This window comes from Haliotis rufescens, unplaced genomic scaffold (assembly GCF_023055435.1).
Source record: "Haliotis rufescens isolate VD_foot unplaced genomic scaffold, xgHalRufe1.0.p SCAF_4, whole genome shotgun sequence".
Lineage (NCBI taxonomy): Eukaryota > Metazoa > Mollusca > Gastropoda > Lepetellida > Haliotidae > Haliotis > Haliotis rufescens.
Genome location: NW_025964112.1, coordinates 18,380,603 through 18,452,691, shown reverse-complemented (window position 1 = coordinate 18,452,691; position 72,089 = coordinate 18,380,603). Strand labels below are relative to the sequence as shown.

The following is a 72,089-nucleotide window of genomic DNA, read 5'->3' as shown; positions in this document are numbered from 1 at the left end:
CTATTGATATCAATCACTGGATTGTGTGGTCCAGACTGGATTATTTACAGACCGCCGTCATATAGCATGACTATTGCTGAGTGCGGCGTAAAACAACAAACCAACAAACCCTCTAATTATCTCTTTTAAGATCACGTAGGAATAGTATAAAGGCATTCCCTGTGAATTAGATCTTATTGATTAGAATTCAGGATAGTTCCATTATGCTGTACCTCATACATGTACTTGTGGTAAGAACCCGTGAAGATTCTCGGGTAGAATAGGTCTTCAGCAACCCGTGCTTGCCGTAAAAGGTGACTATGCTTGTCGTAAAAGGCGACTAACGGGATCGGGTGGTCAGGCTCGCTGATTTGGTTGATGCATGTCATCGATCCCAATTGCGTGGATCGATGCTCATGATATTAATCACTGGATTGTCTGGTCCAGACTCGATTATTTACAGACCGCCGTCATATAGCTGGAATATTGCTGAGTGCGGCGTTAAACAACAACCAACCAACCAACCAACTCCTTTTGATCACTGGTTTGTCAGACCCAGACTCGAGTATTTACAGACCGCCGTCATATAGCGGGAATACTGCCGAGTGCGGCGTTAAACAACAAACAAACAAACTTGTGGTAAGAGATGACTTGGCTGATACCGGAATATCGTACCCAGATAACGTGGAAAGTTGATCACTCCTTTTGTTCATTGGTTTGTCTGACCCAGATTTGTGTATCTACTGTGATGCTTAACAACATTAACCCAGTCCCCTTAATCCGCCCGAAAACAACAAATTTAAGTATTCATTCTTCTTGTCTCTGAAACTCCTTTTGGAAATTACGATTGGCATATAAAACAGAATATGTCGATATAGAAAAGATGCAGCGAAAATCCAAAACACTTTAATAATACATAAACTCCTTCTTGGAGATATATGGACTTGAAACGTAATTTCTGTTATTTCTTTCTGGTCCAGATCTGCTTATGTAAACGCCCCTGTGTTCTAGCTGAAGTATTGACTGACTGCGTAGTTTAACATTATACACTCACTCAAATGTGTCTTGGGGTGATGCTATTTTTTAATTTGACTTTCAGGGACAACTACGACATATAACGATGGGTGTTCTGGATATTTCTCTCTTTGCCCTTGTCCTCCTCGTCTGCCCTGTGTTCCCCACCACGTCCCCTGACCTGGCGTCGATGTCCCTACAGATTCAGCAACTACAGGCCACAGTGTCCGTCTTGAGCTCAGAGCTAGCCAACGTGACGGGCGAGTTGTCGAGGCACGAGTCAGAGGTCAGAAAATACACATCCTACGTGGAGAACATACAACGAGTGGTTGCCTTTGGAAGTCGCCATGGTCAGTTTGATATAGGAGGTAAAGTTGTTTTGCTCTTTCATTTTTCTGTTTTGTTGATAGAGTGAGTGAGTGAGTATGGTTTTACGCCGCTTTTAGCAATATTCCAGGAATATCACGGCGGGGGACACCAGAAATGGGCTTCACACATTGTACCCATGTCGGGAATCGAACCCGGGTCTTCGGCGTGACGAGCGAACGCTTTAACCACGAGGCTACCCGACCGCCCTTTGTTGATAGAAATTAATACACGAGTGTATGTCAGGTATCATTACGATAAATGGTATATAGCAGCACGAATGCAGCAATCTGTTTCTTACACACTCTAAAATTTTATCATTTTAGAATCGATGCTTATTTTGTCTGTTCTCATGATCGTAGTGGCACATTTATACATAACAACGGTCATGAGTGACGTCATCCGGCTCACTGCTTATTACTCATACCTACATGTAGTGTGACCCTCCACCAAACGTTTCAGTTATATCTGCAGTTGATCAAGACAAATGGTGATAATGCAAACTAGAAAATATCAAAGAACATTTATAAAACACTCTAAAACCACACAGTTTCCACACATATCAATGAATTACAATGTCGGTCATTGTCTGATCTTAGACCATCACAAGGAGTAGCCAATCACGGACCTGGAACTCGATCTAGCATAATTATATATTCACCTCAAATTGGTTTCTTAGCCATAGATGTCTGAGAAAAATCGATAAACAAACGTCCTGACAATCGAAACCAGATATAACCAGTTGCAGAGGACGCATATCAGTTCATACTTTCCAACGTCCTTTATTCACCCTACAGGACAGTTAACGTATCCATGTGGATTAGGTCCGAGTTCGTCATAAGCGACGATTCGTGATATTTGAATTCGTTTCATGAGTTGTCTGCACATATTTTCCCCAAGGGTAGAAAGATCGAGTGTAATATTTTCACATGTGCTTTGCACATATTTTTCCCAAGGGTAGAAAGATCGAGTGTAATATTTTCACATGTGCTTTGCACATATTTTCCCCAAGGGTAGAAAGATCGAGTGTAATATTTTCACATGTGCTTTGCACATATTTTTCCCAAGGGTAGAAAGAGCGAATGTTATATTTTCACATGTGCTTATTACCGATTCTTCAAATTGATTGGATAGTTAAAGCGATAATACGTAACATGCATAATTGTTGTGAATATTATATGACATCATCCATTCTTCACGAAACAAATTGATAACAATGTCAACTGCAATAGACTCACTTCAGTGACTTTATCTGTAGGCTTGACTTTTCAGTTCTTACAATTTTCTTCATTTTCTTTCTGAAAATGGCATAAAATTGCTCGCAGCTCGCTGGATATCATCTGACTAGCAACAGTTTCCATGCACATCACAATATATGATTATTCTTATAACAAGGATTCAGAATGAACAAACATGTTTTCTTACCTAAGGAGGGTATCCCGCGGAGTTGTCATGTAAAACATTTTACAATGAGGCCAGCAAACTGAAATCTGATGTAATATCATGATGTAATTTGATGTAACATATTTCATGTAATATCAATTGTATCTGAGCACCTTGCTGATAGAAGCTTTGTGAAATAAGTGCCCATATTATATAACACATAACAGGTTTTTTCCCGGCCTGTCCTCATTTCGCCTACACCCTTATCAAAACAAATTTACAGCTGACTGCACATAAGTCAAGTGCTGTGTTACCTCTAAAATAATGAACTGACCCAAAAGAAGGTTAAACAGACAAGACAATCCACCCCTACATACTTTCCATTCATATTGTTTGACATATTGTTTGTGAGTCAACGTGACCCTCACATGTTAAGAGGCTAGGGGAATCCTGACATGGACACCTTACCTGCACTGATTTCAGCAATATAGAAGTGGTAGCATTTTATATCATATACAAACAGTAGCAATGCTATATACATATATATGTAAGGGGCACAGGTGCCCCAGTCGTCTGAGGCGCCGTAATTCGTTGTGCAGAGTTCTCTCACTACGCCTTGCCAGGTATCCATATCTTGACTTCGAATTCCGGATTCGCCCTGATTATGCCAACTTAAACACTTACCTTTAACATGTAGAAACAAGTCGTGGGAAGCCATAAACTTATGATCAGAAACTGCAATGCATTGCCAAAAGGCAACAAAATTCGTGGGCGGCATGGTCACGTGGGAAAACATGTACTCGACCTGTTTATCGTGAGTGTTACCAGTAGCAGACGAATCTTTGCTGGCGTCAGGGGGGAGAGGAAGAAGCCTTCGTGAAAATTATGCGCATCAATACGTTTGTTTATTGTGTACACGTGTTAATTTGCTGGGTGTCCGGGTGCTGCCACTGTCCGAGTACTGCCCCACCCGCTCTATATGTGAAAAGGGTGAGGCGGTGAGTGGTAATTTGCGTCATAGTAAACAATATTCTAGCTTTGTTATGGCGGCCTGGAAATAATCGAGTCGAGGTATGCTGACACAGTTAGCCACGTCATACTGATTCCCGCTGATCTTCATTCGTTCGTTCTTCGATAAGCATGTTTACGATAGTGAGAGCCTCCTCTTCCCCGAAAATTCCCACTTTTAACAAAAAATCCAAAGAACAAGTTTGAATATGTCAGTATATTGGTGTCATCTAACACTTGCCCCCGTGGGGTTTCCGGGTTAGAATAGGTCCCTAGCAATCTGTGCCGGTCGTAAGAGGCGGGTGGTCAGGCCCGGTCCCCCGACGCCGTTGGTCGCTGCTCATAATGTGTTCAGTCTCTATTATCTACAGGTGGCCCTCATATAGCGGGAATATTGCTGAGTGTGGCGTTAAACAACAAACAAACATAAAGAGTGTCTAGGCTCCTACAAATTGGCAGTTCTTGCAATTTTGATTAAAGTTTTTTCCAACACCGAATTGTTTTCTGCTAAAACACATTTGTTATGTAGATTAACCTGACAGTTAATGATTATCCTAACAACATAGATACAATATCACAGTTCCACACAAGGCGCTAATTACAAAAAAACCAAGAACCAAACAAAATCCAAACATCATTCACGTGCTAAAGCTGACTCCTCTCCAATTCAGCCTCCGTGGGTTTCCAAGCAGAGCTAGAGAAAGACCCTGCACCAGTGAGAGACCGTGAGGTTCTCGCCTTCTCTGGTGTGCCCCAAAACAGGGGCAACTGCTACAACTCCACTACTGGTATTTTTATTGCTCCTGTTGGGGGCACATACATGTTCTGGTGCAACATCATCAACTTCGACCGACATAACTCCCTCGCCATCTACATATACCGTGACGGCATACCTCTGAGCTACACCGTTGCCCCGCCTGATGTGTACCAAGGAGCTGCAACCGTTTCGACGTTTACTCATCTGAAAACAGGAAGCAGAGTGTGGTTCGTGAAGCACAAAGGATCTGAGTCGCTGCAAGGTGCTGGTTGGTCCAGTTTTGGAGGAACTCTGATCAGAGCCGGTGTATAGTGGAGAACTGTATAACTTATATACTGACTGGTAGTATGGAAGCATTGGTTGTGTGCACGTGACGGATGGATGCATGAAAGAAATACTGTTATCAGGGTAAACATGTTTTTTGATGGTGTTTGTTTGTCCGCATTTTAAGAAAAATATACTCAAGAACTTATATTAATATCACCTTGACGTGTCATTTGAATTGTTATTATTGTTAATGGATTTTTAGAACTTCACAATTATGTTACATGATTTTATCTTGAATGTTCGTAGTCTCGTGATTTGGTATTTAGACAACAATGTGTCACATGGCCAATGATAATAATCAGTAAGGTCAGTTCTTCGTGTGACGTTTTGGAAAGAAGCGGTTCCCACTATTCTATTCTTGATGTACATAATTACTTGTTTGCCTGTGTGACCTGGGATACCGTTTCATTCATCGGAATCCAACATTCACTTGTCACTCATAACGTTATAATTATTTAATTTGAAGTTTACACACTATACGGCTTTTCCATTGGACGAGAAATCCGTCACATGACCGCTAAATTGACGCTCATAAAGGTATGAACGACACAATGTTGACGCAAGCTCCGACGTTCATACAGTTTGGTCCTCACTCTATGAAGCTTCATACTCCAATGAACTAACACAAAGTGAAAGTCAATTCTTATATGACACGCAGAAGGGATTGTCTTTTGTTATTGTTTTTCTAATTAAAATAATAATTTGTTTATGATGACTCTTTGTTTGTGAATCACGAAAAACATATCACACCATAGCAATACATCAAACAACAGGTCTAATGTACCAACCATTCCATGTAATGTTTTGAAAACAAAAATTTGTTCCATAAACTACTGGAAATAGGTAATTTTGTCTAAGGTTTTTTCTGAAACAATTGTGTCTGCTGGACTACGATAATAAGAGAGATAGTGTGGCTTGCTTCCAATGTGCACTAGACTCCATTGTGACTCATCAATACATCTCAGTGGCACTGTGCCGCCGTCATATAGCTGGAATATTGCTGAGTGTGGCGTTAAACAACAACAAACAAACAAACAAACAAACAAACAGTGGCACTGTGAAGACTATGGGAGTGCTCACTGACTGACGAGTGGATAGAGCGAAGAAGTCGGTTGTTCAATCCCCGGCCGCGTCATAGCGTAAGACGTTAACATGTTGGTACTTGTTGTTACCCTGGCTCTCGGTATAAAGGCGATGCGCCTGTTCGCATACCAACACGTAAGCACGTTGCTATATATGTTCAATAGTATTGAACGCGACGTTAATCCCCATGATCTAGTTATCAACAGAAGAAGCAAACCCATGTCGCCAATCCTGACACTTTACCTCTCCCAGACAAGGTTCTATATATGAAACTGAGCATCATCTACATATGTACTAACAGCTCACTTCCATCATACCTAGCTAACCTGTTGAGAGAATATGTTCCACACAGGCAACGGCACAATTGCATAAGATAGTAATCTGTTAACTGATATCAGTACCCGATTTGCACATCTTTATTAGAACCTCCCGGATGTCTCCCCCGTTGTCACGTTGATCGTGCCATTGTGACGTCATGTAGTAAATGTATGATTATGTTAATCTACATGATGAAAACAGTTGGATGGAAATTTGGCAATCTCTCTCCCCCTCCCCCCCCCCCTCTCTCTCTCTCTCTCTCTCAGTGCTTCCCACGAACCATGCAACGCCTCTTCCGTTCAAATGTTTACCCCATGGAAGCGAGAGATAGACGATGATCTTGACGGAATCAGTCACGGGCCGTAACTGTCGTTCAGAATACCCCGTGTTAACGTTTTCGAGGTTGCATGATTAGAAAACACATTCCGACTGTCACTTTTATGATTTGGTTAGCGACGCTTTGATTGGTCGGATGAAAGGTCGTTCTGACGTGACCCGTAACGGGATGTCCTCAGATCTTTGTTTAGCGAAAGCGAGAACTAAGATCTGATTTTAATGAGATTGTTCATTTTTGAAACAAATGGTGATACGAATTATAGCATCCGACTCGTTTTCTTGGGTACCGTTAATCAAAGGTCAATCAAAACCGATCCTTGTTTTCTGGCAAATGTTCCATTCTATTCAAATAAAGTACAAGTCCCCTCTCTGTCTTAAAGCACAGCCACATATTTGAGTTCCACGAATAACATACACGATTATTACAGTGAACAGTTCGTCATTTTACACTCAAACCCACAAGTTCAGGTGTCTGTAAATCTAGCGGTACATGCATCTATTGCATCAGTGTTATACGTATGGATACATAATAGCCTAACATTGTCTTACACGTGCCCAACATGACGAACGCCAATTGGATCAGAGCATTCAGCGTTCTTCTAATGATAAAATGATGGGTTGTTCAATGACTTAAATTGCCGCATTTCGCTGTGCAGAGATGGGTTCCTTAGTTTTGACGGAATAATGACCCGTTGTCATGGGTTTCCCAACGTCTCCTCTTTGAATCAGAATTTAAATACTTGAAGTACAGACGACACTGTATATATAGATTAGCGAATATAAACTTCAACGCCAGAGAATAACCACTCTCGATTATCCGGCGAAACAGATTCCATTGGGTGTAAAAGGCAAAATAGAGGGGAAAATTATATGAATGGATACCTGAAAATCCGTGATGACACCAGACATTCGCGAAAAAATCACCTACTTCGAAAAAAATTACTTACCCCCCCAGGATAATGTAGATCGGAATCGGTAGGAAAATGCTTAGAGTTTAAAGACGTTTGCATGTTAGATGAAGTGTCGCAATATTGGAGCGGCGTCACGAGTGCCTTGATTCTGTTAAGAATATAACACAAACTATAACTTAAACAGTAACTTGCTACCTGTTATGAATTAATCAAACAAACGCGGTAATACTCATTGTTTATCATATAATGGGTAGGTTTCTCGGCAGGACAAAGCCAACGGATAAAAACGATATCTGTTGTGGTCATATGCGGATAGAGATGCAAATATCAAAGGTCAAGCAGGGACTACATTCACCGTTTATAAACAAACATGGGGTCGCCTCCGTCATTCGGCGATCGAGTCTTAATTAACCATCGGGAATCTGGATAAACTACAGGGATAATTGCTATCATTATCAAAAGAACAGTCTAATACCCTGAAAACCAGTGTCTTACTGTGACGTAGCTAAGGCATTTTATAAGTTTTGGCAACTTTGGAGATATAAATTTCGAAACAATTTTGCGAGCCAAGCGGGATCAGTAGCCATATCCGTGCTTGTAGACCTCGGCGGCTTGAAACCTTCTCCACAAATTGAAATAGTTGGATTTGGCCAAAATATGTTTGAATTGTTACCTTGTTTCGTTTTGTCGCTGTGTGTATATCTGACTACACTTCTTAACGTTATGACAGGACAGACCGACTGTCAACAACGTCTGACCGTGGCCGTGACGTCTCATAGACTAGAGTTAGAGTAGCTTCTCTTTGACAAAGGCAGTTACTCTAGCGGACAGACCGATGGATTGCCGCGATTAAAAACAACTGTTGTTTTGCGTATATGTTGCTTCGCCACTGTATAAGAAAGAGATTTCAGTCTGAACTATATTGGCTACTGTCACTGTCCGACTGACACATCACTTACCCTGTGACGTAATAAATATTAATGCGCACATTCCAGGAAAACTCGAAATGTTTTGGTAATGTTTGTGAGAGAGGGAAAGCGATTTTGAAGCACAGAATTAAAGAATGACATTATATGATAAAGAGGTTATCACGCTTGTGTGTTTGGGGATGGTAAATATCCTGTATTAGGAATAAACACTATGTATTTAGCTCGCCAAGGCACGCTAAATACAATGTTTATTCCTAATGCAGGATATTTACCATCTCCAAACACACTCGCGTGATAACCTCTATTGATTTATAGGTAAACCAATAGTGGAATATTCTATTAAACCACTAAAGCAATCAGATGTGAAACAATCCAGTAGAAGATACCACCCAAGTTTGCAGATAACGATTTATTCTGATGCATGACAAGAAACCTGTTCGTAAAGCTGTAAACTTTTCGTTTACTGTGTACACCACCCATAAAGTCTTTTGTTCGCATTCTGAGTAACATTGATTGTGTTTGTAACGCTAACAAGATCAGGTGGTCATGCACGCTGACTTGGTTGACGCATGTCATAGTTACCAAATTGGGTAGATGGATGCTCATGATGTCAATCACTGGATTGACTGATATTGCTGACGTGTCCTACATCATAATACATGAGTCTTATGAGTTAACGTCGCTTTTATCAAAATTCCCGCAATATCGCGACATACACCAGAAACGGGCATACAAATTGTATCAGTGTGGTGAATCGGTAGATATGGTTTCCCTGAAGAAACCCATCAGGGGAGAGAAAAGGCCTCGACAAACTCTTTCCGCAATGTCAATACATGTTTAAAGACGTGGGGAGGTATGACCACAGTGGATCAAAATTGGCCTGGGATGAGATAGAACTATTCTCGTTTGAGCTAAGAGCGGGAAGGATCTGGCATTGGTTGAACCTTCCCTACCTCAATTCGAATTAAGGGAAAAGTCTGGCCAGGGGTGGGGAAGAACTGGCCAGGGGGATGTTTCTGCCTGTTTCATCGAACCTTCAGCATGTCGAGCGAACGCTTTACCCACTTGGCTACCCCACTGCCCCATATCGTATGTATAAGGACCCCAATTAAAAATGAGGTTCTCTTCATACGGATGGGCTTGTTGAGTAAAAACAAACAAATAAAAGATTGTAAATGTATGCTGTTTCCGGTCAGTGTGACACGGTATTGTGGTGTAACTGGTTGATTGTGAGTCAGTGGGTGGGTAACCGTGATCATAGAAGTGGCTCAACCCCACATTGGTGAGAGCGTCCACTTGATACCGGTTCGATTCCTCATCAGAAAAGAAAATATTAATCATGTAATGATTAGGTTTTATCGCACACATGGGTTGTAGATGATAGATGCACTATCAGTACATGCCGACATTAAATAAAGGAATAACGACCATTTGAAACGAAATCAATTCAGATTCAGATACATGCAAACATGTATTCTGACATAGTTAATACATAAAACATCACCGCGAGAGAATAACCAGTCTCGCTTATTTGACCAAACACTTTCCATTGGGCGTAAGGGGGCTCGGGTGACCCAGTCGTCTAAGGCACCGCGATTCGTTGTGAAGATTTGCGTCCTTTGGACACGCCATAAACCTATGATTGTGGGTTCGAATCCCCGTTCGCCCCGATTACGTTTCTAGGTTTGTCAGCACCATACCCGTGCTCATGGGTTTCACCGAAGTGTTAAACGTCTGCGACCTGCATCACTTCGGGCTTTCCTCCCACATTAAGCTGACAAGCCGTGATACAACTGGAATACTGTTAAAGCGGCGTTAAACCCAACTCACTCACTCACTCCCATTGGGCGTAAGATGCATAATAGAGGTGGATGTTATATGAATAACTTATTTAAGTGTTTTTTTTATAGGAGTTCTATCCATTTGATAGGGGTATGGGTGACTTAGTCAATCAAGACGCCGCATTTCGCTGTGCAGGGGGTGTCCCTTCGAATCTATGTTCGAGGGTAACAATCCCGGTTCGCCCCAATTATGAATTCTAAATTTGTCAGCACGACACCCGTGCTCGTGGGTTCGCCAAAGTGGTATACGCCTGAATCAAGCATCATTTCGGGTTTTCCTTTTTCCTCCCGCAATAAACTGACACGCCATGATATAACAACTCAAATAATGTTCAAAGCGGCGTTAAACTCGACTCACTCACGCACTCATTTGATACTTCGCCAATTAGAGGCAACTAAGTATCTTCTACGTAGGACTTACTACTTCCTACGTAGGACTTAGTATGGCCTAGAATTACAATCTCCTACGAAGGACTTAGTATCGTCTACGTAGGACTTAGTATCTCCTACGTAGGACTTATTATCTTCTACGTAGGACTTAGTATCTCCTACGTAGGACTTATTATCTCCTACGTAGGACCTAGTACCTCCTACGTTGGACTTATTATCTTCTACGTAGGACTTAGTATCTCCTACGTAGGACTTATTATCTCCTACGTAGGACCTAGTATCTCCTCCTTGGACTTATTATCTTCTACGTAGGACTTACTATCTCCTACGTAGGACTTAGTATGGCCTAGAATTACTATCTCCTACGAAGGACTTAGTATCGTCTACGTAGGACTTAGTATCTTCTACGTAGGACTTATTATCTTCTACGTAGGACTTACTATCTCCTACGTAGGACTTATTATCTCCTACGTAGGACTTAGTATCTCCTACGTAGTACTTAGTATGGCCTAGAACTACTATCTCCTACGTAGGACTTGTTATCTTCTACGTAGGACTTAGTATGGCCTAGAATTACTTTCTCCTACGAAGGACTTAGTATCGTCCACGTAGGACTTAGTATCTCCTACGTAGGGATTAGTATCTTCTACGAAGGACTTAGTATCTCCTACGCAGGACATACTATCTCCTACGTAGGACTTACTATCTCCTACGTAGTACTTAGTCAAAATTCTCATTAATGATATCAGTTGCCTACGGAAGCGTAGTAGGGCCACGGTAAATTTTTTTTGGTCTAAGTATCTCCTACATAGAACTTAGTTGGTCCTACGTAGGACTTTGTATGGACTAGAATAACTATCTCTTACGTAGGACTTAGTATCACCTACGTAGGAGATAGGAAGTCCTACGTATGAAATATTAAGTCCTACGTAGAAGATACTAAGTACTACGTAGGAGATACTTAGTCCTATGTAGGAGATACTTAGACAAAAATATTTTTACCGTGGCCCTTCTACGCTTCCGTAGGCAACTGATATCATTAATGAGAATTTTGACATTTTAATTGGTATGAAAACAGATTAAGACTGAATTTCAATTTAGATTTAATGTTCATTCAGAGGAATTCAGCGATTTGATATTCAGCCTATGAAATGTCAATTGATATCACGATCAGCATTGCTATTCCGATCTGTATGGAGGTGAAGAAACAATAATATGGCACAGATTGGGACAATTGTAGTTCGTGTCCTTATGAAAAATACTTAAATGTAGATTAGGAACACATTGACCGAAGCGATGTCTCGCAAGATTATAATTTGTTCACGTCTTTTGCACCTGCGAAAAGTGAGGTATATCATTTGGGCATATCTTTGGCATAGAACGCCAAGCGTTACCTTTCTCCCACATTTCTTGCTCTTTAACGCAGGTGACCATTTGAAGGGCCTTGACTATTTCTGAAAACATAATTTGTTAAGGAAAATACGTTCGGTTTTACAAATAGAAATGTTTTAAGTGGATGTCATGTTACAAACATGTGTTAAACATATTGTTTGATTCGCTCCTCTTTGTGAAAGTTACTAACTAACCATTGTTTATGTATACCTTTTACACGAGTAAGATAAAAACGACCGTCTTAATCTATAGTCTTAAAACCAAAATTGTCCCAAATATTACTTGAACAAAATAATTATGCTTCATGAGATATTGTATGGAGACACGATATTCTTTCAGCTAATTCATACTATGAGCCTAAATATCTTTTTCAAATAGACAATTTCTGTATTTTAAATCTATTTTTATGGATAAAATCTCACCAACCCCCTTCGCCCATGCCCCCGAATATCAAACTGTCGGTCAATAAGATCTGCGAAGTCGGTAAGATTAACTCAAAGCTAACTCATCGGACTACTATGACTGTATAAGTTTTAAGGTGTAGGGCAATTACGAGTGGAGATGTTTTTATTTTTCCTCATTATCTTTATCTGTTGTCATCAACTGCGCTCCTGCTATGGATACAGTTCAAGATAATGGTGTGAAAAAAACAATATTTCATTTCAACAGTTCTTGAACACTGCTTTGAATAATTGACATTGGCGTCTCGAAATAGCTTTTAATAACGCATATGTCGATAGATAAGTCAAGTCATCCATTCATTGACCTGACACGTAGTATTTTTTCGTTCTATATAATTTCAAACATTACCATGACAGCACAAAACATTATACACATGAAATACATAGAAAAACCTGATATCAATAACTCTGGTGTTAACTAAGTCATATCGTAAAAAACATATTTGCTGAATTACAGGGTGGGCAAAAAGTAAACTAAATATCAATGTCAATCAGAAGTTAAAGTACACATGTGTAACTATTTTCACGATTATGTCTCCTGTGTTAGCTAATGAGATATTATTGCAAGAGGATGTGCTCAAAATTCAGTTCATAAAATAATTTCCCGAAATAAGGAATTTTAATCGATCATTTTGAGGTGAGGTGAAATGGGGTTTATCGTCGTTAAAGATGGTTGCACTTGTGAGTGTATTTGTGAGTGTGTGTGTGTGTGTGTGTGTGTGTGTGTGTGTGTGCGTGCGTGTATGTGTGTGTGTGTGTGTGTTTGTACTAGTCCAGACTAATGCCGATTTAATAGTGACAGCCCACTGAAATACAATGCCGCAGTTTAACCTGAATACTCCACTCAGTCGCTCCACTCCACTCCGAGCCGACCAGTCCATGTTTTAGCCCCTTAACGCTGAGCGCCAGGCTAGGTGAGAACAAAGTACCATCTTTTTTTGGTATGATGCGGCCAAGGATCGAAACCCCGACCTTCATCTCTTCGGACTTACGCTCTACCACTTGACCACGAAATTCACAACTTCCCCTCCCCATGAGGAGACTTGTAAGACTTCAAAACGCGAGTCCCATGCTTTTAACTAAACTAATAAGATAAGAAATTGTATGCATCATTTCTCGTAACATATCTGATAATATCGCTTCCTGTTTTGGAATAATGCGCAATCATGTATTATGTGTCCCATAAAATGATCTCACAATGTTCTGACAGAATAGAAATCAGATAGATACTACCCATAAATGTTTTAGCTATTTCGACCTTGTTCGTTTTGACCTTGACTTGACCAACCACTTGGCATAAGTCACAGCAACCAATGAAAATTCCATATTTCCATTTGACCTGAAATGCTTCTGTTATCTGATACAGTAACACTTGTTTAAATACATACAGACATCAAGCTTCATGCTCTCGGTGCCAACTGTGCCTTAGAATCTGGCAATGACAAAACTATATTTTGTGATACTGACATTTATTCTGTCTACTTTGACTTTAGTAAACGTCGCGTATATTGTTACTATGACCTGATGTTTCATGAAACCACTTATATCGAACTGACCAAAAGTTTCTCAAAACAATGTATTTCTTAGATATATTTCAAAAATAATTTTTGTATTTATTTAATTAGTAATTAAAGATTGTAATAACTTTAAAACATTTCACCCATATTATGGCAACATCGTGCACGACACTCGAGTGCTTGCAGGTCATGACCCCTTGAATACTCTTGAGTCAGCCATTATCAGTCACAAAACAGTTTATAATGTCTTGAGTCTTGAGAAAAGTACTTTTGATGAAATAACATTTAATCCTTTTTAAACATAAACTCGCATCCCTTTCACCAAACTATAATGCCATCACGTAAAGGGAGACAGAGACATGCCACATTCCATCTTTACCAGACCAGTAGTTGCAAACGAGAAGATGTTTACAGAACCAAGAAAGAATAACAAGTAAGAGATATTGTCAATTCAAGATCGATATTTTTTACAACACTAAAAACGATACAATGTTTTGAACCTCACACAAAAATGTACACTATGTCGGATGACCATATTAACATTTTGAAAAAGATGGCCTAGTTATTGTCTTGAATGACTATTTCAATATGTTTGCCATGAATCAGTGTTGTCATTGATGTGAACAAATATGCTACGATTCAGATTAATTCTTTTGATGCCGACGTCAACCGACAATCGGGTCATGACGCAAGCTCACTTGTCTTGTCAGATTCAGATTCTTTATTCTCCATAGACCACCGACGGTGGTACAAGAGCATACATAAAGTACAGAGATAAATATAATATGTACATCAAGACGGCTGTGTGCATTTAGATTTAGCATTCAAAGTGTTAAATACAAATAATACATATTTTGATAGACGTTTTAGCTCGTTTAGTTTGGTCGTTGAAAATAGGCTTCTTAATGAAAACACATTTGACCAAGTTAAATATCTTCTAGGAATAAGTGCAAGTCTTTTGTTATCAAAAGCTGGACATCGAAATATATAATGGAATTCATCTGCTATTGCTGGTGAGTTACAGAGTGAACATAGACGTTGTTCTCTGGGTACATTATTCCAACGGCCAGTCTCGACTGGTAAATTGTGGTTATTAGTGCGAAATTTTAAGAGCGGGTAATAAACAGATTTAGGTAGGTAGAGATAGTTTTTAAATAATGGCATTTCTTTAAGATATTTATAATAGAAACCTTTTGAACTCGACAATATGGAACTGCTCCAGAATTGTAGAAAATGATCGGTCAATATTCTTTCCACAGAAGAGACAAGCCACTTGGTGTTGAAATTACATGGCATATCATAATTGAATATTGGAGTTTACGTGGGCATCCATCCTTATGAATTGATATATTAGAGTCGAAAACTTATTTTGTTGAGATCGTAAACTATGTCTATGCCAAAAACCTATAATTCAGGGATCTAAATTAGAATACATAATCATCAGATAATACGGGTACACCTTCCTACAAATTGCAGTTCCAGTCTCACAAACTTAGGTGTATCGTGAAGGATGATGAGTAAAATGTTCCTCAGGGTATGCACAATAATATACGGAACATATTGAGCTTCATCAGCCATAATCTAGGATAAATTACTACACTTGCCTACTCATATGAACAATACGAACATATCACCACAATGCCTACCAAAGTAGATGATAAGAGCCTATACCATGGTGTTAACAGGCAACAGTGCAAGGGTACATTTATCTAATATAAACAAGAACAAAATAAGTCCATTTACAATGCGTCTTAATTTATTGATCAGGTGCATTCTCATGGCGCTGGGGCGGTCGGGTAGCCTAGTGGTTAAAGCGTTCGCTCGTCACGCCGAAGACCCGGGTTCGAATCCCGACATGGGTACAATGTGTGAAGCCCATTTCTGGTGTCCCCCGCCGTGATATTGCTGGAATATTGCTAAAGGCGGCGTAAAACCAAACTCACTCACTCACTCTCATGGCGCTACATTAATAGTATCACCGTCTTCTGATTAGTGTGTACTCATATATACGGAACCGCAAAAGAAACGTCATCCACAGTAACATTGCATGAAAAGTTGTCATTTAAATATCTGGGTAATTTTTGTCTAAGTTTCTAGAATTTAACATTACCTTGTTCGGAAAAATGAATTAAATTTTTTTGTTGATAAAAAAGCAGATGACAATAAAACCGATCGGCAACAGCCATGGTTAACCCGATGCACGTGAGTTCCGTGCAAATTCAAATGCACATGCGTTCCCCCATTTCTTGCCCTATAAAAATCCACCCAGATCGGATAACATTCATTCGTTACCACATGCCAAGATTGACAAGAAATCAGAAAAACCAAGCCCTTGGACGATTGCAAGCTGGACAAACCACCTGGCAAGTAGCCATTGCATTTCAAGTCCACGTAAGGACCATATACAGGCCCCAGAAACGGTACCAGACCACCAACACTACAGATGACCGAACATGTAGTAGAAGACCAAGGGTGACCACCCGACGTCAGGATCGTCAGATTGTGCGACAGCATCTTCAAGATCGCTTTGTTACTGCTGCGGAAACTGCTCGACAGACCATGGGGACACACCAGCGACACATTAGTGTGGACACCGTGCGTCGTCGATTGACGAGCTGACACATCCACTGTCACAGGCTACACCGAGGACCCATTCTGACGCCAGGACTGTCTTCAGTGGGCAACACAGCATCAGCATTGGCGCCACCAGTAGTGGATAAGCCCCTCGTCTCAGACGAGAGCCGTTACTGTATCTCAACAGCAGATGGCAGAGAGAGAGAGCGAGAGAGAGAGAGAGAGAGAGAGAGAGAGAGTCTGGCGACGCCGTGGGGAACGTTATTCGGATGCTTGTGTTGTTGAGAGGGACTCGTGGGGTGGTCCGAGCATCATGGTGTGGGATGGAATTGGTCTTGCACAGAGGGTCGTCCCTGTGGTCGTCCAGAACATCGGTCCAGGGAGAGGCAATGGTGTCACAGCAGCTCGGTACATTGATAAAGTCTTGAGACCACACGCCATACCTCATTTGGCACGCCGCCGCAACCACGAGTTTCAGCATGATAACGCCCCTGCGAGAGCAACAAGAGACTTGAGTGTGGGTTCAAGTGCCTATGGCCTTCATCAACCGCCTCATCCATTCCACGTATCGACTTGAGAGAACCTATTCAAACCATGATGTAGTATGTGGCGCTAAACGGTTCACAGTCGTATCACCTTCTAATCCTATTGGGAAGCAATTGACCAAAGTCTCTTGCCTGAGGAGATACCACATATGACTTGTGTTTCACTGTAGGGCAGGCTTGAACTGTGCTATACTAAATTGAGTTATATTCTCGAACCCTACAACATTCCCTCGCACCCTTCGCTGCAACCAAATGATAAAACCATACAGAGACGCAAAACATAATTCAAAACACATCTTTTTAAAATAAGTTATGCATCATACACATAATTCATGTCTTAGGTGTGATGTCATGATATGAATAAAGTTATTAATTTTATGAAATTGAATGTACACCAGAAAAACAGTCTCGACTATCCCATGAAACGAATTTCATTGGGCACAAATGGCAAAACAGGGATGAAAGGTATATGGATGGATCACTGAAAGGAAGTGAAGGCACCCGGTGTTCGCAAAAAGGGTAAGGAGAAATGAACCAAGGTGTCAATGAAGACATTTTCTGAGACATTAAATTTCTGGTACAACAAGGAGAGACAAACATTAACATGTGCTTTAAGTTCAAATTGCAAAGTGCAGACAAAACACATTTACTTTTCGAAAAAGAAGGGGATTGATTAGAATCGATTTTCGTCTTAGTCATTCCACAACTTTAATTAAATCCAAGAACGAAGAAGTTCTAGATTTTTATCTTCTCTGGTAATTACAGGTATGGTGCATATAGATGACAGTTATGAATGCAACTAGACAGGCGGAACTATTAGATGCGTGTGTGTCTTGGAACGGACTAAATACTTCACGAAGGTAATTAAAAGTGTTCAACTTTATGTTTCTGTAAACAACATTCTTCAGACTATAATCTATACAGTCACGTCACAATGATAGGGGTAGTTTTCAACCCCGATTTTAACAGTATTTCTGCTATAACACGGCTTGCTAGCTCTATGAAGGGTGTAACCCCAAAATGTATTACATTTCAAACAGTTGACATAGCATCGAAGCAGGTATGCCTTTGGTTAAACAACTATATGTAACGGAAATAATAACACACGTAAAGGTTCTCTATGTTCATTTATCATACGAATCCAAAAAATTATAACAAGAAAGGTGTTTGCAATGCATTGTTAAACCCTTAATGTAAAAATTACTTAATGTAACAAAATTTACATTAATAATATTTTTTTACATTAAGGGTTAATATCGTACATATCGCCCCTTAATGTAAAATATTCTTATAAACAAAGTTTGATTGGAAATATAGGATACTTTTTGCTATTTTCACGATTGTTACATAACTGTGGAAAAACTCTTTCGGAAATGTGTTCAATTTTGAACATACATATTGTGAATGGAAGATTTGGAACTGACTATCAAATCGGTGACTGTACATATATTGGGCATTTAGTGTGTGAGTGAAAGAGTGAGTTGAGTTTAACGCCGCTTTAAACAGTATTCGGGTTATATCACGGCGTGCCAGCTTAATGTTAGAGGAAAGCCCGAAGTGATGCAGGCCTCAGACGTTTACCACTTCGGTTAAACCCACGAGAACGTGTATGGTGCTGACAAACCTAGAACCCACAATCATAGGTTTCTGGGATGCCCAAGGGACGCAACTCTGCACAGCGAATCGCGGCGCCTTAGACGACTGGGCCACCCGTGCCCCCTACTGGGCATTTAGGGTGCAATGTGTTAGATTATGGTTTAGCATCGAGTGACATGTTTCCCGATGATGATGTATGTCTCTGTAAAAAACATGAACGGTGCCATTATTTAAATGCGTTCTGAAGAAACTAAAGATAACTCATACCTCATTAAGTATAACAAAGTTTGCAATGAATACAGATAACTGTGCGGAATCAAGAAGGACCAGTTTGCACAATGTATAAGCAGTGACCTATAAAATGCAGCAGCGGTAGACTCTAAACGTTTTTGGGACATCATAAAGCGTGTGTCTAGACGACCGCAACGACCCAACCCTATTGATATACAAGACTGGGGGGAGTATTTCTCGTCGCTGAATTCTGAACCAATGGGTATTCAGGATAATTTTGGTGAGGGGGAGGACATAGTGACATGTCAAGGTTATGTGCAAGAACTGACAATCGACATAATAGAATCCCAAATCACCATATCCGAACTTTTGAAAGCATCAGTGCCAAGAAACATAATAAATCAGCTGGCCTTCACGACATCTATGGAAGCCATTGTACAAACATGGTTTGAGTGCTAAACTGGGTAAAATGTTACAATCCATGAACAGTAATGTAAAGGCTTGTGTTCGTTCTAACAACAGAGTATCTAGTATATTTGTTGGTTCATTGGTGTGAGGCAAGAGTGTTTACTTTGTCCCTTTTTGTTTCAGTTTTTTTATATAAACGAATTGGTTACTTAAATGGAACAAAATTGTCGTTTTGGTGTTAAGTAACATCCGTAATTTATTTATGTTTTTCTGCTTCTATTTGCGGAAGACCTTATTGTGTTTGGCAATACTGTCAACAACGTACCAATGAAGTTGAATATCTTGCATTGGTGACTGTTGTAAATGGGAAATGCCAGTCAATCTATCGAAAACAAAATAGTCGTTTTTCAAAAATAGGGGAGGTTTAGAAAGGTGTTCATGGTCCTGTTAATTAGTATACATTCCTTGAAACTATACTCGCTTCACTTTTACTTCAAATGTTTTGATGCAAAGATAACACCTTAATACTTTTATACGGGGCTGAAATCGGGGGGTTCAGTGACACAGAACCGAGTCTGGCAGATGTTCTTTTCAGTCACTCTGTTTTGAAATGTGTCAAATATTGGTTTTCTCTTTATAATATGCAGGAATCTCGTTTATCTCCAAAATGGTGCAAATATGTTGCGGTTGTACGATGAACAAGGTCACGTAACGAAACTTAACGAAACTTAAAACTGTTATTTTCAGATTAGGATTTGGTGATGTCTGGTACTTTCAAACGCCATATGTTACGTCAGCGGTTAAAACTTTTTTTTCAGGTTTGGCATAGTGATCTATGCGAAAGCCACCTAATGGCTTATTATGCACAGTTTAAAACATCCATTTAATGTGAGAACTATTTGAGTAGTATAATTGTAAATAAATTCAGGACCACATTGACTCGTTTTCGACTCAGTTCTCACAATTTAGAAATTGAACTTGTACGTCATTTCAATATTTCTCGTGAATTAAAAAAATGTAAAGTTAGTAACCTAAACCATATCGAAAATGAATATCTCTTTTTGTTAATTTTCTATGCAATAGCCATCTAAGGCAAAGTTTTTGACATCTTTCCAAATATTCTGAAGTTTAATACACCACTGTCATCGCAAGACCCTATATCAATATGTTTTACGCCAATGCTGTTAGAATACAAATACCCCAACTTTGATAATATGCAGTTATGTTAATGAAAAATATTTTTACATTAAGAGTAACTTTTACATTAAAGGTTGTAACAAGAGTTAACCCGCAACCCTTAATGTAAAAACTTTTACATTAAGAGTATTTTTTACATTAAGGGTTGTAACAATGCATCACCATAACCTTTTCCAACAATTCCTTCCTTAACATACCAACAGTTTCGACTAAAGACCCACTCAAGAACACCTTCTATGACCCGTTTGGAATTCAGCAAATCAGGTGACAGCTCGCCCTACCAGTATCTATCCATCTTCCGCATTGATCCTTTAAGTCAAGATTCAACTTTGCTTCTTTCACCACACTCTATCGCTTGATTATTGCTAAAAACGACGTTTAACCCTGCACACTCACTCGCACACTAGTAAGCATGTATGCCACGCTACAAAACCCCAAGCTCGTGTTTCAAAGCGCTTTTTTTCACAAGAAATGCGGTCATACACACCTGTGGGGGTTACTGCTGGAACATTCCTTATGAAAAGTCCTAACCTAGTTCCGGGCACTGTTGTCATTGTCCTGGTCTGGGTTGCTGAATGTAGAGCCTTGCAACCGTCCAAGGCAATCTTCAAGGGAATTACGCCATAAATCAGTTGGGTAGTGATGTCCAAACGTCAGACGATACGTACTCGATTCATCATTTATCTCAAAATCCTGCATGTATTACTGGTAATGGTTGATGCCAGTTTCAATCTGTTCCAAGAGTGAGTACCTGCCGCTGGAGATTAATTCTGTTGTGTATGTAGTCATACAAAGCCAGTGGTCCTCCCAAAAATGTCCCCTAAGCCTTGTTTTTAGTCCTTCCACGGACGGTTGAGGTTTTCATTGCCAACCTCCTTGAGATGACGTATATGACGGAGGTCTCTAAATAATAAGGTCTGGGCCAGACTATCAATTGATTAAAATCACGAGCATCGATCTACGCAACTGGGATACGATGACATGCATCAACCAAGTCAGTGAGCCTGACTACCCTATCCCTTTAGTCGCCTCTTACGACAAGCATAGTCGACTTTTATTACAAGCATGGGTTGCTGGAGACCAATTCTACCCCTGATCTTCACGAATCTGTCAGTGTCGCGAACACTTACTGATTTTCAATGATCCATTTTAATGATTACACCCAATGGAATCTGTTTTGGCAGATAATCGTGACTAATTTTCCGCTAGCCATGACTTATGGCATCATTTGTAGGAAAGCATTGGTTGCGGAAGACCAACTCTAACTCGGGATCCTGATATAACAGGTACGGTGTTTAGAAAATAAGAATTTAAAGAACATAATAATGTTCCTAATATGTGTGTTTGTTGTTTGTTCCACTCAGCCATATTCCAGCTTCATGACGGCGGTCTGTAAATAATAAGGTCTGGACCAGACAATCCAGTGATGGATATCATGAGCATCGATCCACGCAATTGGGATAAGACGACATGCATCAAACATGTTAGTGATCCTTACCACCCGATCCCGTCAGTCGCCTTTCACGACAAGCATGGGTTGCTGAAGACCTATTCTAACCCTGGTGGGGGCACAGGTGGCCCAGTCGTTTTAAGCGCGGCAATTCGCTGTCCAGAGTTGCATCCCTTGGGCACGCTAGAAACGTAGGATTGTGGGTTCGAATCCCTGTTTCTAGGTTTGTCAGCACCATACCCGTGCTCGTGGGATTCACTGAAGGGTAAACAGTGTGCTTTAATTGTAATGATTTTGGTTGGTTTGTTGTTTAACGCCGCACTAAGCAATATTTCAGCTATATGAAGGCGGGTCTGTAAATAATCGAGTCTGGACCAGACAATCCCGTGATTAATATCATGAGCATCGATCCACGCAATTTGTTGGTTGGTTGGTTGTTGTTTAACGCCGCACTAAGCAATATTCCATCTATATGACGGCGGTCTGTAAATAATCGAGTCTGGACCAGACAATCCAGTGATAAATATAATGAGCATCGATCCACGCAATTGGTTGGTTGGTTGTTGTTTAACGCCGCACTCAGCAATAGTCCAGCTATATGACGGCGGTCTGTAAATAATCGAGTCTCGACCAGACAATCCAGTGATTAATATAATGAGCATCGATCCACGCAATTGGGACTGATGACATGCATCAACCAAGTCACCGAGCCTGACCACCCGACCCCGTTAGTCGCCTTGCACGACAAGCATAGTCGCCTTTTACGGCAAGCATGGGTTGCTGAAGACCTATTCTACCCCGGATCTTCACGGGCCCCATGCAATTGGGATCAATGACATGCATCAACCAAGTCAGCGAGCCTGACCACCCGATCCCGATAGTCGCCTTTTACGACAAGCATATTTACCTTTTACGGCAAGCATGGGTTGCTGAAGACCTACTCTACCCCGGAATCTTCACGGGTAATTGTAATGATCGTATTGAAGATGTTTCATTTCAATGTCCATAATATGATGATCTTACGATCTTATAAAAACATTACACGAGACTATTGGCGATTCCCCCAGATTCTATGCTCTAAATACCATGTGTTGATTAGTTAACGCTGGTACAACACGTGGTCGCCGACCATGCAGATTATCTGCCTTTGGATTAGCTACGTCTGGTCCGAAACTTGAACTCCTGTGCCTGGCACAATGGACAACGATTTTTCTTCTGACGACTGATTATAACATTTATATTTCATGACCTCGAGGTTTGGGAGTACAGTTGCATGATTCAATTAATTACACAATCAAAGATATAGTGGTAATAACTATTATAGGTACAAGAAACAGTAGCTAACGATAAAAAGAACAACTTGAAACTTCATATTTATGTTCCAACCTCCCCTTATTGTTTTTGTCAACACAGGAGGACACGATAAATTTATCAGTATATACAAAATGTAAAATAATTAATCATAGAACAAAGATAATCAGCAAAAAATGTTCCACACACCTAAATGTGTCGCATGACATGATATATATGCGATGCAGAGAAGTGAGGGTAACACATATAGATGAACAACTCTTTTATAACAATCAGGAGTTACGTTTCTATGTAATTCTAAAACCATTATCAAGCAAGTGTTGTACAGTGTATGTTGATAGGCATATATACAGGTATGAGGCAGTGTTTATACAGTTGAGTTGATTGGGATGTAGTTACACTGGAGGGGAGTAGCCTGTTGTGTACACCACAGGGGTGATATAGTATATACATCAACAGGTGAAGCCAGCAGTATAAACAAAAGGATTATCATTGATTGGGGGTCTTTGATGAGTTGATGGCACGCAAGGGTATGTAATAGCCTTTTGATGTTGATGGCTTCTTGTAGTTTTCTGATTTTGAAGCCTTTAATGTTGGTGGTGTGGGGTCAGGTTAGCGGTCTTCATCTTTTCCATAAAACCGATGCAGAATATCAATTAATTAGAAAACTTCAAGGCCTTAGGCGTATTCTTAATAAAAACGGAACTAATAAAACGCATCTAAAAACACAATAACCTACCAAATCAAAATCACATAAACAAACAAACATCCACCATACCCAGCTCCCTTAGTTCTCCTCCCCAATCCCATCGGCATCTATTCCAAATCTCAAAATTCCCAAATTCTATAAAAGCAACCCCTAAAACCCCCCTCTTGGGTTGCACAGACCACCTTCGCCCCTTTCGGAAACACATTAAATGGCCTGGCCGGGCCCGTGTGCGAAATACGCATCAGTCGGAAAGCGCACGTTAAATCTCCAAAGTAAGTAAGTAAGTCAATTAATGCCATTGTCATAGTGGACATTACTTGTGCGATGGGTTCGTGTAGTCTATAGTCTGGCGCATATCAAACTTAGCATTGAATTTACTTTTGTCTCTTGTCCAAAGAGCAAGGTATGATATGAGCCCAATTATTCAGGGTCAGCAACCCTTTTAATTGTTATCAAATGTGTTCACCTAGAGACTCGGAGATCATGCGAATGATCCTTTTTTGGTAACATTAATTATTAAAGAAGTATAACATCTACATCCAAATCCAGCAACACCATAGTAATGCATTTACCCTGATAACGTTTTTTAACACTTTTAACACTTTGGTTTCTTACTCGTGCTTGGATTTGAAGACTTTCAAGAAGACTTTTTGAAGACAATTTATCTGTACATCAGGACATACAAAAGAGAAATACCTTCATTACATAATGCAGCTTTTATCAACGAGTGAGCGACTTGGATTTAGTGCAACTGTGCCATTATTTCAGTTATACAACAGAGTGTCAGTATAATGGAGAAGTCAGGTTCCCTGTTGTATGAAACTTTAATGATACAACGCGTGTCATCACACCCCCATTTACTAACGTGTCAAAATAATCGGTTGCATCAAACTTTCCATGATACAATCGCTAAACTAAGGGTCCATTAACATAAATGGAGATTTGGGGTATCATTAACCTGCTATTAAATCAAATATGACCCGTGATTTGAGTTAACCATTTGGTAAATGTGATTTACAACTTTAGAGTTATTGTATCTGCATCCAATACAACATGTGCTTGTTTGCTAAAACGGAATTGTGGGAGAAATTATGGGGAAATACCCTAATTTAATAACAAGTTAAGATAAGATAATAAGATAAGACTTTATTATCCACTGAAATATTGATTAGCACTATAATATGAAAAAAAGAAAATATATGATATTAAAATATGTACATACAAAAAAAGACACTAATATAACTACGAGTAAAAACATGTAGAAAATTGAACACTAGAAAATTGAAAATTGAACACTGTCACAGTGACAACAAGGAATGGTATTTTAAAAGTATATGTATTTATATCACAGCAATAGTAAACTTTAATATAAGGGATAATGACAGGATAAAATGTGTGTACAGCGAACTGTTAAAAAGTATCAAACAGATAAACATTTAGAAGACTTATACTGGCTGGTATGAATGGTTTCCGGGCCCTGTTTGTTTTCAGCAGGTAGAAACTGATATTCGGAATGAAATTTATGACTGCTGTCATTTAATATATATCTTACGCGCCTTTTTGACAATTTGCTGCTCATAAACAACCGTACGGGGGGAACCGTAGATGTAAAGGCCACTGAAGATTTGATACCATTTAAACGTTAATGGAAAACTGACACTAAACGTATCATAAATTACCTCAAATAAAATTAAGCTTGTTTTGTTTGTTTGTTTCTTATCGCCGCACTCAGCAATATTCCAGCTGTATGATGGCGGTCTGTAAATAATCGAGTCTGGACCAGACAATCCAGTGATTGATACCTTGAGCATTGATACACCCAATTGGAATACGATGACGTGCATCAACCAAGTCAGCGAGTCTGTCATCCCGTTAGTCGCCTCTTACGACAAGCATTGTTGCCTTTTACGGCAAGCATAAGATGCTAAAGGGGGTGTTCACACCCGGCAGCTATTGTTTAGGGTAATTTCGCTGATCTATATCAACAATAGAAGGATTAAAATGGGAGATTATCGTGACGGCTGGTTCTGGTTCATTGGAGAAGGAGCACTGAACTCAAATATACATATAACTTATTTCACACATATTAAGTCATATTACACATATTGAACAAACAACAATTATTTTGTAAATACAACTTTAAAGAAATGAAATTGACAACATTTATACACAGTTACAATACAATCTACAACAATTTACAACCCAACAAATTGTGAGACAGAATCTCCATATTCCATTACAGATTTTGTTCCAGAATCCAGGCACATTTTCAGATGACCAAGTTCGTGTTCAAGTTGGCTGTACTGCTTCTTTTTGGATCGTTTTTTTTCACCCGATTGAAGTTGGCTCATTGTCACTTCAGTCATGGTTTGTTCTAATTGAATTAAACTGATGAATCGGAAGCTGTTGGCGTGTTTGGTTGTCATTTTTTATTCATGCATGCCACCCCTCTTCATGGTTAGTGGTTCTTGGACCCAAGGTGCCAAAATGGTTCCACAAACCTGCTGAAGACCTATTCTTAATCCGGATCTTTACGGGTCGTTACATATTTTAATGAACACATATTAGTTAATGAAGGTTTGCTACAACCTGGAACTCCAAAGAGACAAAGGTGATGACAAACCACGATCAGCTAAAGAATGTAATTCTGTGTAAGGTGTTACGGTGATTTAGACTATGGGCCACCCATACCATGTTTAGCCATTATGAACACTACAAATGTGAACATTAGAAATATGTGACTTAAATAAAAAACATACTTTAAATAATTAAATTTTCGTTGTTTTCATTGAAATTCCTGCATTCTGATTAGCTGAATTGGTCACGTGTTATTGCATTCATTTCCCAATGAATGTAAAAAATTAAGCCACGCCCACCGAGGCGCACTACTTTTATTACTGCGGAATGTCGGGGAATCCCAATATTACAGTCGAGGGAATTCCCTTTCTGCTCACGTGTATCGTCATACACAGGGCACATACTGACTGTGTAGGCGTGTCAAGTTATGTGCATAAATTAAACGATCACCTGATTCATGTCACGCCACAGTATGTATTCCTACACCTGGAAAATGTTTATCAATCTCATCATTTTGTCTATTTTGATATATACAACTGTTTTTGGTTAAACTATTGTAGCTAAAACATGTTTTACGTTGTCGAAATTAATTATAAGCATTGACTGTGTATTTTTTTCGGGTCATTGAGGTATGAATCGAAAAACCAATGTGCAAACTGTATGAATCCGCTAATCAACGTGTTCGACCTGTCATCGATCAACACATTTGGTTCACAGCTGTTTGCTCATCCCCAAGTATGTGGGTCGTTGTAGACCAGATACAAGAGCATCGTCCTCGGGGACTGCGCACCCAATCCCTTCCCAGGAGTCCAGTGTAGGTCACTGTCAGCGCCGCCAGCCTGTCCACCGACAGGGGATGCCTCATACACACCTGTGGGATTGCAAGTGGAGCAGTCCTTGAACCACCAGCCTGACTGAAAGTCCTGAGCACAGTTCCGGGCACTGTTGTCATTGTCCTGGTCCGTGGTGCTGAACGATGAACCGAGCAACGGTCCAAGGCAGTCTTCTAACATAACTGCAGCTTGGTCGTGTGTAAAATGATGGCCGAATGACAGACGATACTTACTGGATTCATCTCCGACACTAAAGTCCTGCATGTAATACTGGTTAAAGCCCGAATTAGTGACGATCTCAACCAATAGTGAATGTTTCCTGCTGCTGGAGATATAGTGGATGTAGTCATTGCCAAGCCAATGGTCCCCCGTAACGTCCCCAAAACCTTGCTTGTAGTCCTTCCACGAACGGTTGAAGTTTTCATTGCCAGCCTTCTGTCTAAGAAACATGGTTCTCCCACCATAATGCATTTCGCAATACACAGTAAATGGCCGAGGAGCTAGGCTTGGCTGCATTAAGTATTTATCGTGCTTGCCGCTGTAATAACTGACGCCGTCTGAACAGTCTGAAATAGAAGGACACAAAACAGTAAATTCACGAGAAACATGGCATGCAGGTATGGATGTTGACAATAGGTCATGTCATCAGAAAAGTTACACAGTTTAACCACCCGATCCCCATTCGCCGATTCTGAGGACTTGGTATGGTATAACATGATGTATATTTTGCCCCTGAGTGCAAACAAGGAGATGTAATGTATTTAGTTAATCTCTAATGACCTTAACATGGGTGTGAGTGTAATTATATTCGAGCGGTATACTTAAGAAAAGTTTTGCGTTTATTGAGGCCCAAACTGTGTGCAAACTTCGTATAATAACTTTATAGACTGCTTATTTAATGTTGTTTGCTTGTTTGTTGCTTAACGCCGCACTCAGCAATATTCTAGCTATACGACGGCGGTCTGTAAATATTTGAGTCTGGACCAGAAAATCCAGTGATTGATATCATGAGCATCGATCTATACTACGTAATTGGGATACGATAACATGTATCAATCAAGTCACTGAGCCTGACCACCTGATCCCGTTAGTCGCCTCTTACGACAAACATAGTCGCCTGTTATGGCAAGCGTGGATTGCTGAAGAGATAATTCTAACCCGGGTCTTCACGGGTGTGCATGGTTAGCATCGTATGCCACGGAATCACCAATGACCATAGATTTAGTTCCATAGCTATCTTCAGTAGTGCAGGACAATTTATCAATAATGAAAGCGAATGTCATATGAAGTTCACTGAGATGTGAAACGCTGGACTTCCTCATTGACAACAACTATGTAACTTTTGGGGGTAGGACATTTCGGCATGGACACCATGTGTGCTCCACTTCTTGTAGATCAGTTTCTTTATTCATTTTAATCGGAATTTCTGCTCGGATTACCAAAGTAAAAAACAAGGCAATGTGGCTATGACGTTTAACTTAAGCTTCAGGTATATAGAAGATCGGATATCGTTCAATAATGGTCAAATAGCAAGTTCTTATTCCCTGAATCCCCACCTGAACTAGAAATATAGGAGATAAGTGTGTCCGCCTCATCTGTTTCATATTTATAATTATGCATAACGATTCAGAATGATAAAAAGACTCTCCACAAGACTGTATGACAAGAGGATTGACTTCAGCATTTCAAAAGCAAACTTTTCCTTCATATCGAGCAATATTCCAGTAGCTCCGGGCTTTCGTGTCACAACCTTGGAGGTACAATCGAGCGTGCTCTTTCTTCGAAGATGTCATAACCTTTTCATATGACTCTTGCTCAAAAGTTGTTTTATCACGGGTACTATCTTCAAGGCCTCGTCAGTAAAGCTTTCAAAACGTTCTATTGAAGAACAGGTCTAAATTTGACGCATCGGTGACAAAAAACATATGTGAGAAAGTGTTTGTTTCCGTAAAGAACCAGCGGCCCATTTTACAGTACAAATGGCAATATCGCCAAACGATGCGCCATAGTATTATTTATACCACATTTTCCCTTGTTTTGTTTCTTCAGATGAACAATTGACTTGCCTTTGCATGTGTTTGTGACGGATGCCACCAATGGGACAGGGTCGTTTTACGCTCACCCTTTCGCAAACAGCTGGTATCATCACTATTTGATATTGATTCATAAACACATGCTCGACATATAGTCAGAATCGCACGATGGACTCTGGTTTTAGCAGAGATTTCTCAGTTAAATTAAAAATGTTTTGTATTTATTTTAGTCCAATAAGTTGGGGTTAACGCAGCTTTGAACATTATGACAGTTATATACTCTCCACAACATGTGGGGTATCAAGAAATATAAATGAGAAGATCGGTCTTCAGAAGAAGGATAAGCTTCCGAAAATGACTCTGAGAGAACCAAAACCTAACGTCCTCAACACACACGAAACATTACAAGTGGACCATGCAGTTCCCCTGTGGAGGTGGTTGGCAGGTTATTCCTGATTTTGACACACAAGTGAGAGGGCGTCCAATAGCTTTATGCCATTCTTATTGTGGAATTTAATTATCCACAGTAATACGTAAGCCCTCTACTCTTGCTTATATGCAGTATTTGGGATCAGATTTGGAATGCGCTGTCTACAACATGAGGAACACATAAAGGCTATTGGCATGCTTCAAACTGGTAGAACTCAGCGAGATGTAGCCAATATGTTTCAGTCTGTGATTTACAGACTTTGTAAGAGGTTTCTGCGGACGCGAAAAGTCCAGGGTCGATTAAGCAGAAACCAGACTTCAAGCAAACGAGCCCAAACAGCCAATCAAATCGTTGTTCACTGACGCCAGTTCAGGTTTCAAGATACTGACCACAGGATAAGAAATGCTCGGCGACCACATGGTGCACCACCGTTACGAAATCGACACATTGTAGTCAGACATCAATGGTGTTTAGAACGTTGGAGCTGGGTGAATGGCCAGATGAGTCACTCTGGACTTTCTGGATGGGCGTTGACGTGTCTGGAGGAACCGTATCGAACGCCGTGCGAACGTCAACGTAAGGCTGCATGATAAAATTTGGTGTGTGTCTGTAATGATATGGGGCGGGATCACTATAACGACCAGGACGCCACTGCATATTGTCCATGGAAGTGTCACTGGACAGTACTACTGAGACCATGTACTGTCGCCAATAGTTATGCTCATGCACACCATGTATCGTACCTCAACATCACCAGAGGGTGACCTTTCCTCGATGGTGCACATGGGACATCATCAGGTGAAGTATATGCCAACACCATACACCTACCGCTATGTTAGCTGAACTGGTCCATGCTGCAAGATGTGTGGAAACGATTCCCTTAAATTGTCACTGGGATATTGATTCGGACAACGGCATGCCGTTTACACGAATGTTTCACCAATCGTGGGGACATGACCCCATTATTGAACAAGTCATCTCACGCCGAAATTGGCACAAGGCATTCAAACGGGGACGGTGTGTTTAAAAGCGTTAGTTAGTCACGCTGAACACTGGTTTGATAGATTTACCACATGGGTACATGTGCCTCACATCGACTCACCCTCTACAGCGTAAAAGCTCTTGTACAAACATGTTATTTTCAGGGAATAAACATTACTGATCATTAATGATTCCTCTGTTTGTTATCTCTTTATATATGACAAGGAATGTAGGTTTTTGTCTCCAGCAAACACAGCGACCTAGATTAGGCAAGGAAAGGAAACTATTACGTTAAATTCCGGACAATCTAGACATTGCTGCGTGTAATTCTTATCCTGATTTTCAAGAAAATAACAACAACCGCCCTCAAAATCGTTCACATACAACGTTTTTAGGTGAAGGGGGACCCCCCTCCCCCTCCCCCAACACACTAACTAACTAACTAACTAACAAACTAACTAACTAACTAACTAACTAACTAACTAACTCCTGATATCAAATGATCGGCTCACGGCATACGTCTCAATGCTTACCTGTCATTAACCTCTCACATCTGTTACCAAGGTAACCGTTATAGCACTGACAGACATCTGTGCCTGCATTATAATCGCCACCATGTTGACAAGGGTTGTATACCTGGAACAAAGAGAGATACGTTTAAATTAACTGTTAAAACTTTTGTATAAAGTTGGTTAACGCCACACGAACAGACCTTCATATATATAAAACGTTTCAGCTTGATGTGGGAGGAACGCACACTGTGTAGTGATTCAGGTCGAAGACGTTTACCACTTTTTAGAAACCCACAAAGATGGGTTGGATGCTGAAAGGCAAATGATCTCAATCGGGAAGAAAAAAAGAATGTACACTGCAAACAACAAATGTTTATTTGTTTGTTTATTTGTTATTTCACACTGCACCCAGCAATATTCCAGCTATATGACGACAGTCTGTAAATAATTGAATCTGGACCAGACAATCCACTGATTGACATCATGAGCATCGATCCACGCAATTGAGATGCATCAACCAAGTCAGCGAGCCTGACCACCCGATCCCGTTGGTCGCCTCTTACGACAAGCATGGGTTGCTGAAGACTCGTTCTAACCCGGATCTTCGCGGGTGCGTACAACAAATGTAATGAACTACTTGATGTCATGTGCATATACCCATTATCAGAACTACAGAACGCTCGGTTCACATGGACAAATGGAGAATTACCAAGGCGACCGGCTGACCCTGACTTTCAATACCTGACACCCATACTACTTTATAGATTTAGTTGAAATAGATTGCATAAGATGTACAGTTCGCATGTCGAAACATTAATAAAATACAAACTTATAAAGATTGTTGAGAAATTCATTATGTAGACGCTTTTGTATGACATATCAAACGAGACAGAGTGTATAAAATGCGCCTCTGGAACAAATACATATTCATGAGTGAAGCCTGTCCATGTTAACAAATCCACTGCAAATGTTTACGAATTTGCGTAGCGTATACTCAGCGAAGAGATCCTTTAGCCATATTCTTTAAATGGGAAATGAAAACGCCGAAATGTATTAGGTATTAATGCCCCTTTAAGTGTCCACCAATCCATAAAGATTTTCGTTCACTTTTTGATCAGAACAATATAATATCATTAATGTGTGCATTCATGAGGTGTAATGGAATAAGCAGGTACGCGGAAAAGAGGTTATTGAGTATAGATTACCATTAATAATATACCAGTTTTTCGGATTGAATTCATATCCTCCTCTGCAATGTCATTATAAAGGTAGATAAATCGTTATATAAAGCCATCTAGGACATAAGAAATGTTTTTACTCAAATTGATTTTCACTAAAATATTCTTTTCATGTTTAGGAATTTACTGGCTGCTAACAAAGATTATATCACGCACAAAGTAATGTTCTGTTAATGAGTCGCATTAAGGATCGGTGTTGTATTATTTTCAATCAATTTCAAAATCACTAGTTGATTAGCCCCTGGACAATTTGGCAGACAAAGTACTAGAATGAAGGACATCAATAGAGGTTTATAATACCGTTGCAATTGTGTTCATGTCCGCTGAAACCCGTCTCTAACATGATAAAATATGTCCTGCCATAACCTCAATTAAGAAGTTAACTGTAGACAGCTGGATTCTATGTTTGAGATCTCGCCTGTAATTACAAAAAGAACTAGGGCTCAGGTTACCAATTTTAGCCTGCAGAGAAAATAGTGCCACGTCACTGTAGCTCACCTGGATATGGATTGAGTTACCCGCCCCTGATGTGTACACAACACTGTCTACAGCACCCACATATTTTGCTAAATTATTGAGCATAGATGTGATCAACAATTCAGAAGATAGACTGGGTAATGCATAAAGACTTTGTGGTACCTTTACGAACAACATATGGTGGATCTAACTACATATAGAGCCAGACTCGGATGTTTCTCTCATCCACCCGGGACCCGACAGGTACACGCCATTCACTACACCCCACGATGATATGCCGTGTCGTCGCATCTTGTGCTCTATTGTATTCACAGTATATTCACTAGTGTCTGCAACACTGATCTTCAACCAAGATGTGATTCTGAACACTTGTACACGATTTGAGGAGTACGTTCCCCGCACCAGTGATGTTTACATTTGTGAGTGAGTGAGTGAGTGAGTATGGTTTTACGACGCTTTTAGCAATATTCCAGCAATATCACGGCGGGGGACACCGGAAAATGGGCTTCACAAATTGTACCAATGTGGGGAATCGAACCCGGGTCTTCGGCGTGACGAGCCAACGCTTTAACCACTAGGCTACCCGAACGCCCCTTGTTTACATTTGTGCTAGTCACATAGCTGTATTCACTCAATCGCGACAGACATCGTCCTCGGGACTTGGCTTAATGTGTCAGGATTTTCGATCTCATGCAAGGATCATTAGAATGGAAACTGAATATTTCAACGATGAATTAAATCCCGGGCCAATTGGAATGAAAGACTTAAACGCGGTTAAATCAGCGATAGTTGATGAATTGCGCGATTTTCGAGCGGCTGTCTCTGAAGATATCGATGGCATGAAAGAGCAACTAACTGAGGTTCATAGGAAATGTTCTTCTTTGGAGATGACTGTAGAGTTTATCAGGAAAGATATAGAGAACATTAGACACGATCAAGAAATTATATACGGCGATGTTGATGCATTACGGGATCAGATGGATAAACTTGAACAACGTCTAGAGGAACAATCGACTAACGTAGAGCGACTAGAAGCATTTAGACGGAGGGACAACGCAGTGTTCCACGGTGTTCCAGAACCAGAGAGTGAAAGTCATGAAGATTGTAAAGATACCGTAATTACCCTCCTCAACGCACATGTGTCGAATAAATTATGGCAAAATCGGGATATAGTGAGAGCACACCGATTAGGATCGAAGAAAACTGGGAGTGAAAGTAATCCCCGCCCCCTTATTGTCAAATTTGCATTTTCTGATGACAAGATTCAGGCACCTGGTAACCGCCAATCATTTCGTCAAGACAGCATTCGCATCTGACACATAATCAAAGACAGACTATTGTAGAAATGCATTTTTCAAGAACGGCAGCCTTCAGACGAAACCAATACATGCAGATGATAGAGGGAAAACACTAGATCTAGGCCAAAGGTGAATACTGACGGTGGACAGCCGACCCCAAGCACCAACGTTGAGGAGACGTCACAACCTCCATTTAGTATTAACGGTGACGCCCCTGAATAGGATTGTGGTCCTGGCCCAGAGCAACCTCCCGCACCAAATCTTAACAATTCCTTAGCAGATGAGTTTGTACACGTACGTACGCATTACTTTAAAGTTTTATTCAGGAATATATACGTTATATCATCTCAACACGAGGATTGTGATTTTCTAAAATATTTATCAGAGTTTGACATTGTGTATTTACTGAATAAGTTCAGAGATAAGTTGTTATCAATTCCATATTTATCAGAGCATACCCCTTATTTAGCAAAGGCATATAAAACTACCCGTCATGGACGACTGTCAGGCGGTATGGATGTTTTTGTCAAAGAGTCATTAGATGCATTGTGCACACAGGTAATACTTGGTATTGACAATTCTGTTGCTCTTAGATTATCTTAACGGGTACTGCAAATCAAAAAGGATATTTTCTTGATAGGTATGTACGTACCACCAGAGGGGTCCGCATACTATACATCAAGTGGAAAAGGTATAAATCGTTACAATATGTAAAAAAGGTGGAATTTGTAAAACTTCTATAGAGAGAACACCCAACCAAAGGCCCTTTTTAAATAGTAATGTAATGATATAATATAAAATATATTTCACATGATACAATATACTTTGAACACAATTAGTTAATGCATTAACGAGACTGACGAAAACATGGGCGAAACATTTTAAGAACGCCACAAATTAGTTGAATTAAATTAAAATGAGTTGAATCATGTGTCATGCTTGTAGTCACAACTTTATGTATTTGCGAAACTAAAACTGTTGAGCAAAGGAAAATATTTTCCCCCATGGGCCTAGCTTTCTCGTCCAAGGCGCAAAATTTCAAAAACGCAATAAAATAGTTGAATTAAGTTAAAATGAGTTACATTATGTGTCATGAAACTTGTAAGAACACCTGTATATATTTGCGAAACAAAAACATGAGTTTTGAGCAAAGGAACTTATTCTCGCCCATGGGCCAAACCTTTTTCTCGCCTATGGGCGAAATATTTCAATATCGCTATAAAATCGTTGAATTAAGTTAAAATGAGTTAAATTTTCTCATCATGATACTTGAAAGAAATACATTTATGTATTTGCGAAACAAAAACATGAGTTTTAAGTAAAGGAACATATTCTCGCCAATGGGCCAGTCTTCGTAACATAGTGTAAATATTGTAGAGTTTCTGGACTATTGGGTTTCCAGACTAAAAATGGGACGTGTTTATTGGTCTGAACTCCTTGAACAGTGGCTGGTTGAGAACCCAGATACTCAGCTGACTGTTACATGATTATCACCGGTGATCTGAACGCCAGAGTTGGACAAAGTAACAACCCGGCTGAGAATGTATCTGACTTTACCGGTGACGTTTGTCTTCAAGAGGAGCCGGTACCACTTAAAAATCGCAAGTCAAGTGACAATGTTACCAATAGATTTGGAAGAATATTACTTAATTTGTGTTATACTTTGAAATTATATATTTTCAACGGTCGAGTGTCTGGGGACGCCGACGGAGAATTTACCTTTATGTCTGAGCAGGGTTCAAGTGTAAACGATTATTTTATCGCTGGAGTTGACGCTTTTCAGCTAGTGGAGTCATTGTATGTAAACGACAGGGTTGAATCGGATCGTATGCCATTAGAAATGTCTCTCATACATCAAGAAAAGCCACTGAAAATGTATAATCAGCAACATTCAGATATATGTGGTGATAATTACAAATACACCTTGAATCCAACTCTAGCTAATGTATACAATAAAATTTCCACTTTGCCTCCAAATCATCTTTTTTAGCAGGAACACAGCTCGTGGATATAAGCATTGTTCGCGCTCTCGAATCATTTGTCCAGGTTCTTTTAAACACAACCGAATGTATGAGAAAGCGTAAATTCACATGCCCTTCTATTTGCTTTTTTTATATTCACTGTAAGCGAGCAAAGTATCGAACTCGCAAGACTTTAAGACATTTTCGGAAAAGCAAATCTGTTCAAAATAGGCGACTTTATTGTGTTGAAATAAATAAATACAAGAGCATTTGTAGGCAGACAAAACAAGCTTATCAAGTAAAAAAACGTAAAGCTTATCAAGTAGAAAAAGTAAAATAACTGTTATTTGCAGATAACGTCATCCTTGTCTAAGAATCTATTGCAGGTTTACAGACTCGGCTTAACATCCTTTTTTCAGATACATGGGGATTAACTGTTTACATACAAAAATCAAACGTAGTTGTTTTCAGAAGAGGAGGCACCCTATCCGCCAAAGAGAAATGGACATACAAAGACATCCCTCTGCCCATAGCTAACAGTTATAAGTACCTAGGTGTCATGACCGCCTCCGTGGTCTAGTGGTAGAGCGTCCGCCCGGAGAGCGGAAGGTCCGGGGTTCGATCCCGGGCCGCGTCATACAAAAAGACGTTAAAAGATTGTATTTGTTGTTACCCTGTCTGGCGCTCGGCATTAGGGGGCTAAAACAAGGACTGGTCGGCTCGGAGTCAGTATACTGTGTCTGAGTGGGGTATTCATGTTAAACTGCGGCATGGTATCTCAGTAAGCTAGCACTATAAATCGGCATCAGTCCGGACTAGTACAAGCAGCCACACACACACATACACGTGCATGCACGTCGCTATATAAGTGCAATAATCTTGGACGCGACGTTAAACCCAATTTCACCTCACCTCACTTGGTGTCATATTTTCTTCAACTTTCAAGATGACAAAGTGTATTGCTGATCTAGCAAATCGTGGAAAACGGGCTTTGATGGAATTAAATATTAATTTGAACAAAATAGGAATGATTGATCCAAAAGTATATTTTAAAATATTTGATACACAGGCAATACCTTTATATGGGTCAGAAGTATGGGGTTACCAGCGGTATGATCAATTAGAACGAGTTCATCTTTTGGCATGTAAAAGTTTTTTAAAGGTGGGAAAACAAACGCCAAATGCCATTGTCTGTGGTGAATGTTGTCCCTACCCGCTTTATGTCAATGCGCAGGTCCGCATTATAAATTACTGGTTAAAATTAACCCGAATGCGTGAAGGGCGTATCCCAAGAAAAGTATGTAACATGTTGATGTATTTCGACAACATTGGTCATAATACTTGGGTAGCATCTGTTCGTAACATTTTATTTTCGCATGGTTTGGGATTTGTATGGTTAAACCAGTCTGTAGGGGACAAAATAGCCTTCATTGGGGGTATTTAAAACGTGTCTTGTAGATGAATTTCGTCAAAACTGGATGTCAACACTCAACAGTAGTTCCCGATATGTGATGTATAAAGGATATAAAACACTATTTGAACTTGAAAAATATTTCAGTATTTACAATAGCAAACATGTACGCAGTGTTTTATTAAATTAAGATGTAATGTCATCTCTGTATTTCCTGCCAATAACTTTATGTATTCTGCAATACGTATGTGCCATCGGCTATGCGTTAGTTTTTATACCATTCGCTGTCACTGCTATTTTGTTTCACCTCACTCCCATACACCAAAACGAAGGATTATTGTCCAGCGGGTGAAGTGGTGTCCTTTCTGATTGCGCCTCGAGTGCCCACGAACAAGTTGCAGATTTATTAAAGCTCGGCAAGAACGCAATTCGTTACGGGACGCTATTATGATGAAGCAATCTAGGCAGGGGGCCCATTTCTGGTGTTTCCCGCCGTGATATTGCTTGGATATTGCTAAAAGCGGTATTAACCATACCCACTTACTCTCTCCCCCACTATACAGGGAGTCAAAAACAACTCATGTATGCCAACACAAGCAGTCAAGTCAAGCACATTGTCAGTCAGCAGAAGTCTATATGCAGTAAGGAAGACAACTCATGTATGCCAACACAAGCAGTCAAGTCAAGCACATTGTCAGTCAGCAGAAGTCTATATGCAGTAAGGAAGACAACTCATGTATGCCAACACAAGCAGTCAAGTCAAGCACATTGTCAGTCAGCAGAAGTCTATATGCAGTAAGGAAGACAACTCATGTATGTCAACACAAGCAGTCAAGTCAAGCACATTGTCAGTCAGCAGAAGTCTATATGCAGTAAGGAAGACAACTCATGTATGCCAACACAAGCAGTCAAGTCAAGCACATTGTCAGTCAGCAGAAGTCTATATGCAGTAAGGAAGACAACTCATGTATGCCAACACAAGCAGTCAAGTCAAGCACATTGTCAGTCAGCAGAAGTCTATATGCAGTAAGGAAGACAACTCATGTATGCCAACACAAGCAGTCAAGTCAAGCACATTGTCAGTCAGCAGAAGTCTATATGCAGTAAGGAAGACCGTACCGGGGTAGCTGTGATCCGACTATAAGTCAAGGGGAAAGACATATATGGAGACAAAAGAAATCTTAAGATTTTCAATACAAGTATAATCCATGATTGTAAGTAACAGGCACACATTACACTCGACGCTTTACAAGAAATATAGTCTGTCTTACAGACCCTCATACATTTATATCAACTACAGCCCATGCAAGTCTATAATGTTTGGCAAGTCTAGATTACTGCAGTATTAGGCATGAAGAGAATCACTAGGCTCCCTTTTTATTAGATTTTTATTATGATAACTGAACAACTGTTTTTTTCTGTACGATATGTTCATTTCAGAGACTATATGTTAGTCTACAAGAAATAATACAATGTCAGTTATCAACCGTCCTCTTTTTGACCCGCCTGTTGACCCTCGTACTCTGGAGCCAGCGGAAAAGGCTTGTGTTCATTTCATGAATAACAGAGTTTACTTCATATGAAGCGGGAATCGTGAAACATATTTTTACTGGCAAATAAAAGAATGACTGACATACATGAATTAAGAGTTATGTGCGATCCACACATTTGTTATTATTTGTTTTAACCTATAGAAGATAATTATCGTTTCAAATTTTATTTGAACGTGAAATGTTTTACCGTGGTTTAAAAATAATAAATGATATGTAATTTGTAAACAAACACGTTTTACAAAAATAACTGTTGGTTTAAAAAAAACATTGCCGCATAGCACAAACGTTTGAAGCGTGACAGTGAGTTCCATAGCTCTGTCGCATTGTAATTAGCAGTTAATTGAAGTTAGTCCTATGTAACTCTGGACGACAAATATCGGTAAACGGGATAACGCAACGGAACAGCGTATCAGCTCGTTTTCGGCCTTCATCGCTTGTCGCTTGCTTGATAAATGTACGAACGTCTGTACCGGTACGTAAAAGTGTTGGTGTCAATGTCAAATCTGTCTTCATTGATAACACATCTTCTAAAAAGAAATCTCACCTAAAGATATAAATATCGATGAGATGCTGTCTTTCGACAATGTACATCTATTTTATCTCCGATCTGTTCTATCACCAATAGATTATTTTAATAGGACTATTAGAATCATTATATCATTGAAACAGTATTGCAATAGCATCATTATGATACTATGACATAGTTGTACGACGTTTGCAATAGTATTGTTATTGTACATGTATGTTGAAAACCTTTACCTTCCAACAATGTAGATTACCTTCATCATTTGACATGTCATTTCCTTGGTTTGATTTCTGAGTCCTATCTGTGCCCCGTGCACAGGACAACATGTCATCCCTAAGGACAGTTTAGCTACATAATTCATGCTTGAAACACATTTAACGCAGCCTTTTTTCAGTTATGTCTTGAAAGAAAGCCCGGCACGACGCAGGTCGTAGACATTTGTCTCTGTGGCATGATGAGGACAAACCAAAGGTTAAAAGGAGAGCAAAGCCGTGATCAGCGGATCCTGGCATGACTAAGGGCCTCAACTCTGCACAGATTCGCTCGTAGCATCTTACATGTCTGGGAATCAAACCCGGATCTTTATCATGACAATCGTAGCGCTTTATCACGACTTTTTTGTGCCAATAACTTACATAGCCGTTTAGTTTTATTATTAGGGACATTTTCAATATCAGATTATGCAGGGAACATTGAAATGTACACAACTCTCGTCACGCAAAATGTATCCTACAAAAAAAAAGATTCGAGAGGTAGTATGGTTTCAAAACCAATTTGATATATTTATGCTCCCAAACACACCAGGTCACGAGTGGCATAGTAGTTTAATGCACCACATATTTGCTTCCCTTGCGTGTGCCAGAAATTTATGATCTTGTGTTTGAATCACTGATTCGCAGTGGTTATGATAAATTGTCTGTCAGTTCCATACCCATGCTCGATGATGTCATCAAGGGTCAGTCATCTTACACCTCCCACATAAAGCTGACATGCGTCGATATAACTTAACTATAGTTCAAAGCGGCGTTAAGCCCACTCATTCACTCACTCACTTCAAAATACAAAACTGTATCTAGCATCTCTGTCATCGAAGGCCCACTGATCGACAAATATGAAAGACATCTCTACAACACTCCTCCGCCATCATGTGAATTTGTCTTTTCCTGACACGTATCAACAATATCAAGAACACTTTCTCATAACTTTATGCCAGTTTTTTATAAACCTTCGTGCATCAAAATCATTAAAAAATTTCACCATCAGGTTCTCTACACTCCTAAAGGTAATAGGACTATCTCCTAGTATGAGTTTTTGGTTTAAAATCAAGTCATACGAAATGACACTCTCTCTCTTATAGTGTCCAACCTTATTTGAAAATAAACCCACGCTACTCACGTCGTTGTAGTGGACGTCATTAGATTGTCCACATGGCCAGTCAGTGATGTATTTGCCATGGAGGAAACATGTTGAAGAGGAAAGTCGAAACGTGAAGGAACGACACCGTGTCTCATTGCTGCATAAAATAGCACATGCTGAGGCACTGTGACCCTCCGCTTGTGCGACAGGTCCACCATTGAAACTGTTGGGGTCAACGCATGACTCCACTACCTTGAAACCCTTGAAGCCACTAGCTGATACAACATAGCTTGTCAGAAGAAACACCAGGGCCAGGGAACTTTTGAAACCCATTTTCTCTCTAACACGAGCAAATGATATAAATGTGTGTGAATAAATATCCTAGTCACTTGTCATCTGAGGAAAGATGAAATTTCGGTAACACCTCTGCCGATGATCTTGGACAGTTCAGATAAATCAACACAAGCTTTTTTCCCAGTCTTGTGAAGTAAATAATGTTTGTATGTAGAGGGAACATTAGCTGCGTGACCAGATCGATACCCTCCCTTCATGGGAACGATTCATTGATCACGGATTGACTGATGTGAAATCCATCAAAACTGAGTTCGTACGCCTGGCATGACGTTGTGCAAATATAACGTTGTGTCTCCTTTGAACATTTAGCATAGGCAATTGTATGACTGATTATATATTGCTACAGTTGTATTGTATTGAAATTTTCTGAACCATATTCCAGCGTAATGCTTATTCTATAATACATATTGGTATTTATAACTGCTTGGTTTTACCATTTACGGGACAGTTTACAACAGTTCATCGTGTTATTCTGTAGTTGGCTGCTGAAAAATGCAGGATGCTGGTCGACTTTATGAAACAAAGTAGTGAGTGTTCGTCTTAGAGTACCAAACTCATGGCCTACAAGTCAACAAATATGGGGGTTGAGTGGCCGGAAGGCTGCTTTCTATATTTCCACGAGCAGCACATAAATTGATATGTTACGTTCTCGTACAGATGGTATTTATGTGGTACACATGCTTAACGGACATACATAATCATGAACCCTAGCAATTTAAAACCTGACGAGATACGATGTTTTCACTTTATCATAGAGCAATATCTATGGTAATCACCGGGGTGATGCAACCGCCTCCGTGGTATAGTGGTAGAGCGTCCGCCCGGAGAGCGGAAGGTCCGGGGTTCGGTACCCAACCGCGTCATACCAAAAGACGTTAAAAGATGGTACTTGTTGTTACCCTGTCTGGCGCTCGGCATTAAGGGGCTAAAACAAGGACTGTTCGGATCGGAGTCAGTTTACTGTGTCTGAGTGGGGTATTCATGTTAAACTGCGGCATGGTATCTCAGTGGGCTAGCACTATAAATCGGCATCAGTCCGGACTAGTACCAGCAGCCACACAAACACACACACGTGCATGCACGTCGCTATATAAGTGCAATAATCTTGGAGGCGACGTTAAACCGCATTTCACCTCACCTCACCTCACCTCACCTCACCTCACCTCACCTCACCTCACCTCACCGGGCTGATGCATTTAATTCAAATTTTATTCAAATGAATCACTGCCATTGATATTCGGCATACACCTTCATTTATGCAAGTGATTCCGATACGTCAATTCTTACAATGTCCCCCCCGCCAAGTTATTGACGTCTTTGTTTTATGTGATCCGCCACCAAAACGGGAAGTTTATAAGAAAGAGTCCAAACCTGATCTTATTTTTTCGGATTTATAAGTTATATTTATTCCACCGCGGAATTGATTTAGGTTGTTTGCATTGATTCATTGTTTTTATCTTATTCTGAAATAATATCCGATTACAAATTCCGTACACCTTTCACCTGTATTAGTGAATCATTTGGTATGTTTAATTGGGTGTTTTTATACCAAAGACAAACGCATATAAAAAGATTGTTACTATTAACTGATCTATGTTTGTTATCAAGTATACATTTGTTGAACTTGATGTTAACAGGTTACTTTATTAAGAAAATCACGTTACAAAACCCCTCCACACAAAACAACAGCCATGTCCTCAAAATGATATTGATTTTGGATAGAGCTGATCAATGTGTGCCTTGGCAATCTGCTCATACATTCAATAACGCAAACATAGCCTATTATGGTTGTTCCTCCCACAATCAATGGTTTGTAGAGCCGTGGCATGTGTCTGTTTCTATAAAGCAAGGTTGATATGGCGATTTCACTCGTCATATAGGCCTCGGTTAGACACCACGACGAATGTGCAGCTGCTACAACGAAAACACCCAAGGCCCAGACACACTGTTGATCGAGCGACAAACGTCTCACCTTATATACGCAATAAAGCATGAACATGAAGATATTATGTGTACCAGAAGATAATTAGCTGTAGAAAGTGAAATTTTGTCAAGATAAACTTGTAAACTTCTACATCACACACTCACTCACTCACTCACTATATTTCAACATAACATGCCATGGCGATTACTACAAATGAAATGTTAGCAACGGCAAATGTTCATGTTTAATTATGTATTCGATTTAAAACGTAAATATTGACAATGTGGAAACAGGTTTCGGTTCAATCAACCAATAACGATAATCAATGTTAACGTGTAAACGTATTTGGATTTTTGCATTTTTTATAGAATCTTGTTATTGAGTATAGTAGCACCCATGGTTAAATGGTTGCAATATCGATCTGTTGTGTCTACGATAGTAGTTGGTACCGAAGAAACCTATTTTCCAACTTGTCACTTATCAAAGTCTCTAGTACCTCATCATAAGAGACCGCCTCTGTGGTCTACTTGATAGAGCGTTTCCGCGAAGAACCGAAGGTCGGTGGTTCGATTCTCGGCCGCGTTACACCAAAATACGCTAAAGAAGGCACTTGTTTTTTACCCAGGCTGGCGCTCGGCATTAAGGTAATAAAACAAGGACTCCTCGGCTTGGACTCATTACACCGTTTCTGGGTTGGGTAATCCGTATTAAACTGCGACTCACTATAACACGGACATTCATGCCTTCATCATAAGAATAAATTCCCTACCTCTTCATAAAAAATCGCCCCGTGGAGAGCCGGGGTAGAATAGATCTTCAGCAACCCATTCTTGTCGCAGAAGGCGACTATGCTTGTCGTAAAAGGCGACTAACGGGATCGGGTGGTCAGGCTCGCTGACTTGGTTGATGCATGTCATCGATCTCAATTGCATGGATCAATGCTCATGATATTAAGACTCGATTATTTGGGGTATTCTCAGCACGACGACCCCTCGAATTTTTCCATTCGCAGGACGACGACCGCCGGTACGCCTTTGATGTGTGGTGTTGTTTTAGGAGGGGATTAACTCCTTGGAAAGTCATCGGCAAAGCCAATCCCAACATCTTTGAGCTAATAAGATTTCTAGGAGCTGAACAGCAGAATACAGAGTGTAATCTGCTACAGTAGCAGGCCGGCCAGCGTCTCTTACCAAAAAAAGAAGAAGTTCTGTGATATACAACACAGAATCGATCAACTGAAGACCAGACTGATCCAGAATGAAGTCAGCGTAATTTTCTTTGCTGACTCAGTGTCTTATCTTCTCAAACTGTCCTAATTGCCCATGACTTTTACGTCATCTTGTACATATACATTCTAGTTATTTGTAAATAAATCAATATTCCACCCTTATTGTCTTTCTTTCGTTCGTTTCAAATCCATTTCCACTTTTTTACTTGCTCGAGTTGTTAAAATAACACTCGATACCCATTGTTTAACTAGATTGGCGGATTAAAATATTCGCAGGAAGACGACCTCACTTTTTGCTAGTTTGTTTTCATACGACACAGGGGGTCGTCGTCCTGAGAATGAACCTATTATTTACAGACCGCCGTCATATAGCTGGAATATTGCTGAGTGCGGAGTTAAACAACAAACCGACCAACCAACCATACAAAATCAATTTCCATCTGCAAAACCATCAGGAAAGCGAATGCTGTGCTTCATTACACCTCGCATATTACCTTTTTAAATATTTTAAGTACTTAATAACTGCCATATAAACGTGTGTCAGTGTGATTATGAAGGGAAGAACAAACCCATGCCTGGCATTATGTTTTCCACTTTGGTAAAACCATACAGGACAGGTAAGGGTGAGTGAGTATGGTTTTACGCCGCTTTTAGCAATATTCCAGCAATATCACGGCGTGATGTGAACATATACCGCAAAGAGAGACAATTGAGGCATCTTAAATAATGGCTAGATTTCTTTGAGTTGATATTTTGTTTTGTGAAAAGCTGGGGACATTAAGCGAAGTAAGACCAAGTACCTTAAGAATTGATTACTTGCCCGTGATTCCTTCGGAAGAATATGAACTTCGATATCTATTACATATATTGCGTGAGCATTGTTCTACATCGCTTTTAGCAATATTCCAGCAATATCACGGCGGGGGACACCAGAAATGGGCTTCACACAGTGTACCCATGTCGGGAATCGAACCCGGGTCTTCGGCGTGACGAGCGAACGCTTTAACCACTAGGCTACCCGACCGCCCCGACAGGTAAGGAGTGGACCGACTGAATCCACAATTAACTATGTCACATCATGACACAGTGAGTGGCCGCGCTTTGCATCATTTCGTCACCTTATCTGATTTACCCCGCAATCCCGTATACGCCAGGGTATTTGATACCGAACAGAGCCATAATCTGAAACCTAAAACATATGTTGCACATTAGGTATCGATTGTCAATACAACATGCAATAGCACAAGAATAGCACTTAAGAACACGTCTAACACAATAACCTCTTGGCCCGTGCGCTGCGTTCGATAAGAAACGTTATCAACGAATCAAGCAGCAAAACAATACATAGAAACAGTGATGGTGTTTCGTTGATGTATTTATGTACAGGATGTCAATGACTTATGGCAACGCCTACGATTGTGGTAGATTCGTTAAGCGCCGTATAGGCCGTTTCCGGGTACTCCAGTACCCGCACCTAGGAACCAATGTAATACTTCAACAACCATTAAGCACAGTAAAACGCCACTTCAAAGGTGGTTGTGGAGGTTTGATTTCGACACGCTTTCAACATGTACAGCTTTTTCTATTTACGGAGACTGTTTTATTCATCACGTGCACATACGACGATCTATAAATCAATATTATTTACATTTCGTAAGTACCATGGGACAGGCGCCATTACATTATGCAGCTGAATAAATTGATTCATAGTGAGCGTAAAATAGCGAGGGAAACGACATGATGTAAGACATTTTTTGTACTCAGATGAATGAGGCAGAGCGTCAAGTATGTATTTGATCTTTTCCGTTTGCTTTCTAAAGCGCCATACTGGAGATGAAAGCAGTTTCCTGATATGATGAGACTACAGTAAACTACGGTTGAACGAACTCGAAGGGACCACTAATTTTAGTTCGTAATAACCGTAGTTCGTTATAAGCATATATACGACATTTATACAACAAATGGTCGGGACTGAAAAATAAGTTCGTTATACCAGTCAGTTCGTTATAAGCGTGTTCGTTATAACCGTAGTTTACTGTACATTACCCCATCGGAAATTTATTTCCTACTTTTATATACACAGCAGCAAAAACATGAATAGGAACTTTTAAAACATGAAATACATATCGTCGCTGGTGCTGAAGTATTGGTTGAGAAGACTGTTACTAACTGGTATAAAAGACTTGCAGGACCTTGTTCTTTTTTTTCAACAGACACAGTCAGCTTACTGAAGTTAAATGTTCATAGGCAGGCCATTATGGCCATTTTCAGACAGGACAATTGAATCCATTGTTTTTGTGATAATGCTAAGGTTTGCCTGGAATTATGAGAAGATAATCGATGTTATATTACTATGAATTAAATTCGTTGTTAAAATGTGCACTACTAATAATAATGAATCGAAGATGGCTTATATTAACTCCCAAAAGTAAATCTTGAGATAAAGGAATATTTGTCAGTATAAGCTAAATTGCATTTCTCTTCCACAACATTAACAGACATGAATTGCTTTTTGTTGCTCATGATACTTTAGCCAGACACTTTTTGGCATAAGAAGGAGGTGTAATGAATCTGTTCTTGTTAATAGACATGTTTGCAAGATATTCGTATCAGTTATCTTATGTGTGTTTGAGCGGGATTAATTTAATTTAAGTAATACAGTGGCGTATTCTGTTATATGGGAACGACACTTATTGTCAGGAATCCTTTTTTAATACTCTTATTTTTGTTTCAACGACGACGCCCAATCTGTAATTCAAGTGGTTTTACAAAAGCCTGACTAAGTTTTAATCGACTTCATCCAAACAAATTTCGAGAACTAAAGGTCAACAAGGTATCAGTGTCTTGCTTCAGTTGTCCAAACAAGGGGATATTGTAACAAGATCTCGATTGAAGCTGAGTGTCTTTTGAAAACATCATTTTTGTTTTACGTTGCTTTTCAGCTTATCACGAGGGGCGACACCAGAGGCAGGCTGTGTTACATTGAACCGTTGTGGGAAATCGAATCTGGGTCTTCGGCGTGACGACCGAACGCTTCAACCACTAGTATACTCAACCGTCACTCGTTTTTACGAAACTAGGACACTGGTTTGTAACACTTCAACGAACTCTATTCTGAGAAATGTAGTTATGCCTCCAGTAATATGATCTCCAGGATATCATCTGTCGAGGGCGAACTCTAATCGGGTTGCATTACAAGACGTGTTAATATGTTAAGATTAGAAGGAGCCCAGAACGTTTGACATATCGCGGCCAGTTCATATTTATCCACACTGGGTGGTATTAAAAAAACTCTATGTTAACGTTTTTATATCCCGAGGGAATGTTTTTGAGCATGCTTTGGACCTGCATATATTTTAACCAACCATATAAGCAATCTTTGCTCCATATAAGCAATCTTTGAGAATTGTTTTTTGAGCCAACGTGTTGATAATGGAAAAATGCCCTTTTTTCATCATAGGGGATTATCACACCTATTTTCCAAAAAGACGAAACTTTACACCTGGTTAATATAGGGAGCGAAGTAACCCTTTTACTTGCCATTACATACAAAGTTGGCTTTATGATATTTTTATTCCACCCAACCGAGAATGATTGTTAAAAATGTTGTTTTCATTTCAAGTTAAACACTAACTATAAAAAACGCATGACTAGGCATTTACGGACTTTATTCAATCGGTCTTACCCAAGTTATGTCATATGAGTGTTTAACTTGTGGTCATTTCTAGTGTCCCCCCTCCGTGATATTGAGGGAATATGGTCAAAGGTGGTGTGAAAAAACATACTCACTCACACTGGTCAAGGCATAAAGGGGACAGAACGGCATTTAGATAAAAGAAATGAATTGTACGGACAAAGACCCAGACCAAGAACATGCTGCGATTTAAAAAACAAACGTTTCAATTATCCACCCTTTTCACAACAATCACCCTCTACTTTCTCTAATAAATATGGCTTTTGTTTCCAAGAAGGTAATTCGGAAACCATATTCGTGTCTTATCCCCTTCTTGCCGAGCAATACATGTATACCATCAACTTAGGCTTCTGACATATTTCTCAAATGATTAGATACTTTACAGCATGTACGGTGCACTCAACTTACACGGAAAGAATAAGTATGTGCGTGTGTGTGATTGAGTGTGTGTGATTGTGTGTGTGTATGATTGCGTGTGTGTGATTGTGAAATCAAGTTGTGAGAGTGATGTATCTTTGTTGACCGTCAACGACGAATAACCATCGCATACTACGAATAGACATGTAAAATCACATAAAAGTAATATTATCAATTGATGTTTATGTTCAAATTGTATTTGTCATCATAGATGAAAGTTGAAAATATGTTACAAATGTTATATTTGGGATATAGAGAATCCCACCCGAGTGTCTTTTGATATCAAATATATCAACACGAGTTGATAATAGTGGAAAAATTCCGAGGCTTGCCGAGGATTTTTGCCACTTTTATCAACGAGTGCTTTGATTAGCACATACTTGCAAGCTGTTAATATTAGAGAGTATCTTCTATTAAGCATAACAAATTATACTTTCAGCAGACATAGTTTAGACTGTTGCCATTGTGCAACCTTATTAGTCTTAAATTCTCAATTTAGAAAATAATGTTATATCTTGATGTTTAGCTATGGGTAATTCCATTATCAATCAAGGTAACAGCATTGCACTTTGTTGTGCACTCAACCAGAAAAGTTGTTATTTTAAGGTGTCTAACAACTGGCTGTCTAACTAATGGGAGGACACCCTACAGTGTAGATATCGCTTGATCTCATCAAAGCGATATCTCCTGTGGGAGCCAGTTTTGGATGATAAAATACTTTCTCAGTAAAATACAGATTCCAGTACCTTTTAATTTTGGTGAAAGCCTCGGTGGCTAAGTTGGTTAGAGTACAAAGCACTAGAATCTGTACTTTACTGAGAAACTGTTGGCCCAAATATAACATGAGAGAGACAGCAGGGTCGCCCCACTGACTGGACGTCAAACAAACGAAATATGAGAAGAAATATCTATGCCGTAGCTAAATACCCCACTCAGACACAGTATACTGACTCCGGGCCGACCAGTCCTTGTTCTAGTCCCTCAATGCAGAGCGCTAGGCAGGGTAACAACAAGTACCGTCTTTTTTGGTATGACTGTGAATAAAACATATGAATTAATTAATGTTATCTGCATTCTTCTTACTAGGTGGTTCAGTTGTCATGAACAATGTGTGACGTCATCCCTTTTATCATGACATCATTCGTCAGTGACGTATATCTATCCCAGCTTTCGAGGACGCGTAAACGAGTTTACAGTAAAGAAATAGTAGCCGGAACGTTTTGTTATATTTGTATTGTCAATAAATATTTGTTTTTAAATTTCGAGTGATTTTGAGGATACGATGCGATTTCGAATATTCGAATATTTGAAACATTCGACCAACGCTGTCGATTCAAAGTGAAGCTTTTGGGCATCGAACTCACACAATAACACCCACATATACTCAACAAACTGTCAAGTGAAAAAGGGTTCTCACAAAAATTCGCTGATCACCGTTGTCCGTCTTATTACAGATTGTCTAATTGGGAGAAGAACCGAATAACGGACAAAATAAGAAAGATTTGATGTTGTCTCGTGAAACATATGATATTTGAAATTACTGATAAGGCAGACCCCCGTAATCGAACATGAATTAATCTCTTGTCGCTTTTCCGAGAAGACTGTTAGACTTTTCCTAGAACTGATGTAGTTCCGCGTTACAGTACCAAGAATACGACTAAAATTCCAGAGTACAGGAGAAGGTTCAACAACCTGTTACCTGGCATCGTCTCTTAGAATGTTTGAAACGAGCAGTCAAATAAGTATCTTAGACTCACAAGTCTTTTTTTTTTAACAAGAATTTTTTGATATAAAAGCGGGGGGAAAAGGATTTTTCCTCAGTGTTCTTTGAAACATAGTTATGAAACCCAGCCAAGTATGTATATTGCAATGAATTTTGCTCACAGACTTCCTTCTCTCACTTTCATTTGCAGAATTTTCGACTTTGCAGTGATGGCAGTTTATGACAAATACAAATGTAAACATAAACGTTGGAGGTGAAGGGAAATGGGGTTTAACGTCGCGTCCAAGATTATTTCACTTGTATAGCGACCTGCATATATGTGTGTGTGTGTGTGGCTGCTTGTACTAGTCCGGACTGATGCCGATTTATAGTGCTAGCACACTGAGATACCATGCCGCAGTTTAACATGAATACCCCACAGTATACTGACCCCGAGCCGACCAGTCCTTGTTTTAGCACCTGAATGCTGAGCGCCAGACAGGGTAACAACAGGTACTATCTTTTAACGTCTTTTGGTATGACGCTGCCGGGGATCGTACTTCAGACCTTCCGCTCTCCTGTCGGACGCTCTACCACTAGACCACGGAGGCGGTCATTTACGTTGAAGGAGTATTAACAGTATTATAGTATATTGGGTGTATTGCGATGTGTATCAACACAAGAGTGCGTCCAAAATACTTTACTTTTGTATTACATGCCCTAAAGTGCCCATGCAACTGGGAAATGTGGACACCGTATGTTGGAGCTGGTGGCATATTGCACGACATAAACGGGGAATTCATAATTGGGAAATAGAAATCATCCCGCTTGTCAAACAGCTTAATACAGAATTTGCATTCGTTTCTAATTTCTATGCACCAATATTTGGTGGATAGATGTGGTAAAGATACACACTTATCTTGGTTTGACTCTTGGTTTGTGTCGAGAATCAAAGACTAAATGTTAAGTCCTGTAGCGTTATGTATGAAACAAATTGTTTTATCACAGGTCGCTTATTTTGGCAAAAGTGAACGAGAGTAGTGTAACACGTAACGTAAAGTATGTCACACTGGCGTCATAGACACCCTCTCTCTCTCTCTCTCTCTCTCTCTCTCTCTCTCTCTCTCTCTCTCTCAAATTCTCCTAAATGAATATGAACGTTTGATCGTTGATATGGTTAATTAAAATAGTATATGAAGTATACCCGAGTTAGAATAGGTCTGCTTGCTGTAAGAAGCGACTATACTTTCGTAAGAGGTGACTCACGGAACCGGGTGGTCAGGCTCGCTGACTTGGTTGATGCATGTCTTCGTATCCCACTTGCGTGGATCGATGCTCATGGTGTTAATCACTGGATTGTCTCGTCCAGAATCGATTATTTACAGACCGCCATCATACAGCTTGAATATTGCTGAGTGCGGCGTTAAACAACAAACATGGTGAGTGATTTCCTACGTTACCACTGTAGCAAATTTCCTTCTTCACATGGGCACTTAGATTACATTAGATTTTAAAAATATTTACGAAAAGGTAAACACAATTACACTGAAGTACAGACCGTGAAGCGTAGACCGTAAATATTTAAAAACCTTTGCCATATTATGTTCACGGTGAGGCACAAATCAGAAATCATAGCTGTTTCTTTTTTGCTGACTCGGCGTTGAACCAGGACATCCTTCAGTGAGAGTTATCATCGTCCATACGTCAAAGACTCTGATTGGATATTTCCAAAATGACGTGTGCCACAACTACAGACAAGACAAAACAAACCAATTGCGTCTTTAATGGGCATGGTACCCCCTCGAGCTCGACTATAAAGGAGGAAGCGTAGGGCAAGACCATCACTACTCTTCCTATGGTTAACTGCGACACGTTTACCAAGATGGAACTAGTGCTTGTTGTGGCGATTCTTCAAATACTTCTTCAATCTGAACAAGCATACGGCACATGTGTTGATGGCTTCCTACCAGATGCGGTAATACAGTACATATTTGATACCGACACTGACGGCGAGCCCGTACTCCTCCTGTGCCCATTGAGCTTCTGGGACCAGTTGGCGTCGTCAGGGCCGAATACGAATCGTTATCGTGAACTCCGCGCTCTCCGTTCAAGAGACTCTTCCGAATACCAGTTTCTCTACGGTGCATTTCGTTTAATAGAACGGGCCTATCCATCTCGACACCAGGGACTTTTGAATCGGTTTGAGACGGCGTTCCTTAATGGTAGGAATGGATTTTTAGATTGGAACAGCGTCACTGGTAGAACCTACACCCAAACAGTATCTTGGGTTTCTGGAGAGTTGATTTCAGCAGCTCGTATTACTGGGGACAATCGGGAATTTAACCGTCTGTTTTCCGTGGCAACATCCGTGGGATACTATCGCCAGAGTGCCCTTAGGAGACGAAACAGGAACCGCACATGCGATGAAGGACATCAGTATACACTCGATGCCTGGAATCAGCTCGCACTGGACATGGCTCACAGTGATGTTGGACGACAGATCAGGTTATCTTGCAGTCATTTGTACATGTAACAAGGTCAAACTACGAAATGGTCGAAATGGAATCGACGGATTATTCTTCGTACTTCTTTGGTCTTCATGATGAAACATCAATAGCTCTGTGTGAGTGTCGCATGCTGTCTCCAACACATGGTCGTCTTATTGGTTTGCAACATTTTCAAGGAACAGACTTTCGGCTTTCCTCCCACACCAAGTTGTTCAAAGCGGCGTAAAACCCAACTCTCTCACCTTCTCATTCAAGGAAGAGAAAACGTTTTTTTCATCGTGACGTTATTGACAATCACGTGATACTAACCATACAAATATATGATGATTAATCTGATCTTGAACTGTTTTACCTCGGACTGACCAATACGCCATGCATTGCTAACTGCAATAAAATGTTGTATACATACACTGCTACTTACAAACGGTTTTGTCTTTATTTCTGGGTTGACTGCAATATATAGATGGATAGATAATCACTGTTGGTGTCGTGTTCCCAACACCATTCTTATGCTCAGGTACACCTGTGGGGTTCTGGGTTAGAATAGATTCCCAGCAACCTAGCCTTGTAGCACGAGGAGACTTAATAGATCGGTATGGAATGTTATGATATCATAATATGAAATCACTGGTTTATCTGGTCCAGACTTCGCCATGCAAATAAAAGACCAGTGGTTGAAGTGTTGCTTCGTTATGACGAAGTATCTGGTTCCACTTCCCACATGTGTAACAGCGATAAGCACCTTCCCGGGTGACCCAAACAATGAGGTGTGACAATAATACTAAAACGCGGCGTAAAACTAACTGGCTCACTCACTCTGCATTAAATAGTTTGAATGCGCTACCTTCACACATTTACATATGGTACTGAAAGTGTAGGTTAGGGCCACATGATGTTGGTACTTAAATGTAATTAATGATACCAATTATTTGATAAAATTATTTGATAAACGCTGAATATCTGATAACAAAATACTCTCACAAACGAACCGATATTGCTGCATGGATAGATACTAGAGTGTGTGGTTGACTGAGTGAATGAATGTTGCTTTACGCTTCAGACGTCACTATTCATTGTAACCAGGTCACGCATTGTCATCATCTAATCCTCATTCACCATCTTCCCGAGGCAAGAGAGTTAACTGACCTTAAAAGTCCAGTTTCCACCCTTGCCGAACTAGGCTGGAATTACTGGGCTCGATCGTAGCGCCACCAGTGGCTATTACCAGTTATGTCCCTTCTAAGCATCTACTATGGACCAATCAGATTCCACCTCTCGTATCGCTTGCGTTTGCTTCACACAAATTGGTGGCGCCCAGTCAAGCCGATCTGATCAATGATCAAGATCTATATTGTGATAAAAGGGGTCTGCCATCCCGAAATGCATCAAATCACGTGATCACCTTGATTAAAAACATGAAAAGATTTGGAAAATATCTGCTGACAACGAGTTGGCGATGCACAAGCTTTGCAAATCCTGCAATCGATCGAAATCTGCACGACAGTTTACGAACCGGATTTCAATTTCGGTGCGTGATTTTGATTGGACTATGCATAGACTCTTTAGTCCAGCCAAAATGTAACTCCATAATACCAGCCTAGTTCGGCAATGATGGAAACTGGACTTTAATAGCCAGTTAACACTTTTGCCTCGGGAAGATGTCTTTCACTGGAATACTGTTAAAAGCGGCGCAGAACCCAACTGACTGACTGACTCACTCAACTAAAAATGCTTAACGCGGACACATGTAAACTGAAAAGGAGTGTCATTACCTATTCATTATCACATTTACGAGTTGTGTATTATCGGTCTATTTATTACATTATTTGTCTAATGGCACAGAAGCCGCGCCTTTCGCCATCGGACCTGGTATGCTGGCGAGAAAGTTCTTAACAGCCCTAGGAACCAACGATCTAAAACAAATAACCTATGTAGTTTATCTATCGATTGTCAGTACCACGACACAAAGAAGACTGCCACTTTACAAGACGTCCGACGCAGAACCCTCTTCACTCGTGTGCAGCGTTCGACAGGAAAGATTTTAAAGGTAACAAGCAGCATAGGAATAAATAGAAACAGTGATGGTTTTTCGATGAGGTATTCATGTACAGGGTTTCCCTGACCGTGATAGGCTCGATAAGACTAAAATAAGTGTGTTATGGGTCGTTTCATGCTCCTTGAGCCGCAGCCAGGAATCAATGTAAAACTCCTGCAATGGTTAAGTACATGTTGACAGATAAACGTTAGATGCAATAAAACACGACTTCAAAGGCGAAAGGAGTGGTCGTGATTTGATTTCGACACACCTCGAACTGGGTTTTTTCTGTTTGCTATCACTGTCGTATTCATCAAATGTGAAAGCGATGATCAGCAAGTTACATTTTGAAATACAAAAATAAATTGGTAATTGAAGGTAAAAAAATAGCGGGACATTGTATATTGATTAATAAGGCAGAGTTTCAATAAAATGTTTTTTTTATTCTGCTTGCGGAAACATGTGTAAAGCACCACACTTGAGAAAAAGGCAGCATCGCGATAAGAGATTGATTAATACTTAATTTTTTTTACATTATTATAATATTACTAAACAGAAGAAAAAACATCATAAAGGTAAAGTTCATAAGCGGGGAGGGTTATTAACATTTTTTAAAGACATGAAAGTTTAATCCTTTGTTTCGTTTAATAATTCCAATGGTTGCTTGAAATTTTAAAAAGAAAATTGATGTAATACTCTGAATTGACTTCGTTGTTAACACGTGCACCAATAATCAACAAGCAATTCTAGTTGACTGCAGGTTAACTATTTTGGTATCTGTCAGTATTTCTAATAATTATATTTAAGAAAACAATAACAATAAAACGTGAATTGCTACACGTTGCATAAGACCAAGGCAGCAATATTCTCCTGTGCCAGGGAAAAGCTCAGAAAGTTCAGTGACGATTACTGCGACACGGAAGGGAAAGGATCTCGAAAGCTCGAAGTGATGCAGGTCTTAGACGTTTACCACTTCGATGAAACCAACGAGCACGGGTATGGTGCTGACAAACCTAGAAACGTAATCGGGACGAACCGGATTCGAACCCACAATCATAGGTTTCTGGCGTACCCAAGGGACGCAACTCAGCACAGCGAATTGCCGTAAAGATCTGTTTGGGAAAGAAGTGATATGCCATGCTTGATTACCCAGTAGTTGTGTGCCAGTGTGACCTGGGATACGTTGCCATTCAGCGGAAACAAACAATCACTGCTCATTCATCAGGTTATGACACAGAGAAGGAATTGTACTTTTGTTATTGTTTATTTCTAATTTACAAAATTACCTGTTAATGATGTCTCTTTGTTTTTGAAAATCACAAAAGCATATTGCACCATAGCAAGACATCAGATAATATGCCGAATATTCCAACCATTTCATGTTTTTTGAAGAAATAGTTCGTTCCTTGAAATACTGGAATTGGTAATTTTGCTTCAGGCTTCTCTGTGATAAATGTGTTTGCTGGAATGGACAAACGATAATAGGAAAGATATTCTCGTAACTATGTAAATATATTCGCCTGTAAATTCTGCAAATATGAATGTGAACTCCATTGTGATTGCGAATAGTTAATATTTCTCAGCGACACTGTGAGACTATAGGAGTGCTCATTAACTCAACCCTCTCTGGTAGGTAGCGTCACAGAAACAGACTTTAAAGGATAGTACTTGCTGGTACTCTGCCTTGCACTCGGCATTACGCCAATACTCACGCTCGCACCCACGCACGGTATATATGCTTCAGTACAATAATATTGAACATAACAGTAAACCTCATTTCAGCTCACCCCCACGACCTCGTGTCCGTGTAAGTGCGTATAAATAGCATCTCTTGAGGTATACAAGCTATGATCATGATAAGAAAAGTTTTTCACTTTGTATAAATTCATTGGCACTGCGCCGATGTGTGTCTGTAGTTGTGAATTAGTTACAGCAAATAGATTGGATAATATAAGTATCAGATGAGAAATGTCTGGTAAGACCTATCTCAGTAAGTCAATGTATCATAATTTACTACATGACGTAAAAATGGCCGACACGTTCGTATAGGAAAATGAATACTGCAATTAAAAAGTCGCTCGAAACACCACACATCAGACACATCTTATAGCTTTCTATCCAGCACTGCTGACTTCGACATGCGTTAAGTTGGGGGTTGAGAATTAACTGTCGTCAGCTGTCCCGAGTCCGCCACATACCTCTTCAAGGACACCGCTCTGGTGTTATTTCAATATGCTGATATTTCCGGTCGATACCAGTTGACTTCTCGGTTAGCTGATTCTAAGACAGACAAACTTACTGCCTGCTGTGATATCTTATTCTAAAGATTCAAATAGTGTAAGAAATCTTTGTGACCTTCTGTACGCGGGATATGCGTACGTATATGTATTCTCTCTCTCCCCCCCCCCCCCCCCCCCCTCTCTCTCTCTCCATTTCAAAAAGAGTCCAAGAACAAAGTGAAGTCGCAATCGTGAATGCAGAAGTAGTTCAGTAGTTAAAGTTCAGTTTTTGTAAAATTGTTTGTTCAGTTTTGTGCAAACAGCCTATTCGTTTCGTTGCTGTGAGAATGGTACATGTACCACTGATCATTTAATCACATTGTTTACCCACTAAGGATACCACTGTTAGACAGCTGTTAGAAAAATAAATCCTCTGTGCTTTTCAGAGGGAATATGTACACATGCACTGTTTCACAAAGTGATCTAAATACTGAGACTGTCGTACGTCTACACTGACGTCAGTCTTAGGCTAAGCTCGTCTTGTTGAATAGTACTGAGGGTAACACGAGGGACACACAGGAAGTGAATATTTTGAAGAATGTATACAATCATCACCTATTTCATTTGTCAAAGAGCGAAGCATTATACTGTACATGTATTCACAACGGGTGGGTAATCACTTTAATTATATGATTTTTGGTACATGAATTTTATTTGTCGTACGGTGAACATATATATAGCGTTATCGAATGCCTGACTTCTCTCTCTAATTAGCTGTTTACACAGAGGCAATATGCTTGAGTTTATCAGACATGCAATATATAACATTAATTTCCTTTACTTTGAGAAACTTTCAAGTTTATTATATTGTCTTTTAATTACAGCTGCACCTGTCGCGAAAAGGGTAGTATTTTCTGTGGAACTCTTCATCACATGTTAAAGAGAATTATTATTGAAGCGTCCGTAAAGTGACTATTTCATGACACTGACGAATTTAAACTCTACTCCAACTTTTCAATTACACAGTGTTGCATGACGCATGAAGGGTACATTGGACGTTCGTCCGAGCTGACTCCTACCATTCACTTATCATTTAGCTGCAACAAAATCAGGAACAATTCTTGTGCGAAACCAGTTTCTACGGAAGCGTAGTAGGGCCACGGTGAAAATTGTTTTTGTCTAAGTATCTCCTACGTAGGACTTATTATCTCCTACGTAGGACTTATTATCTTCTACGTAGGACTTAGTATCTCCTACGTAGGACTTACTATCTCCTACGTAGGACTTAGTATCTCCTACGTAGGACTTACTATCTCCTACGTTAGTGATTCTAGGCCATACTTACTCCTACGTAAGAGACAGTAAGTCCTACGTAGGAGATACGAAGTCCTACGTAGGAGATAGTTATTCTAGTCCATACTAAGTCCTACATAGGAGATACTAGTTCTAGGCCATACTATGTCCTACGTAGGAGATAGTAAGTCCTACGTAGGAGATACTAAGTCCTACGTAGAAGATACTAAGGCCTACATAGAAGATACTAAGTCCTACGTAGAAGATACTAAGTCCTACGTAGGAGATACTTAGACAAAAACAATTTTACCGTGGCCCCACTACGCTTCCGTAAGTTTCAAACACCCAGTCACGGTATCGGCAGTTTTGTTTCGGTTTGCTTGCTTGCTTGCTTAAAATTCATCAAATTTAGCTCACGCTGTTGCGCATTCGTGCTCTATAAACCTATTCGGTTACCTACATAATACCTCGGGTAGAACATAGAGTTGGAGGCCCACTCCGCCATAGTTCGATCAATATGACGGTCGATTTTAAGAAAAAGCTTTAAGGAGCTATGTAATTTAATACACGGCAGAACGTATGTAAAACTAGGGGATACTCGCAAAATAACTTAAAATATCCAAAATTATGCGAGTTTCTAGTGATGGTTGTATGATAATAATGAACGAATTGGGAGCACAATACAACCGGTACTGAAGGAGGTGAGCATTGAGGATTCCTGCACGTTGAGAATGGTCGTTGTCGTTCTGAAAGACAAAACGTCAACCCACACGCCTTGCAAATTGGATAACAAAGGGTATCAGTATGTTTTCGCCAGTGAGCTTCCTTGCACAATATGGATTGGGGTTCGGTCAGACATACTGATGCCATCCCATACCATAACCAATCCACCACCAATGTCGTCGGTTGGCAATATGACAATCTGTAAGGGGCGGCGCAGCACGTGGCCGTCGAGCATGACGATGAGCTTCGTGTAGATTATTTCTAATCGTATGACCCGTAAGTCGTACTCTAGTAGCCAGATGAAAGTGTTTGCACCAATCTGATTCGCCCTTTGAGCTCGACTTCGAAGAGCATGGTTACGGATCAATCGATCCCGTACTCTTGTCGTTGACCTAACGCCCTGAACGGGGTCATTCATCAACATTTTGTTGGTACCTGTACCTTAGTCTGCTTATCACAGGCTGTGAAACATTGAACGTATTTATCACTGCATGCTGACTTCTGCCAGTTTCCAGCAAGCCAATAGCCAGTAGACTGTGTTATAACACGTCGCATTGCTTGTTCACACATAAACAATAAATGAATCAAGTAGATCACAACTGTATTCATTTATTGCTATTCATTTAAGCAGAATCAATAACATTTAAAAATTAATGGTCCACAGAGATTAAACGACCTTCCTTGAAAGGGTCAAAATCAGGAATGACACCCTACAACTCAGCCCGCTTCAATTATGGAAACCCGCTTTTTCAAAACGTCCACTCGGATAGCGTATCCATTCAACCTCAAAATCTAACAAAAACGTCTTTATTTTACAGTCTCGATAAAAATGGTCAAAGTCCCATCTCTCGGCGGTCAACGGTTGTGGAGATACAGGCCCCTCTTTCTATTGGATACTTGGTATTAACATTTATTTTCCTTGATCCCTTACTTCTTTTGTGAGGTATACTTTCCGTACAAAAGTGAGTGAGTGAGTAAGTTGGGTTTAACGCAGCTTTTAACATTATTCCAGTTATATCACGGCGTGTCAGCTTAATGTGGGAGTAAAGCCCGAAGTGATGCAGGTCTCAGACGTTTACCACTTCGGTGAAATACACGAGCACGGGTATGGTGCTGACAAACCTGGAAACATAATTGTGGCGAACCGGGATTCGAACCCACAAACATAGGTTTCTGGCGTGCCCAAGGGACGCAACTCTGTACAGCGACTGGGCCACCCGTCTGCGAGCCATTGGTATGTTTGAAGCAGGATCGAGTCAACGTGATGTTGCAAGACAATTTAACGTCCACAGAAACAGTGTTTATGGCAACGTTGGCAACAGACGAATGCAGTCAGAGACCATCCTCGGAGTGGCAGGCCACGCGTAACCAATAATCGACAAGACAACTGGATTCGAACAACACACCTACGAAATCGATTCCAGCCAGCAACAGTGACTGCAAGAAGCATCCCTGACCTTCGACGAATATCTTCACAAACCGTACGTCGTCGCCTCAGATGTGCAGGGATTGTCGCCAGAAAACCCACCAGACGTCCCATTTTGACAGGAAACCACCGTCAAGCACGTCTACAGTGGTGCAGACAGCGTCTACGCTGGACGGTCATGCAGTGGGGACAAGTTCTATTCACTGACGAGTCTCGTTTTCATCTCAGCCACAGCGATGGACGGATTTGAGTGTACCGACGTCGGGGTGAACGTTACGTCAATCATTGTGTCATGGAAGAAGATCGGTTCGGGGGCGGCAGAGTTATGGTATGGGGTGGGATTACAGCAAGACAGAGGACCCGTTTGATAGTGGTAGGGGGAAATCTCAATGGACAGCGCTACCGCGACGAGATCATCGGCCCTGTTGTTCTTCCGTTTTTGCGTCGTCATGGCCCAGGCTTTACCTTTCAACATGACAACGCCCGGCCTCATCTTGCTCGAATTGTTCAGGATTCTATTCAACAAAACAACGTGAATGTCATCCCCTGGCCGGCTCGCTCCCCTGATCTCTCACCAATCGAGCATATGTGGGATGAGTTGGATTGGCGCCTTCAACGTCAACCACGTGTTCCACAGACACTCCAGGAACTTCGAAACATGCTCCAGCAGATATGGACAGATATCCCACAGGACTTTGTGCGACGCCTGATCCATACCATGAGACGAAGATGTGTTGCTTGCATCGCAACCAGAGGTGGACACACCCGCTTTTGGCATGTTCATGTTATTTTTATGAAATCACGCATTTTCTGAAGTCAGTATGGCAAATTAAACCATTTAAACACTTACAGGAGTCTTTAATCTGTTGCAAACCGAAATTGTTTCATATTTGGTAAAAAAACATTTTTCATTCAATTTTATTCAATGTCACAGGAACTTTTGTTGTTCAGTATATTATTGAATTTTCTGTCCCTTTTGGCCCTTTTGACAGAGAGGTCCATCACACTAATGTGATTGACAAGATTCAGGATAAACATGGCAAATATGCATACCTCACTTTCGAAATGTCACGCTTGCATCCCAAGTACCAAGTTGTCCGACTCCCCATTGTTCTCGGTGTCTTAGGTTTGGTACCTCCTAATCTACTGACTGACATAGAGAGAGAGAGAGAGAGAGAGAGAGAGAGAGAGAGAGAGAGAGAGTGTCCCAGGGGTTTGCTACCAGGAATACAGCCCTTCTGACATTCTGGGTAATGCAGAAGGCTGCTGCGTTGGGGAGTCTTCACATACTCCGAAAAGTTCTCGGTGGGTTCGACTTGGCAGCGCTTCCTGGTTCCTGGTGAGAAGTTCGAGCCTGACTGTGCCAGGATCACCCAAACCGTCTTTGCTGCATTTTATATTTTTATCTGTAAAATATTAAGTTGCCTGACGCCCGCACTGCAGTACCCTGCCATGCGACAACAGCCTATATACAAACCAGGCAATCAAATGGGAAATTCAGTGACACGCTAGCGCATTTATTGATTTTGTTGAAACTAAAACAGATTTTGAATACCTCTGCCGTGTTGCGTGTAACGATTCTGCTGCTTATAAGTAAAGAAACGTTTAAGAATTATGTTCGTTTTGCAACACAGTGGGGAAAAGGGGGGGGGGGGGGGGGGGGGGGGGGGGGGGGGGGGGGGGGGGGGGTGGGGGGGGCGGGGCACTGATCTCATAGTGAAACTCGGGGAGTTCGGTCCAGCGGAAACATCAACCCAGTAAATATAAAACGTCAACGCCAGATGTGGCGCTACACAATTATTACCCCAAGTGAATGGATTAGTGTGCATTCAAATTACACTCCTAGCTCTGGGGGAGTTTTCCACCCAAGCTGTCTGTTACATTCACAATCCTATCTCATCCTGCTGGGTACCAATTTGCAGGCGGATGAACAGGGCCACTTATATTTCTTGCCTAATGAGACACTGTTTTACATTACAGGTGTTTCAGTGTGGGGTCATTATTAGTCCTAGATACTGCCAAGAGTCAAGCTTGCAGATCGCGGACACCCATCTGCATTCTCTCTACAAACGGATTTAGAAAGAGGAGGTTGTTGGTGGATCATATTATTCTCTGTCCAGCATTATAGAGTTCAGAAAACTGCTGAAGAAGTTTGCATGTGTTTAAGAAACATAGATTTTAAGAAGGCTTATACGCAGGCAGATCGAGATTGTGGCGCAGAGTAAAAGAGTCTGTGGGAAAATGTTATTGGCGCTCAAGTTGGTGTCAAGTATTGTGTCCGTATTATTCGCCTTTGTACCTAATGGTTCAGCATAAATCAAGGTGTTGTTTACTCTCTCTCGCCACCTCTGTTGCAAATAGTGAATATCTGGTGTTGTGGAAACAAGATGGTTATAAGCCTTGAAAAATAAAATAATGGACATTTCAGAGTGCCCTCTGCCCCAAGACAGATGTTAATTTTGTATGTATGCGTCTTCCACGTTGGGCAGATTTCATTTGCCGGAACAGGAAATAGTCACTGGGGGCTAAGTCTGGGCTGTAGGGTGTGTGATTTAACTGTTCGAATCCACATTCATATATGGTGGCCTGTGCAATTCTCGACTTGCAAAAAATAGGATACAGCGTGTTAACATACCACGGCGTTTCTGGCGAATAGATTTTCGCAATTCTTTCATTACATTAGCATAATACTGTCCATTGATTGTAGTTTTTGGTGGTATGAAATCAATCAGTAATATAATATGCCTCTTGCATATGGTGGCCATTACCTTGCCAGCCGATGGTTGAGTGCAAAACTTCCTCGGAGGCGGAGATATGGGATGCTCCCATGTATGGATTCCAATTTAGTTTCTTGGTCCCAGTGGTGGATCCATGTTTCATCACCTGTCACTAGACGAGAAAGAAATCCGGCTTCATCAGCAATATAGAGATCAAGGAGGTCTCGGCAACTTTCAGTTCTGTGATGGCGATCTTGAGCTCTGAGGTTTCTAGGTACCCATCTTGCAGATACCTTGGACATACTAAGATGCTCATGAATAATGGTTCCAACAGATATTTGGATTTCCTCTTTCACTCGTCGGTCAGACAAAATTCGTCTTTCTATAGCAGCAATGGTTTCTGGTTGGGTTGCATCTCGGGTCATTGTCTATGGACTCCCTACCCCTTTTAAACGGTAGAGACCAACGGCAAACTGTGGAATAGCCAGGAGCATCCTTATCCATCACTTAACACATGCGATCATGGATTTCTTTTGCTTTGCATCCCTCCTTGGTAAGGAACTTTATTACAGCGCGTTGTTCATGTTTGAGAGAATCCATGATTGTGACCATCCTTCGGTGAATGAAGCCATCACATCTAACTTATTGTTGTGGCTGGAACTTGTTATGACACGTGTCAACCTGATGTTATGACTGGTGTCACACCTGCCACAAGTTGACATTGTTTGTGTAAACACAAATGCCCAAGTTGCAAACCTTATTGAACGCCCCTCGTATGTCGACGGTACTGAGAGAAGCAAGTTACCGACCTATACATTATTTTAGATTTGTTATATCCTATACCACGGTGTCCTAATTCAGATGTGGCGTAGCAGCCCTACTCATTGAGGCTGGCCGTTAAGAGAATGTCCCAGCTCAACCTGTGGTAATGGTATGAATGAAATTGGGGATGAAATGCATGTTTTAACTAAATGTCTCGTATGATGAGCGTGTAAATATATGTTATGTTAAGATACCGGGTTTTTATTAAGATGGCAAACCAAGAAAAGGTGTTATATTTCTTTACCAGCCCATATGTCACCTTTCACGCCAGAGTCTGCTGTTACATATACTCAGCAACAAAAGTTCATGTGACACCCCTTTTTCCAACCGGCTGCATACAAGAAAGACCTTTCTCGTGTTCAAAACGGATGCGAAAATATGAAAACATGAAGCACAAACGCCCCAAACGCCCCTCCCCCCTCCCCCCTCCCCAGTTACCAGCGTCCGTCAGGATCGTTGGATTCGAACCACCCATTTGCGAAATTAGTTCCAACCTGCAACAATCACTGTGAGAACCAGTCAGACTTCCAATTCTGACCAACATTCACCGCCGATTGCGCCTTCAGTGGTGTAGACAGCGAGTGCATTGGATGGCAATTCAGTGGAGACAGGTTCTGTTCACCCACGAGTCTCGTTTTCACCTCTGCAACGGCGATCGCCGAATACGAGTATACCGACGTCGCAGTGAACGTTACTCTCAGAACCATGTTGTCGAGGGAGACCGTTTCGGAGGAGGCAGTGTTATGGTGTGGGAAGTAATCACTCGTTTATATGTGATCAATGACAATTTGAACAGGCCGCGTAACCGTGACGAGGTCATCCAGTCTATTGTGCTGTTTTTGAATCAACCTGGCATGATTTTTCAACATGACAACGCCCGACCCCTTGTCCCCCGGATTGTTCAACACGCACTTGCTCGCTCTCCAGAGCTTTCTCCAATTGAACTCATGCGGGATGAAATGGAAAACCGGCTCCGACGTTTACCACGTGCTCCGGCTACAGGACATGAACTGAGAGATGGGGGCTGGTGGAGATATGGGATGCCATCCCACAATACTGTGTTAGACGTTTGAACGCGAAGGAGATGCACTGGATGCATCCAAGCGAGAAAGGGACACACGGGCTACTGACGTGTTCTTGCATCTTCTCTTGTCATAACGTCATATCTGTGCTAGACATGTGTAATTAAATGAGTTAATGTATTTCACTGGTCCATTGTCTGAAAAAATGAATTCTTTCAGATGTGTGCATCTGCTTTGATCAGGTTCTTGTTTTATGTCGTGCCACAGGAACTTTTGTTGCAGAGTATGCAATGTAAACGATGATATAGTTTGTACAACCAGTTTACAATATATCATATCTTGTGGTTTTATGTGTTTAAACATAGTCAACAAAATATTTTGACCGTCTTTCATAAATCGTTGAGCGATTGGTAATGGGTATTTTACAAACATGTATATAAACACAACCGTGAAGACTGGAGTAGACAACACAACACCTGAGACTATAGAAATGGACAACGTGACAACCGGGACGACAGGAGTGCATCAAAAGTACCGAGTTTCTCTACACACACTCTCTGAACACCGTACTGATCGATGTATTGGCAGAACTCCCGAAGGCAATACAGCTATTTATGTTTATAATTTGAAAAATTTATATAATCCAAAATGACAGAGTTTGCAATCGTTACCTTTTCAGAATTATGTAGAGGGGAATGTCCGAGTAACTCTCCATTCCTTAAAAATAATGGAGCAGAGGCCCCGCAGGGGCCGAGGCCCATTATTTTTAAGAAATGGAGAGTTACGAGGATATTCCCCTACTTAAAACTCATCCCTACTTTTACACTTTGACAAAATATTCTGTAGTTGAAAATATTTGAAAAATAAACCAGAACTCTTTGTTGTCTGTATTTATACTGCGTGAGTCGACCTTGCGTATGATTGGAATTATAGAGCCCCGAACAACCGATATTTATGTTACCTTATTTGTTTTTTCTCGTCAAAGGTTTATCTAACTATCTATAAATATGAACATTGTTGTGGGTAACCTGCTCTAACACAAAATATGTACATATTATTTTGAGCTTTTAAGCATTATGCAAAATAATGAAAATATTTAATAGTTAATTTCACATCATGCCTTCATATGCCGCAGTAGCTGATGTTGACAATTACACGTTTTCAAATCTAACGATGCGGGTTCGAACTCCGCTGGCGACACATGTTTTCGGAAAAAAATGAAAATATTCACTTGTAAATAAATGAAAAAAATAGTTCCGTCTGTTCAAAGTGGAAATTATTTCAAATGTTGCTTTAAGATAATGTACAGTTGACAAGCAACTCTCCATTCCTGAAAAATAATGGAGTGTTCAAACAATGGAATGACGTCACAGATGTGTTTTAATTGAAAATAAACCCACGCTACTCACATCGTTATAGTGGAGATCGCTTGTTTGTTCACAAGGCCAATCGCTGATGTATTTGCTATGGAGGAAACATGTTGAAGAGGAACGTCGAAACGTGAAGGAACGACACCGTGTCTCATTGCTGCATAAAATAGCACATGCTGAGGCTCTGAAACCCTCCACTTGTGCGATAGGTCCATCATTGAAACTGTTGGGGTCAACGCATGACTCCACTACCTTGAAACCCTTGAAGTCACTAGCAGATACAACATAGCTTGTTAGAAGAAACACCAGGGCTAGATAACTTTTGAAACCCATTTTCTCTCACACGAGCAAATGTGTGTGAATAAACAACCTGTTGTATCCCTGGAAGTCTTATGAAGAAAAATTATGTTTGTATGTAGAGGCAATATTAGCCGCGTGACCAGATCGATATCCTGCCTTCATGGGAACGATTCATTGATTGCTGATTGACAGATAACAGATATAGTGTTGTGTCTCCTGTAAAGGTATAACATAGGTTAAATTATGCTTGATCATGTAGTGCTACAGTTGAAGTGTCCTCCCTATTTAGACTACGTTTAAGTTGTAGATTCACATTTTCTGAACCATATTCCAACGTACTGCTTATTTGGCATGTATTGAGTGTGAGGACTGTTATGTTTTACCATTTATGGACCGTTTTACAACAGTTCTTTTTATTCTGTTGTTGACAGCTCCACTGACACGAGGTTTAATGTTGAAAATGTATCTCTACCATGAACGAAACAAGATCGCCCAAACTTATACTAAACTCATGGTATGTAAACTTGGTCAAATGCATAACACTGGTCAGCTTTATGGGGTTCGTGTGACCGGAAGACGGTTTCCTTCATTTTCAGCATACTTTGACATGTTTAGCGTGCAGGTACAAATGGTATTTATGTTATATATACTCAACAACAAAAGTTCCTGTGACACCAATATTTTAATATTGTAGTACATGTATTGAATCAAGTCACAAAAACGCAACTGCTACAGAAAAGCATGCATTCCATGCAAAAGTTGATTTTTATGCAAACCCCATGCATCTCATTACCCAAGAATGGGTATAAAAACATATGCGTTAACGGGATTCCATATGCATTGTTTAGCATCGTGTGAAAACAACCACTCACAAAAACAACAAAATTACGCAATTATTCAACATTACGAAATGCCACGCCTTTCCGAAAATGAGCGTCTGCGAGCCATTGGTATGCTTGAAGCAGGATCGAGTCAACGTGATGTTGCAAGACAATTTAACGTCCACAGAAACACCATCTGGTGTTGTGAATATCTTCACAAACCGTACGTCGTCGCCTCAGATGTGCAGGGATTGTCGCCAGAAGACCCACCAGACGTCCCATTTTGACAGGAGACCACCGTCAAGCACGTCTACAGTGGTGCAGACAGCGTCTACGCTGGACGGCCATGCAGTGGGGACAAGTTCTATTCACTGACGAGTCTCGTTTTCACCTCAGCCACAGCGATGGACGGATTCGAGTGTACCGACGTCGGAGTGAACGTTACGTCAATCATTGTGTCATGGAAGAAGATCGGTTCGGGGGCGGCAGAGTTATGGTATGGGGTGAGATTACAGCAGGACAGAGGACCCGTTTGATAGTGGTAGAGGGAAATCTCAATGGACAGCGCTACCGCGACGAGATCATCGGCCCTGTTGTTCTACCGTTTTTGCGTCGTCATGGCCCAGGCGTTACCTTTCAACATGACAACGCCCGGCCTCATCTTGCTCGACTTGTTCAGGATTCTCTTCAACAAAACAACGTGAATGTCATCCCCTGGCCGGCTTAGCTCCCATGATCTCTCACCAATCGAGCACATGTGGGATGAGATGGATCGGCGCCTTCGACGTCAACCACGTGTTCCACAGACACTCCAGGAACTTCGAAACATGCTCCGGTAGATATGAACAGATATCCCACAGGACTTTGTGCGACGCCTGATCCATACCATGAGACGAAGATGTGTTGCTTGCATCGCAGCCAGAGGTGGACACACCCGCTATTGATTTGTAAATTGACATTTTGGCATGTTCATGTTTTTTTAATGAAATCACGCATTTTCTGAAGTCAGTATGGCAAATTAAACCATTTGAAGAGGAATCTTTTATCTGTTGCAAACCGAAATTGTTTCAGATTTGGTAAAAACATAACTTTGCATTAAATCTTATTCAATGTCACAGGAACTTTTGTTGTTCAGTATAGATTCGTAACGTACATTATCAATCATGAATGCAATTGTTTCGGCAAGTAACTGCAATAGTTAGTTAATAGTGGTGACTAACGGACGATTTTCGATGTTCCCGCCATCCCGCCCGAATATTGGTGCAAGCTCACTGTCTCACTATCTCACTTAGAACATGACGCCACAGAATAGCTTCCAAGTATAGCATACTTTTCACAAACAAGTGTATTGGGTGGTCGTATCTTGTCCAACCGATGGCTTATCATAAGTAACAACGTATACACATGGAAATTAGTTAAGCAACACCCGAATATTCTCAGACCGGGCAACTTTAATCAACTAATGCAAGAAATGTGTAAAGGCTTTCCATACCAAATCAATTATTTACTGAAAAGAAAGGGTTGAGGAGGAACATAGCCAAGACTACCATGAAATAATGTGTTTTTTTGGAGATGTTACAGACTTGGAAAATGACTTAATTTCATCCAAAAACATACGAATGTCACTTTCGTGGCACAGACTAAGCTGTCTGTACCATGCACACTTCTGGTTCACGGAATTGAAGAACAATGTCCTGCAAGTCCAAATATTGACTTTCCATCATTATCTTGTGTAACCTCCCTGAACCCGAACAACTTCTTCAAGATGCCTCCTCATTCTTTGGATCAATCGCTGGATTTGATTCTGAGGAATTCTGCCTCAGTTCTCATGCAAAGCAGCAGTCAATTCATTGAGCGTATGGACAGGTGGGTCTCTTTGTCGAACGGGACGGCCTAAAATGGGACAGAATGGTAATTGGTATGGAAATCTTGTACCCATTTCATGCACTTGTTCATTAAAGTTGCTAAGCCTGAGAACATACGGGTGTTGTTTAACTAATTTCCATGTGTATATAAGACCAAGGAAAATCAAACACGGGTAAACAGTTAACGCTCAACACTTTCATCCGCGAGCTTTCGGGGGAGGCTTTTTAACTGCATGGTTGGCCGATTGTCATTCTGTGTGATCAGGATTACCGTTAACTAGTTTCTTGGTTGACACAATCTTTGAACAACAAACTGCGTGATCCCACTGTGATATTAATGAGCACAAACAAGTTGTTTTCTAAGATATCTTTCTCGTGTACAAATACCCCAAGTAACACTCATACAATATTGTACTAAAACACGACAGTGTAATAAATAATTCACAATTGTTTCTCGCACACCAAGCAAGCTGCGATTCTAGAAGTTCTCATACTTTACGCAGTCAGTTTAGTTAGACGTCAATATTGATGCTGGTCGGTCCTGCATATCTAAACAGGGAAATGCGTTTATTTATACAACGCCACGAAAATACCGTTTTGTATTGCTATGCAACGAAACTTTATCTGGGAACCCCGACCTCCGTAGAATTACAGTGTGCTGTTACTCGTATGTAAATCAAGAATCTCTCATGTCTTAATGAGATCTAAACTCGTTTACGTGAATCATAAAATATATTTTATATCCAATTCGACAACATGTAAGAATTAGTGTATATGGTTTTAAGCCGCTCCTATACAAGCGACAAAACTCTTTCCAAAATCTTAATTCAAAACGTTAACGCCAGAGAAAAGTCAGTCTCGATTACAAGTATCTGCCGCAAAACATAGTAAGCACAGATTGAAACCAGAAGTTTGGTCAGCAACAATCATGCTCTAGTACAGCGGCCTGTAAAAATCGAATCGTGACCAGATAAACAAGTGGTTGATATTATGAACATCATCACAATACGTTGATATTTGTGACCTTATGTAGTCAGACTATAGGGTATTTATAATATAATATAGCTATAAATCTAGAAGCTAAATGTGTACATTGTGCATGTAAATATATCTGAACAAACGCCTGAAAACATTCCGTCCTCCATAGAAATTGTGTCCAATCTTTGAAAAGTAAACTCAAATATGCTTAGAAAAATAACCTAGACATTAATAAATGGTTTAATTGCTTATTTGATTATACACCGAAGCTAGGATCCGATATATGACTGAAAATGCATCTGACAGTCACTAAAGACCTATAACTGCTACGAATTGTTATCGGTACTTTTTGTAAAATGCGGCTTAGAAATAAGACACCCCAAAGGAAATTAGACAGAGTTGTCTCCCCGGATAACTCTCCACTTCCGGTGCGTACATTCGAAACGAAACATGGCAGACGATAAATATTTGACACTTACTTACAGATAACAACCGCTATCTTCTTGGTATCGAGTTAATTAACATACTGATATGTGTACACAGGGTTGGATTTATGTATAAAATATCAGTATTATGACAATTCTGACTGCGATATCCCGGTATCAAACCAAAGAGCCCCATACCAATATCAATCACTGGAAAAAAGGGAAACAAGAAAATATTGAAATACAAAGAAAGTAGCCAGCCATTCAGAGAGACTAATGACAGCTTAGATTTACAAAATATAATTTCTATGTCATTTGGAAAAAGGGAAAGTCCAAAAGAAGGAAAGGAAACAATAGGCAAAGATTTTTCAAGAGTATATTTTCATATTCATTTTAAAAAAACGAGAAGTAGTAGTTTGTAGTTTGTTCTGGTGTGATGCAGGTGGACGAATGGATGGACATAAAAACCGTAATTAACTTCTGAGAAGCATGGATATTTAGGATGGCTGCAGATGAGAAATGCACAACACAGTACAGGTACCTTTATATAGGCCCTTGTTCAGTAAAGGAATGAAACGAATGCCCCTTTTTACGCAAGCGTGACAACGATGTTTCCATAAAACGTTTTATTCCTTTCGCAAGACATAACATAGAAAGAGGGTTTAATATCCTATAGTTACATTAACGCTCTATTACTATATAAAAATTAATAAATAAATAACATTTGAAATGAATGACGGTGATTAAATATTTACTTGAGTGAGTGAGTGAGTTGGGTTTAACGCTGCTTTAAACAGTATTCCAGTTATATCACGGCGTGTCAGCTTAATGTGGGAGGAAAGCCCGAAGTGATGGTTATCTCAGACGTTTACCACTTCGGCGAAACCCTTGAGCACGGGTATGTTGCTGACAAACCTCGAAACATAATAGGGGCGAACCGGGATTCGAACATACAATGATAGGTTTCTGACGTGCCCAAGGGACGCAACTCTGCACAGCGAATTGCGGCGCCTTACACGACTGGGCCA

At 40.4% G+C, this 72,089-nt stretch overlaps 2 protein-coding genes across 3 annotated transcripts in view; one reads left to right on the top strand and one right to left on the bottom strand.

Moving 5' to 3' along the window:
• LOC124149206 overlaps window positions 1-5,543 on the top strand; it is a 6,753-nt gene extending 1,210 nt beyond the window's left edge. The window contains exons 2-3 of the mRNA XM_046520640.2: window positions 1,079-1,361; window positions 4,422-5,543. Coding sequence (XP_046376596.2) covers window positions 1,100-1,361; window positions 4,422-4,819 — 660 coding nt within the window. The 5' untranslated portion in view covers window positions 1,079-1,099 and the 3' untranslated portion in view covers window positions 4,820-5,543. The remainder of the gene's footprint in view (window positions 1-1,078; window positions 1,362-4,421) is intronic.
• Window positions 5,544-27,188: 21,645 nt separating this feature from the next.
• On the bottom strand, window positions 27,189-67,040 carry LOC124149254 (fibrinogen-like protein 1). 2 transcript variants are annotated; one of them, XM_046520715.2, is made up of 3 exons: window positions 66,712-67,040; window positions 31,421-31,523; window positions 27,189-28,009 (listed from the first exon to the last, which is right to left on the bottom strand). In XM_046520715.2, exons 1-3 carry the CDS (start codon window positions 67,003-67,005, stop codon window positions 27,336-27,338), a joined length of 1,071 nt encoding a protein of 356 aa, XP_046376671.2. In that variant the 5' UTR covers window positions 67,006-67,040; the 3' UTR covers window positions 27,189-27,335. The 2 variants fall into 2 exon arrangements, with proteins under 2 accessions (XP_046376671.2, XP_046376670.1); XM_046520714.2 differs by lacking the exon at window positions 66,712-67,040 and adding an exon at window positions 41,259-41,691.
• Between the last annotated feature and the right edge of the window lie 5,049 nt (window positions 67,041-72,089).

Bases quoted from the DNA above. Each gene is read 5' to 3' on its own strand.
- LOC124149254 (XM_046520715.2), bottom strand. From the start codon at position 67,005: ATGGGTTTCAAAAGTTATCTAGCCCTGGTGTTTCTTCTAACAAGCTAT. The intron at 31,524-66,711 runs GTGAGTAGCGTG...TCTTTGTTCCAG, and splicing joins GCGATCTCCACTATAACGAT to GTATACAACCCTTGTCAACA. The intron at 28,010-31,420 runs GTAAGCATTGAG...CTTCTATTTCAG, and splicing joins ATGTGAGAGGTTAATGACAG to ACTGTTCAGACGGCGTCAGT.